The 72,089-nt window shown below is 39.1% G+C and overlaps 3 protein-coding genes and 1 long non-coding RNA gene across 5 annotated transcripts in view; 2 read left to right on the top strand and 2 right to left on the bottom strand.

Moving 5' to 3' along the window:
• LOC130051098 (uncharacterized) overlaps positions 1-5,073 on the bottom strand; it is a 7,220-nt gene extending 2,147 nt beyond the window's left edge. The window contains exons 1-3 of the mRNA XM_056152442.1: positions 4,816-5,073; positions 3,308-3,436; positions 2,935-2,940 (exon numbers count right to left, since the gene is read on the bottom strand). Of these exons, the coding sequence (XP_056008417.1) occupies positions 2,935-2,940; positions 3,308-3,436; positions 4,816-5,073 (393 nt within the window). The remainder of the gene's footprint in view (positions 1-2,934; positions 2,941-3,307; positions 3,437-4,815) is intronic.
• LOC130050841 (uncharacterized) lies at positions 1,553-9,202 on the top strand. Of its 2 annotated transcripts, XM_056151628.1 has the most exons (3): positions 1,553-1,599; positions 6,644-8,013; positions 8,825-9,202. In XM_056151628.1, exons 2-3 carry the CDS (start codon positions 7,484-7,486, stop codon positions 8,826-8,828), a joined length of 534 nt encoding a protein of 177 aa, XP_056007603.1. In that variant the 5' UTR covers positions 1,553-1,599; positions 6,644-7,483; the 3' UTR covers positions 8,829-9,202. The 2 variants fall into 2 exon arrangements, with proteins under 2 accessions (XP_056007603.1, XP_056007602.1); XM_056151627.1 differs by lacking the exon at positions 8,825-9,202 and having other exon boundaries at positions 1,556-1,599; positions 6,644-7,416.
• An 18,678-nt stretch (positions 9,203-27,880) lies between these two features.
• Positions 27,881-30,878, top strand: LOC130050835 (uncharacterized). Its single transcript, XM_056151618.1, has 2 exons — positions 27,881-28,003; positions 28,226-30,878. Exon 2 carries the CDS (start codon positions 28,257-28,259, stop codon positions 29,904-29,906), a length of 1,650 nt encoding a protein of 549 aa, XP_056007593.1. The 5' UTR covers positions 27,881-28,003; positions 28,226-28,256; the 3' UTR covers positions 29,907-30,878.
• On the bottom strand, positions 29,435-49,342 carry LOC125666983 (uncharacterized). The gene is made up of 8 exons (XR_008799163.1): positions 49,056-49,342; positions 42,704-42,843; positions 40,786-40,921; positions 39,861-40,015; positions 38,783-38,960; positions 32,570-36,709; positions 30,909-31,027; positions 29,435-29,877 (listed from the first exon to the last, which is right to left on the bottom strand). It is a non-coding gene; the product is annotated as an uncharacterized LOC125666983 (long non-coding RNA).
• Positions 49,343-72,089: the final 22,747 nt, after the last annotated feature.

Here is a 72,089-nt window from a genome sequence, read left to right as displayed (position 1 = left end):
ATGTTTGTTTTAAGTAAGAAATATCACACAAATCCAAATATGTAAATGAATGTGATTAAACCGCATGGACCGTCTAAGGTATTATGCAGGAGGGATCCCTGGTATAGTACATGTATTCCTAGTATAATAAATAAGATTTCCTTGGTTTTGCATTTTCACGTGTTTCACTTTTTAGATTAGGTTTTTCGGTCTGACAAAATCTGGTTTGGTCCGGTGTGATCATTGATTACACATGACCGAATGTCCTGTGTGGTCCAAAAAACTTTCGCATAGACTGTTCATTCATAAGTTAATTTGATATATCCTTGTGAATTCGAAGAAAAAAAATCCTATTTCTTCTTCAATATAAAACAATTTTATTGACAAGTCCTTTCCTTTATATGTTCATAGGTATTAATGTAGTGAATAAATGCAGAGGATTTTGGCAATAGTAATGAATAGAGTTCCTTAAATGTATTGCATTTCCAACCCCCAATTTCTCATAATAATAATCCAAACAGTTTTTCTGCTTGATGTCCAACAGGAGATACAATTTTGTATTCCATGTCCAATACATCATATATATATGACCAATCTATCCCCAATCTTTATATATTCGAATTTGACGGTCATGAATTTCCAATTTATGGTAGAGGCCAAAATGCCCAGTAAAATAACAGAAATTCTGCAATGTTATTTTCATGAATTATAAGCAAATTTTTTCTGTCAATGATTTTATAAACCATGCATCATATCAAGTGTGGCAAAACCATTTCTAAAATTTGTGTTTTCAAATCTAATTCTGTAAAACCAATTCTGGAATGTGTAATAAGAGGCCCAAGAGCCACATCGCTCACCTGAATCACCTTGGCCCTCTCATTGTTCAGCTGTCGTTATTTTAAAAAGGATATTTTCCTTACTCTATATCCCCAAGACAAATTTTGATCCCCAATTTTGGTCCGACGCTATGCCTGGAGAACATGATTTAGAAAACTTGAATCTACTCTATGTCAGGGAACTGCTAGGTAAATTTGAACTTTCCAGGCCCAGTGGTTCTTGAGAAGATTTTAAAATGACACCCATGGCAATCCTATTCCTGCACTTTCATGATAATCTCTCCTTTGAAGGTGGCATAGCCCTTCATTTAAACTAACTACATTCCCCTTCACTTAAGGAGGATTTGTACCAAGTATGGTTGAGATTGGCTCAGTAGTTCTGGGGAAGAAGATAAATGTGAAAAGTTTATGGATAGACAACAGACAAAAGATGATAAGAATAGCTCACTATATCTTTCAGTTCAAGTGAGATAAAAATCATCATAACAAATTTAATGCATTAAAACATTTCATAGTTTGAAATTAACAAATACAATTTTTATCAATAAATTCTGGAATTAGCTACTTCAAATTCAAAATCTATTGTTGATAGGTCATAAATGGGCCACTGTTCCATTTTACTGTCTATGAGGCCAACTCAACTTAATTGATAGATTATCATCTCTGCCCGCCCCCAATTTCTTTATTTTGTGGAACTTTCGATTTCCGGAATATTTTTTCCATGTCCAACTCCGGTATTTACATTTCTTGTTTACATTTCTGGTATAGCAGCGTGAAAAGCCAGGTGAAGAAAATATATCATATGGTTTTCTTGATTTCTTACAGGCGTAAATGAAAGGAAGGGGTTAATGTTCTTCATATCTTGAAACAGTTTGTGATCTTTCCGTGTTTGAAATTGAAGCTTAACCTGAAATTTTTCTGTGAAATAAGCATAGATTGATATGAATGCGGGAGGTTTCGTCCCTATTACCTATTCGTACCGAGTGGTTTCGCCCCCATTTAGTACGGCAACAGTGGTCGGGACGAATGATCTGTGCATACTCTCCTTTAACGATGAGCAATTAATTGAAATTAATAAATACTAAATATTAACTTACTTATGTCCAAGGTACGTCCATTTTTATTATTATACCAACAATTTTTAACATGGCAAGTTGCATTCATTGTAGAAAATCAGTAAGTAAAATTTATCTTATGAAAGAGAATTAGCATTATGTAAATAAAATTAGTGTGTCTATTGTGTGATGAAGAATTCAACAATTCTTAGCTATCATCTAAGCTCAATTATATGACTATTTATGAGGAAAATTTCACATAGAAAAAAAAATCAAATAAAAATTTATAGATATATAATTGAAACTGTAGGAGTTATCATTATGATATTATGAAAGACATGTATTCACAAGATATTTAGAATTAATTTAAGATATGTGTCATAAAAGTCTTCACTTTCTAATATTTTAATGTGAATTTTAGTTGAATTTGTTCATTTAAATTCATATGAATTTTATAGCTTCATATCAAACAATAGTGAACGATTTGTGAATTTATAAAATAGTGATTGCTACAGTGAAAACTACCACCTAGTGTCGTTGTAAAGAACGCATACAAAAACTTGGATTACTTACATTAGAAAGAAAACTAAAATTTCAGTTTCCAAGGATATTCTATTCCAAACGTATACTTATTATTTTTACAAATTCCATGATTTTACGTGCACCTATTAGTACTTAGTGGTTTTATCTAGATTCTGCACAGGTAAATCAGGGTGAAACCAATCAACTAGTACATCGGGGTAAAACCACTCGACTATAATCTAATGTACCTTATGTAACCTGCACTGAAATAGGGCCGAAACCACTCAGAGCGAATCCACTCATTGCGAATAGGTAATCGGAACTAAACCACCCTTCTGATGACAAGAACTCGTTTGTCATTAATATTTTTCTCATATAATTAAAAATAAAAAAATCCTCCCATCCGCCCCATACTTTTTGGTGACCCTGGATGATAATCTACTAATTAAGTTGAATTGGCCTTAGAATTATCTAACATTTGTGCATCTGGATCCGGACCATAGAAATAAATCAAAATCTAAAGCTGCAGCCTGGGTTAATACCTTTATCTTTGGCCTTGAATGAAAACATTTCCCCAGGCATCTGTTCCAGCATATCCTGGTTGACAACACAGGTATCAAAATTTGTTCCATACAATCGGGTGATATCTTCAGGTGGTGCATCTAATGGCCTGTTCAAACTTTTCAGAAACTGGATGGTGTCATCTGATGGCCTCCCTTCACATAATTCATTCACTGCTTTGATAAGAGGGAATTCACTCTGACGTAGAACCTATATAGGATAAGAAAAATCTGCTTAGAAATTATAAAACTCAAAATTCTACAATATTGAGTTATTGCTTTAGGTAGCAATACAATTCTTGTTAAAGTACACACAAGTAAGGTGAACTCAATGGCCTCAAATTTTCCTTCTTACCTCCAAGAGATTAATATGATGAGGAAATGTCATATTGAATTTCTCACTTTGGAAGCAATAACTTCCGTCATCCTCATATCGAAGGTTGGGAACCGGAGGTAACTGTTTAAAATCTCCACATCCTATGACCTGTTAATTTACAGCAGAATATTTTACACAACATACTTCCCTTTTTGAACATGAGGGCCAACAGGCCATAACAGGCACCTAAGTTCCACAGCCCATATAAGCCTCATTCTGTGGTCTTTAGTGCACAAGTTCAACATGCAGTATCCTTTCACATTAAATTACAATAAAAGAATAGAAGCCTTCAAGAAAATATGAAGACTGAAGCTTTCAAATAAATTCCTTTTCATTAACACCCCCCCCAACCCGAATTATATATGTATCCTCTCCTCTAAATGTGTACTTAATCAAGCCGATTTCAACAGCATTATACCAGTACACTATGACCATTTTAGCTTCCACTCCTTCAGAAATTAGTATCCCTACCCCAGGAGTCATGAAATTTTTAATAATAAGTAGACAGATTTATCATCTTTTATCAGTTTCTATTCAGTTTCAGCAGAAGTACAAGATTTGTAAACATTGTAATAATACATTTACTGATACTCTATAATATATTTTGGCCCTAATGTAAAATCAGAACCCCAACTCTGGAGGCCATGCATGAAGTTGGTAATTATGGTAGAGAGTTCCTTGTCAACATTAAAATATGGCCAAGTTAGCATCTACCTCCAATGTATGAGTAAACTGACCTGACCATTAAGACCCATGTTTTTTTGGTCATAATCATTATACACAATTTTTTTTATTGTTGTCACAATACGTAAAATTAAAGAGTAGAGAAAAAGATTTTTCACGATTTCATACATCTTCACTGTATATAGCCATATGAATTTTACAGTTTAGATGCAAGGGTTCATGGACATCATAGATAATCATGCATTTAGTTTTTTTCTCGCACATGTCTGAAAATAGAGAGGAGGATTTTTAAGTTTTGAAATATTTTCCCCATAGAGTTATGTTGGTCCTACCCTAAGACCTAAATTCCTAACCCGTAAATCGTGATTTTCATATTTTAGGTAGTGAACTTCACAGACATCATAATCATGCATTTGTATTTCTCCCATGTGTCGGAATATTTTGAAAATTTTGCATTTTAATATTTAAAGCAATTTACCATTAAAGATGGAAACTTGGTCAAATTTTCAACAAACAGTTATGAAGTGAAACTGTATGCTTGCAATGCATATACATTATTTCACTTTTTAAGGTCACTTGAGTTACTGTGGTGACCTAATGTCTTTTGTTTATCATTGTACATTGTGTAATGTCTTTTAACAATTTAACATTTTCAATTTATCCTGGAATATGATATTGTTACCATTTTTGATATGAAATTGTTTTAGGATAAGAGGAATGTAAATTGTGAAATTTATGATCTTCAATTCCCCACGGCTCATGGGGCCCAAAGTGCCAAAAGATGTCAATAGTTATACACACACCTGCAATCCACCAAACACTTGGTCGTTTCCCTTCACATGACGACACACAAATTCAATAATGGCAAATGTACGGGAAGACAACATGCTTATTTCATCGATAATTAAACACTGTGCTGCTTGAATTCTTTTCCTTGCCCCTGCAAAACGATCATCACTATCAAATAGTTCTCCTAAGGTTTGGTGGGAATAGCGACCATCCAGGATTCCAGCCCAATGATACAGAGTTGTGGCTCTCATCCCCAGCTGCAAACTTGCCATCCCGGTACTAGCAGTCACAGCAGTGTTCTTCTTTTCATTGACTTCTTTAATAATTCTTTTACAAAAGCAATTTCTCAATTAAAAAAGGAAACAAATATACATAAACATGCATAGTAACGTATGTTGATATTGCATTGTCTTTATCATGTCAAAACCAACTGTTGTTTTGAACCTGTTACCTCAATTTCTCCAACCACAGACCTATACTTCAACTACAGTCAATACCTATCTTATCATCATCCCTTTCCAATTCATTGTAAGAGTAGATTTAGAATGAGATCACTTCTTTGTGCGATTATATCAGAAATGTTGAGCTTATAGATGTTCTACAGTCTGTGTTTTTGGCTCAATTGCTAATACCTCGTACATATATATGTGTGTGTATGTGTCTATGAACACCATTATTAAGTCAACAAGAAGCCCTTAGGCCTTATTGGTCACCTGAATACTAGAGAAAAAGTATCACTACTGACATGGGCTATGACATCTTAAAAAAGAATTCCTGTTCTGAATATATAGTTAGCTAAATTCTAAGTTTGAAGATGTGTTTTTAAAACCTCACCACCCTCAAAAGTGCATACACTGATGAAAGGCTATACATAATATCATAGGTGTATTAACATTAAAACATTAAAAGATATTAATATAATTACTAATTTGGATCCATCCTAAAGTCAAAACCCTGGGTTGTGAAATTCAGCATCTTTTGTATATAATTCTTAAGTGTGCATTTAGATTTTATACAGTATCAGTCGGGGCCGTCAATCTCTTTTAATTGGGTCCATTAATTGAACCCTTCCCAATTGGACCCCCCCTTCCTATTTTACTTATCTAGAAATTCCCAATATAAAAAACTTTTACATTGTGTGTATAAAATTTTTTTAAATCGTGTTAGTTGCTTCTTTACATGACTTCTTGTGCATTTTCGACAAGGCCCGAAATGTAAAATTTTCCAATTTGACCCAAAACATCGATTATTATCCCAATCTAATGGGACACGCACCCCGTACCGACAGCCCTGTCAGCAAACTTACACATAAATACTATATACTAAGTTTGGCTCCACTCTGGGGTCACAACCCTTAATCTGGAGATCATCAAATTTACAATTTTGGTACAGGCCTTCCTGCTCTACACCACTATGCATTTAGTTTTTCTTACATGTGTGGATTTCTAGAGAAGAAGATTTTTGAAAATTGGTCAATTTGGACAGTTTTTGCCCTGCCCATAGCGCCCCAGGGGTGCACGAGTTCTGAAATTTACAATTTATTATGTCCCTCTTGTCCCAGTGATGCTTCATACCAAAATTTGAAAAGAATTGGAATGGTAGTTATTAAGAAGTTAAAAATGTTCAATTGTTAATGCACGGCGCACAACAGCAAACTCAAGTGACATAAAAAGTCTTAAGGTTAAGGTTATTGGGGGAATCAAAAGAAGCCTATATAGCTAGGGAATGTCCATCTAGCAGACCGACCCTTGTTATTTATACCATAATCTACATTTAAAAACAAATTGTTTTACTAAATATAAGAATAAAATGATTCTCACGTTCTATTAATTTATCTTACAGGTTGTCAATGAATTTAGAACATAAAGATGATGGGAATTTATCCGTTACATTGAACGATGTACACAATGCCTGTGCAGAGTTCATGAGGAAAACAACAGGAGGGAATGCACCAAATGTGGATGTACTCAGTAAAAGTATCACACGTCTATTTGATGTACAGGGAAATTTGATCTCTACTGGAGGAAAGAGAATAACATTATTCAAAAATCTTGGTCCTCGCGCATCAAACTCCTCGGTTGTTGGGACAATAAATTTACCATCTGTATGCCAGATCCAATGCACAACACCCAACCTCACATTCAAGTGTCCTATTCCTGTTTTAATCAATGACACCCAGCAGCATTGCCTCATGGCATTTGAACCCAATGATTTCTCAATTGAAATAAACAATATAAAGCTATCATCAGGATTTCCCATTCCCTTAGTGCAGTCAAATGTTGATGGAGTTATATTCTTGGTTGCAAACATGAAAATGTGTGGTGGAGTTCCCTCAGATGATGGGTATTTTCCTAAGACTTTCCACCAGGAGAAGATGTCCAGCACGTACGCAAATGATTACAGGGTGGTTATGAGGTCAAAGTACTGAAAGCAATTCTGGACTGGCTGGGGAAAAACCCATCATGTACATCATGTCATGAATCTCATCACATAAGGAAGAGGAGGGAGAGAAAGAGAAAATGCCCAGACAGCAGTGAAGTAGAGAATAAGGAAAATAAACAGACCTTTTCTCCTCCAGCACAGCAACAAGCCGAAAACCCACCAATTTCTAAGGATGTACTGACAGAAAGAAAGTCCGTGGTGGATAATTATATCACCCTTGATAAAGAAGATCATGCCGACATGGAAAACATTTTGAACTTTGTAAAGAAAACTGATCTCCCTGATGAATTTGTAACCCTACTAAAAGCTCAACTGGAAAACTGTAACAAAGACTTAGAAGTACACCAACGCAGATGGGACCCAAAAATCATTAGTCTGTGTTTAACTCTCTACATCCGTTCTCCTCAAGCTTATGACGACTTGAAAAAATCAAACTTTCTGCTCCTTCCTTCCAAAAGACTTCTCCAATATTATAAAAATTCTGTCAAGCAGATTCCAAGGTTTAATGAGGCCAACTTGACCTGGATGAAGAAGGAAATGGACCGGCAAAACATTCCTGAATTTGGTCGGCACGGAGGTATAGTCATTGATGAGATGACTATACAAGATGACCTCATCATAACAAAGTCCGGCGACACTTGGAAGTTGGTTGGATATGTGGACATGGACGACACCAATAACAACATTGACATTATCTCCAATGGAAAGAAGCGAATGCAATTGGCAACCCATGCACTACAGTTTATCTTCCATGGATTTACTGGATTCAGGTAATTTGACCTTTAAAGATATTGTGATTTACTTGCATTGAACTCATATTTTTATGCTATGAAAAGGTTCATGAGCTAGAGATTATTTTTATGAACAAAAATGTCTCATGAGCTCTCCAAATTGGAAGTGGGATTTAAGTATTGAACAAAATGTCAAGTTTATCGGAGAAGCCATATATGTAGGAGGAGAAGTGTTCACAAGCTATTTTACACCCTCCATCCCTCTTAGATCCACTATAACTTTAAGGAAATAATTGGATCCTCCTTTCCTGACAATATGCACATCTACAAATGGCAATGAAGCATTGTACAAAGTCCCAAGCTATCCAATGTTGGATTAGAAGCGTTCATAAAATTTTGTGAAAGACAGACGGACAGACAGACGAACATCGAGTACAAAAACAATATGTCTCTCCATGAAAAAGGGGAGACATAAATATCATAATAACAGATTGAGCCTTGTCATTTTATAAAGAACATGAGGTCAATGGGCCTTCATTTAACAACCACCCGAGTATTACTAATGCACAATGAGCTATGAATTGCAGTTCAAAGACAATTTCTTGTTAGAAAACTGCATATCTTAAGCTATATTTTACTATTTAATGACAGTATAAAACAGAAATATCCCTCAAAACAGCCTAGGTACTGATGAAAGACTATACTTAAAATAATATATGAATGAAGGATATTGAGGAATTGCAGCAAATTTTGATTCTATTAGGGAGTTTCATTGCATTCCATCATTACTAGCGCTAAATGTGTTGAATGAATATGACTTGTAATATACAATTTTTACTCTTGACTTTAGATAGCCAGTTGTGTATTTTGGAGCCAATCCTGCGACAGCACATCAACTCTACACAGCATTTTGGAAATGTGTAGATTTGCTGGATGACATGAATGTGACTGTAGACTATGTCATGACAGATGGTGCCTCGACAAATCGTTCGTTTGCAACGATGCTTTTTCCTGACCATCCAAAGAACTCTAATTGGGTTTTTCAAGATATCTTTTTTCGGGAGCATGGCATGTGTTTTGTTCAGGACATCATGCATGTGTTGAAAAAAATTCGCAATAATGTGGAATCCAGTAAATCACAACACAAGACCAGTGCTGGAAGATACTTAGTGCATGGCAGCAAATGCATCACTTGGGACCACTGGAAATCTTGTTACCAGTTTAATTTCCAAAGCGGTTTCTCAATTCATCGCAAACTTACAGAAGAGCATGTCAAACTAACTCCAGCTACAAAAATGAGGAATAGCTTGGCCATTGAAGTGCTAGACAGGGAAATGCTATACTTAATGAAGGCGTACCAAGCTACCCTGAAGAACCCGGAGAGCCTGGCGTCAAGCATCGAACTGTTGGAGCAGACCTCAGTGCTTGTGGACATTTTCTGTACCAGAAATAGGCCAATTTCATCCCAGGATGACAAGAGGTTTGAAATGCTTCACAATGTTGTGAAGTATTTCAAATCATGGGAAGATGCCATTGAGGACTCTGTTATGTTCATTTCCTCAAAAAACCTGATGATTCAAGAGACCAGAACAGACTCCGCTCTAATGGGATTTATATCCTTATGTAAAAACGTGCTCAATGGGAAAAATAGCCTAAATCCCGGATATCTAAACTCAGATATTGTGGAGAATTTATTTGGACAGCAGCGTGGAGTAAGGAATGGATTAAACACCAATCCTACTTTGGCACAGTATGGACCATCAAATACTGCCATTATTCTTGGACAGTGTACTGTGTCAAATAAATCGAATTCCACCAACAAGGCATCCTTCTTCACAGCAACTACCCCATGTCCAATAAATACCCCCAGAAATAAATCTCAAAGAGCTCTGAGGAGAGGGATTCGATTGTGAATCTATGTATGTGGTATGTGAGATTTGATTATATTTCCATGACCATTAACTGATGAACGACTCAGTAACATAATATTTTGAAATTTATAATATTCTCCATATATATATATATGTGTGTAAAATATAAAATAAAATATGACATGTTTTACCTATTGATTAAAGGACACTGAGACAATTTTTCACATTTATATATATATATATATATATATATATATATATATATATATATATATATATAATAATTCCAGTAAGTCAATGAAATTCATTCCGATACTATTTTTCATTTTATGATCTTAATACAAGATTTAGGGAAAAAAAATTAATAAATACAAGAAATAGAAGACTAATCTTCAAAGGTTAATAGTCATGGAGCATGGTATTAAGATATATGTTGTTTTATTTCAAAACAAACCATCTCATCATTTTAATAAACAAGCAGTGTAGCATTGAATATTGAAGATTTATTTGGACAGCAGCATGGGGATTAATTGATCTATCTATTAAATTTAAGTATATATTTGGTATGAGGCCACTAAGTCCAACAGCAACGATGTTGAGAATAATGATGCCATCCATACCCAAGTATCCCACAGACCCCACTTCTTTTGGCAATATTGACAAGGCTCAACATTTATCATTCATGATTGTGAAGAAATGTGTGTAACATATTTGATATATAACTACTAAGCAAATGGTTCACAAAATATTAAGATGGCAATATTTTCTTTGACTATAATTATTGTACCCCCCCCCCTTTCATTATCATTTTTAAGTCATCTCACCAGTCTACAAAGTTTATCATTATTTGACTCTCATTAAACTAAATATAAAACAACTAACACAAATAATCAATGCAAAGATTATATGAAATACTAGAAAGTACAGACTTGTGTACAGCTGTAAATCAGAAATATTCTTTTCCAAATTCATTGACAACACGCAGTAATCATGGTCAATATATACTCAGTTCATAATCATTTCATTATTCATTTACTTTATCTACATATTAATTTCCTTATTTCATAGAAATACTAGTGGTATAACTGGTATTTCTATTTACTGAAGAAATAGTTATAGGCCTATCTGTCAGACTTCACCAAAAGTTTGCGCGGGAAATGTCAACTCCCGTGTTTTTTTTTAGCAAACTCCATAATATCTCTCGAAGTTAACTTAACATCGCTGACAAATTATCTGTACAGTATTACCTCAGTAAATGGGTTTTACCCGTGCCACATTGTCCTGTCAGTAGAAAACAGTGCCCTTGTACTGCTCTAAAATAAGCCTCTTCTCTGGTGTCTTCCATCTCTCCCTCAATGGCCTCAGCGTATTCCGGAAATTTTCAATCCGCAATATCGTTTTAAAATGTCAGGCCCGGAGTGAATGTGACGTATTACAATGGCTCCTCGGTAAAGTCAATGTTTACACGGAATCAAATAAAGTGGATACTGACAGCATTAGAGAGGGGTTAGGAGGCAAATTTAAGTAGGCAAATGTTAGTGATAAATACTGACGAGTTATATTCATTGAGCGGCGGTTCAAAGCGAAATTCTCGATTTCTCCAAAACGGCGTTTCATTCCTGTTCGCTATGCTTACGCATAGCTCATGGTTTGGTCAATCAAGTACATTTTATTAACTTTATTGATAAAATTTCAAACTCCTGTGATTGTAGTAAATGTGTTAGGTCGTAGAAGAGGGTGCATATGTACCTCTACCCAAGGGATACTAGACTTAGAAGAAAAAAATATATGGGTATATACATACAAAATGTCGGCACGGTGGATTTGTTGCCTTAAACACTGCACTTAATTACAGAATCTATCCCGGACTTGTTTTTTTCCGGGGGAAAGTCTATATGCGGGGGAAGTCAATGCAGGGGGGGGGGGAGTCTATGCAGGGGAAAGTCTATGCGGGGGAAAGTCTATGTGGGGGGAAGTCTATGCGGGGGGGAGTCTATGTGGGGGGAGTCTATGCGGGGGGGGGGGGAGTCTATGTGGGGGGAGTCTATGCGGGCGGAAGTCTATGCAGGGGGAAGTCTATGCGGGGGGGGGGGTCTATACGGGGGAAAGTCTATGTGGGGGGAAGTCTATGCGGGGGAAAGTCTATGCGGGGGAAAAGTCTATGCGGGGGGAAGTCTATGGGGGAGTATATGCGGGGGAGTCTATGCGGGGGGGGGGAATCTATGCGGGTGGGGAGTCTATGTGGGGGCTGAATTCTATGCGGGGGGGGAGTCTATGCGGGGGAAAGTCTATGCGGGGGCGGGGGTTTATGCGGGGGGGGGAGTCTATGGGGGGAAAAGTCTATGTGGGGGAAAGTCTATGCAGGGGAAAGTCTATGCGGGGGAAAGTCTATGCGGGGGCGGGGGTCTATGCGGGGGGGATGAGTCTATGCAGGGGGGAAAGTCTTTGCGGGGGGGGGGTCTATGGGGGAGTCTATGTGGGGGGAAAGTTTATGCGGGGGGAAGTCTTTGCGGGGGAAAGTCTATGCGGGGGGAAGTCTATGCGGGGGAAACTCTATGCGGGGGGGGGGGGGGAGTCTAGGGGGTACAAGTCTATGAGGGGGAAAGTCTATGCGGGGGGGAAAGTCTATGCGGGGGGGGGGGGTTGAGTCTATGGGGGGAATCTATACGGGTGGAAAGTCTATGCGGGGGGAAAATCTATGCGGGGGAAAGTCTATGCGGGGGGAAAGTTTATGCGGGGGGGTCTATGCGGGGGAGTCTATGCGGGGGGAGTCTATGTGGGGGGGAAGTCTATGTGGGGGGGGGAGTCAATGGGGGGAAAGTCTATGCAGGGGAAAGTCTATGCGTGGGGGGGGGTCTATGTGGGGGGAAAGTCTATGCGGGGGGGGGAGTCAATGGGGGGGAAAAGTCTATGCAGGGGAAAGTCTATGTGGGGGAAAGTTTATGCAGCGGAAAGTCTATGCGGGGGAAAGTCTATGTGGGGGAAAGTCTATGCGGGGGCGGGGGGGGGGGGGGAGGGGGTCTATGCAGGGGGAAAAGTCTTTGCGGGGGGGTCTATGGGAAAGTGTTTGCGGGGGGAAGTCTATGCGGGGGAAAGTCTATGCGGGGGGGGGGGGGGGAGGGGGGTAAGTCTATGCGGGGGGGGGGAGTCTAGGGGGGAAAAGTCTATGTGGGGGAAGTCTATGCGGGGGAAAGTCTATGCAGGGGGGGGAGTCTATGCAGGGGGGAAAGTCTATGTGGGGGGGGGAGTCTATACGGGTGGAAAGTCTATGCGGGGGGGGGGTCTATGCGAGGGAAAAGTCTATGCGGGAGGGGGGTGTCTTTGCAGGGGTGGGGGGGGGAGGGAGTCAATGGGGGAAAAGTCTATGTGGGGGAAAGTCTATGCAGGGGAATGTCTATGCGGGGAAAAGTCTATGCGTGGGGGGGGGGTCTATGCAGGGGGAAGTCTATGCGGGGGGGGGTCTATACGGGGGAAAGTCTATGTGGGGGGAAGTCTATGTGGGGGAAAGTCTATGCGGGGGAAAAGTCTATGCGGGGGGGAAGTCTATGGGGGGAGTATATGCGGGGGAGTCTATGCGGGGGGGGAATCTATGCGGGTGGGGAGTCTATGTGGGGGGCGGAATTCTATGCGGGGGGAGTCTATGCGGGGGAGTCTATGCGGGGGGGGAATCTATGCGGGTGGGGAGTCTATGTGGGGGGCGGAATTCTATGCGGGGGGGAGTCTATGCGGGGGAAAGTATATGCGGGGGCGGGGGTTTATGCGGGGGGGGGAGTCTATGGGGGGAAAAGTCTATGTGGGGGAAAGTCTATGCAGGGGAAAGTCTATGCGGGGGAAAGTCTATGCGGGGGCGGGGGTCTATGCGGGGGGGATGAGTCTATGCAGGGGGGAAAGTCTTTGCAGGGGGGGGGAGTCTATGGGGGAGTCTATGTGGGGGAAAAGTTTATGCGGGGGGAAGTCTTTGCGGGGGAAAGTCTATGCGGGGGGAAGTCTATGCGGGGGAAACTCTATGCGGGGGGGGGGGAGTCTAGGGAGGTACAAGTCTATGAGGGGGAAAGTCTATGCGGGGGGGGAAAAGTCTATGCGGGGGGGGGTTGAGTCTATGGGGGGAATCTATACGGGTGGAAAGTCTATGCGGGGGGAAAATCTATGCGGGGGAAAGTCTATGCGGGGGGAAAGTTTATGCGGGGGGGGGTCTATGCGGGGGAGTCTATGCGGGGGGAAAGTCTATGCGGGGGGAGTCTATGTGGGGGGGGGGGAGTCTATGCGGGGGGGGAGTCAATGGGGGGGAAAGTCTATGCAGGGGAAAGTCTATGCGTGGGGGGGTCTATGCGGGGGGAGTCTATGTGGGGGGAAAGTCTATGCAGGGGGGGGAGTCAATGGGGGGGGGAAAGTCTATGCAGGGGAAAGTCTATGTGGGGGAAAGTTTATGCAGCGGAAAGTCTATGCGGGGGAAAGTCTATGTGGGGGAAAGTCTATGCGGGGGCGGGGGGGGGAGGGGGTCTATGCAGGGGGGAAAGTCTTTGCGGGGGGGTCTATGGGGAAGTGTTTGCGGGGGGAAGTCTATGCGGGGGAAAGTCTATGCGGGGGGGGGAGGAGGGGGGGAAGTCTATGCGGGGGGGGGAGTCTAGGGGGGAAAAGTCTATGTGGGGGAAGTCTATGCGGGGGAAAGTCTATGCAGGGGGGGAGTCTATGTGGGAGTGGGAGTCTATACGGGTGGAAAGTCTATGCGGGGGGGGTCTATGCGGGAGGGGGGGTGTCTATGCGGGGGTGGGGGGGAGGGAGTCAGTGGGGGAAAAGTCTATGTGGGGGAAAGACTATGCAGGGGAATGTCTATGCGGGGGGGGGGTCTATGCAGGGGGAAAAGTTTTTGCGGGGGGAGTCTATGCGGGGGGAAAGTTTATGCGGGGGGAAGTCTATGCGGGGGCGGGGGTCTATGCGGTGGGGGGGAGTCTATGGGGGGAAAAGTCTATGTGGGGGAAAGTCTATGCAGGGGAAAGTCTATGCGGGGGAAAGTCTATGCGGGGGAAAGTCTATGCGGGGGCAGGGGTCTATGCGGGGGAGGGGGGGAGTCTATGGGGGAAAAAGTCTATGTGGGGGAAAGTCTATGCAGGGGAAAGTCTATGCGGGGGAAAGTCTATGCGGGGGCGGGGGTCTATGAGGGGGGGGAGTCTATGCAGGGGGAAAAGTCTATGTGGGGGAAAGTTTTTGCGGGGGAAAGTCTATGCGGGGGGAAGTCTATGTGGGAGAAAGTCTATGCAGGGGAAAGTCTATGTAGGGTAAAGTCTATGCAGCGGAAAGTCTATGCGGGGGAAAGTTTATGCGGGGGAAAGTCTTTGCGGGGGAAAGTCTATGCGGGGAGAAGTCTATGCGGGGGAAAGTCTATGCGTGGGGGGGGGGTCTATGCGGGGGGAGTCTATGTGGGGGAAAGTCTATGCAGCGGAAAGTCTATGCGGGGGAAAGTCTATGCGTGGGGGGGTCTATGCGGGGGGAGTCAATGGGGGCAAAAGTCTATGCAGGGGAAAGTCTATGCGGGGGAAAGTCTATGCGGGGGGAGGGGGGGGAGTCTATGCGGGGGGAAAGTCTATGCGGTGGGGGGAGTCTAGGGGGGAAAGTCTATGCGGGGGAAAGTCTATGTAGGGGGGGGGTCTATGCAGGGGGAAAAGTCTATGCGGGGGGGGAGAGTCTATACGGGTGGAAAGTCTATGCGGGGGGAAAGTCTATGCGGAGGAAAGTCTATGCAGGGGGGGAGTCTATGTGGGAGTGGGAGTCTATACGGGTGGAAAGTCTATGCGGGGGGGGGTCTATGCGGGAGGGGGGTGTCTATGCGGGGGTGGGGGGGAGGGAGTCAGTGGGGGAAAAGTCTATGTGGGGGAAAGTCTATGCAGGGGAAAGTCTATGCGTGGGGGGGTCTATGCGGGGGGAGTCTATGTGGGGGGGAAGTCTATGCGGGGGGGGAGTCAATGGGGGGGGGGGGGGAAAGTCTATGCAGGGGAAAGTCAATGTGGGGGAAAGTTTATGCAGCGGAAAGTCTATGCGGGGGAAAGTCTATGTGGGGGAAAGTATATGCGGGGGCGTGGGGGGGAGGGGGTCTATGCAGGGGGGAAAGTCTTTGCGGGGGGGTCTATGGGGAAGTGTTTGCGGGGGGAAGTCTATGCGGGGGAAAGTCTATGCGGGGGGGGGAGGGGGGGAAGTCTATGCGGGGGGGGAGTCTAGGGGGGAAAAGTCTATGTGGGGGAAGTCTATGCGGGGGAAAGTCTATGCAGGGGGTGGAGTCTATGTGGGAGTGGGAGTCTATACGGGTGGAAAGTCTATGCGGGGGGGGTCTATGCGGGAGGGGGGGTGTCTATGCGGGGGTGGGGGGGAGGGAGTCAGTGGGGGAAAAGTCTATGTGGGGGAAAGTCTATGCAGGGGAATGTCTATGCGGGGGGGGGTCTATGCAGGGGGAAAAGTTTTTGCGGGGGGAGTCTATGCGGGGGGAAAGTTTATGCGGGGGGAAGTCTATGCGGGGGCGGGGGTCTATGCGGTGGGGGGGAGTCTATGGGGGGAAAAGTCTATGTGGGGGAAAGTCTATGCAGGGGAAAGTCTATGCGGGGGAAAGTCTATGCGGGGGAAAGTCTATGCGGGGGCAGGGGTCTATGCGGGGGAGGGGGGGAGTCTATGGGGGAAAAGTCTATGTGGGGGAAAGTCTATGCAGGGGAAAGTCTATGCGGGGGAAAGTCTATGCGGGGGCGGGGGTCTATGAGGGGGGGAGTCTATGCAGGGGGAAAAGTCTATGTGGGGGAAAGTTTTTGCGGGGGAAAGTCTATGCGGGGGGAAGTCTATGTGGGAGAAAGTCTATGCAGGGGAAAGTCTATGTAGGGTAAAGTCTATGCAGCGGAAAGTCTATGTGGGGGAAAGTTTATGCGGGGGAAAGTCTTTGCGGGGGAAAGTCTATGCGGGGAGAAGTCTATGCGGGGGAAAGTCTATGCGTGGGGGGGGTCTATGCGGGGGGAGTCTATGTGGGGGAAAGTCTATGCAGCGGAAAGTCTATGCGGGGGAAAGTCTATGCGTGGGGGGGTCTATGCGGGGGGGAGTCAATGGGGGCAAAAGTCTATGCAGGGGAAAGTCTATGCGGGGGAAAGTCTATGCGGGGGGAGGGGGGGGAGTCTATGCAGGGGGAAAGTCTATGCGGTGGGTTGGAGTCTATGTGGGGGAAAGTCTATGTAGGGGGGGGGGTCTATGCAGGGGGAAAAGTCTATGCGGGGGGGGGGGAGTCTATACGGGTGGAAAGTCTATGCGGGGGGAAAGTCTATGCGGGGGAAAAGTCTATGCGGGAGGGGGGGAGTCTATGTGGGGGGAAAGTCTATGCGGGGGGGGGGGGGAGGGAGTCAATGGGGGAAAAGTCTATGTGGGGGAAAGTCTATGCGGGGAAAAGTCTATGCGTGGGGGGGTCTATGCGGGAGAAAGTCTACGCGCGGGGGGGGGGTCTATGCAGGGGGAAAAGTTTTTGCGGGGGGAGTCTATGCGGGGAGAAAGTTTATGCGGGGGGAAGTCTATGCGGGGGAAAGTCTATGCGGGGGAAAGTCTATGCTGCAACACCGGCGGTTCTAACGGGTTATCAGATTATCAATGTGTAACGTATATAACCTTCATAAAGCTTCATCACCTGGTGATCCAAGTCTTGATCTTCGCGAGAAGTGAGCTGCCATTCTAACGGGACTGTCGCGTTCATATATATATTTTTTTTTTACAAATTCTTAAATTTAAACTTCTAATCCATGTTAGATATTGTTGCAACCGACCAGAGCAAATCAGTGACCCAAATCTTTAAATCTAACAACCACTCAATACAAATTGTCTGTTGAAGTTTATAATAGTGTTTAACATAAACAATACCAAGTCGATGATTTTAAGCGAGAGATACAAGAGAACTCTTTTGATACCTTATGGTGATACTGAAGTCATTAGCTTCACGCATTGATATACGTACGGGCTTTTTATTCATAGTACGAACGTTAGATTTAAAGTTTAAACCACTGCATGCAAGTCCCTGTCTTCTTTTAAAGGTCTTCTTTATCTAGGTGGGGTTACGTCTGTTTGCTGGTTCAAAATACACCCACGGTCGCTCTGTTTGGTCTTTTATCACACATTGACAATCCAGGTGAGGTACGATATATCCACTGTTCTGTTTAGTCTTCACACATTGAAAATCCAGGTGAGGTACGATATATCCACTGTTCTGTTTGGTCTTTTATCACACATTGAAAATCCAGGTCAGGTACGATATATCCACTGTTCTGTTTAGTCTTCACACATTGACAATCCAGGTGAGGTACGATATATCCACTGTTCTGTTTAGTCTTCACACATTGCAAATTCAGGTGAGGATATGATAAATCCACTGTTCTGTTTAGTCTTCACACATTGACAATCCAGGTGAGGTACGATATATCCACTGTTCTGTTTAGTCTTCACACATTGAAAATCCAGGTGAGGTACGATATATCCACTGTTCTGTTTGGTCTTTTATCACACATTGACAATCCAGGTGAGGTACGATATATCCACTGTTCTGTTTGGTCTTTTATCACACATTGACAATCCAGGTGAGGTACGATATATCCTCTGTTCTGTTTAGTCTTCACACATTGACAATCCAGGTGAGGTACGATATATCCACTGTTCTGTTTAGTCTTCACACATTGACAATCCAGGTGAGGTACGATATATCCACTGTTCTGTTTGGTCTTTTATCACACATTGACAATCCAGGTGAGGTACGATATATCCACTGTTCTGTTTGGTCTTTTGTCACACATTGAAAATCCAGGTGAGGTACGATATATCCACTGTTCTGTTTAGTCTTCACACATTGACAATCCAGGTGAGGTACGATATATCCACTGTTCTGTTTAGTCTTCACACATTGACAATCCAGGTGAGGTACGATATATCCACTGTTCTGTTTAGTCTTCACACATTGAAAATCCAGGTGGGGATATGATAAATCCACTGTTCTGTTTAGTCTTCACACATTGAAAATCCAGGTGAGGGTACGATATATCCACTGTTCTGTTTAGTCTTCACACATTGAAAATCCAGGTGAGGTACGATATATCCACTGTTCTGTTTAGTTTTCACACATTGAAAATCCAGGTCAGGTACGATATATCCACTGTTCTGTTTAGTCTTCACACATTGAAAATCCAGGTGAGGATATGATAAATCCACTGTTCTTTTTAGTCTTCACACATTGAAAATCCAGGTCGGGTACGATATATCCACTGTTCTGTTTAGTTTTCGCGTTCTGTACAGCTATTTCCTCTGATCTGATGTTTCCTTTTGTTTACAGTTTTCACAGATTCAAATTTTGCGGAGATTATTTAATTGTTTCCGCACCACCGAAACTATACATGAAAGATTGACGTCAGGTTTCCTGGCTTTTAGTTTTCCGGAAATTAGCATTTTCATTCAGTGCCATCACAAAAAAACTTCTATCCCCTATTTTCAGTGGCGGATTTAAGGAGCCTCTCCCATACATTTTCAAATCTAATGTAGACCATAGTTTCTTAGATAGAAATAAAAAGTAAACAATAAAGATTTCCACTTATAGAAATACATGAGAAAATTTTTTGATATATTGTTATTTTTATTGCGAGAAATTATATTCTATTCAAAAAAAAAAAAAAAAAAAAAAAAACCAACAACTTAATTTGATGTCATTTTCATTAATTTCATCTCAATGACAGAATTTAAAAAATATATATATACACAGGATACACTCCCTGTTACCTCCCCTATAATTTCAATTCTGCATCCGCCCCTATTAAATTGTAAACTATATCCCACAGGGCCATGGCTTGACCAAACTTAAATCCGCGCTTTATGTCCATGTTTTAATATCAAGTGCAATTCGGTAGTACTGTTCCTATTGAGAAATTCTTTATAATGACTCCTTTTCTGTCCCGTAAAATACTTGTTTCGCCTATTGTGGTCCATCCTTACTCCTTGGGGGCCATGATTTGAACAAACTTCGATCTGCAGTACATGTAGATGCTTTATATTGAGATTGTTGGAACCCCTGCAGCATCAAATTGTTTGTCAGTAGTCTGCTTCGATTTAAAAACCGACCGTAAGCAGAACAAACTCTTGTGTATCAAATCAGATGAGATATATAAAACCATATGTCACCTGACCATATGCAAGTGACAATGATTTATTTCTACATAAAACAAGAGGTACTGTGAGCAATTGTCACTAAGAATATCCCCCGCTTACCCCAATCTCCCAAAGGGTGTTGTTAATAGGTATAAATTACCTCTTTTCTGAGAGTAAAAATATGGTATGCCTTTGTAGAGGAAAATGGAAGATATAGTCCGAACACAAATCCATGGCATAAACCTTGAGATCATAGGTCAAGGTCATAAAGAGGTCATGAATGTACATGACATATAGTCTCATGGTGATACACCCATGTCTTATGGTATGACAAAACCCTATAATCAATTTCGACCTTGAGGTCAAAGTTCAAGGTCATATAGAGGTCATGAAGGTACCCGACACATTGTCTCATGCTCATATACTCATGTGTCAAATATGGTATGCCCATGTCAAAGAACAAAGAAGTCATGGCCCTGACACGAATCCATTGTAAAAACCTTTAATTTTGACCTTGAGGTCAAGGTCATACGGAGTTCATGAAGGTACATGATACATCGTCTCATGGTGATACACGTATGTGTCAAATATGGTATGCCTATGTCAGAGAACAAAGAAGTCATGGCCTGGACACGAATCCATTGTAAAAAAAACCTTTAATTTTGACCTTGAGGTCAATGTTCAAGGTCATATAGAGGTCACGAAGGTACTCGACACCTTGTCTTATGGTGATCCACCTGTGTGCCTAATATGGTATGGCTAAGTCAAAGAACAAAGAAGTTATGGCCCGGACACGAATCTGCAGACAGACAGACGGAGAGACAGAGTGATTCCTATATACCCCCTGAACTTCGTTCGGGGGTATAATTAAATATGGGATGTTGACGATGGAAAAGCTGAAATCATCCCGTTTGTAATAAAGTTGAGTAACGTTAGTGTGCCGTTAATATCTTTCAATAAAATATCAAAGTATGAAGCAGAAGTGGGCGACCCTGTGGTGTCTTTTATTTCGAGCTCACAGGGGTATATCGAAGTGATGCATTCGTGTAACCCAGCTCTTGCCCACTCCCTCCGAGGGTGTGGTTTGAAGAACTCTAAATCTCTTCTTATTGCTGAAGCTTTGCATCAGATTTATGTTTTCTGGATAATTGGCTCTTGTAATATTGAAACACCATGTTTAAGAATTCCTGCATCGGGTTCAGATTACGTGTTTGTTCAATTGAAGGTTAAAAATCCCTACATCGAGTTCAGATTACGCGTTTGTTTAATTTAAGGTGCTAACGTTGTCCTGATACTTTTAGATTTTTATGTTTAAATAAAACAGAAGTGAATTGTCCATTCTTCAAACGTGATCAGATTACAACTCTTGTAAAATGTTATTTTAAAGAATATGCCCGTGTATTTTCACCATTACCCCTATTACATGTAGTGTGCAGGGGCGGATCCAGGACTTGCGCTTACGGGGGCTCCACTTTATAAGGCAGGGAGTTTGGGCCGTTCTGAGACCCCCAGTGGGTCCAGGCAAAGCCCTGGTGGGGGCCAGGGGGCGAAGCCCTCAGAGACTCCTGGATTTTACAGATTTTATAGGACTTGAAATATGTTTCCTATCTAAGTCATTTGTAATATTTTCTATCATTTTTAATAAAGTGAAATTAGTAAAATAATGCAAAGTTTAGGGTTTTTGGAAAACTAAGTTCTCCCAATAAAGTAATTCAAGTAATCAAAAGATTTTGTCATTTATTTCTCCGGGAGTGGAGGAAATTATTGCTTATTTTATCGTTTAGTACATTTTTCTAAACAAGACACAACGATTTACTGTAAATTTGAAAATTTTAGGGGGGGGGGGGTCTGAATATACTAATTCACATTCAAATCAGGAATTGCCTGCAGTACACATTATTATGAAACAGTACATTTAGGGATATTTTAATGACGAAAGGATGGTTAGAAAATTAAAAGAAAAATTTTCAAAACCAGGTATTCTCAAAAACACAATATATATATAGTTTTTGTAATCGTTGGAATTTTTGTCTCAAAAAGCCAAAAAATTATATTAGGGAGGGGGGGGGGTATTGATATTTTGGCTTTTTCCAAAACTCCACATTTATCATGATTATTTAGCCTGTAGCACATTTTCACATCCCCTGCAAGGCGACCATATCCACAGCAAAACTCCTAGATTGATTGATTGTATATTGTTTAACGTCGCTCTCCAGAATATTACACTCATATGGAGACGTCACCACTGCCGGTGAAGGGCTGCAAAATGTAGGCCTATGTTCGGCGCTTATGGCCTTTGAGCAGGAAGGGGGTCTTTATCGTGCCACACCTGCTGTGACACGGGACCTTGGTTTTTGCGGTCTCATCCGAAGGATCGTCCCACTTAGTCGTCCCTTACGACAGGCAAAGGGGTACTAGACCTATTCTAAACTCGGACCCCCTCGAGATCAAAGCTCCTAAAAGCTGTGTGTAAAGACTACCGGACCGTCGGAATACTGGGCGGTCACCATGGGAGAGCATGTTTGCAATGAGAGAAGTCTCTCTCCCATTTACATTTTCTGATGCGAGGAAGCCTAATGCGCTTTTTATACACCCTTAGCTGTACTGCCTACCAGTAAAGTGTTCTGCCCGCACGCACTAATTTAAAATAGCTACTTGAGTCTATCGATCACAGAGAGAGAGAGAGAGAGAGAGAGAGAGAGAGAGAGAGAGAGAGAGAGAGAGAGAGAGAGAGAGAGCGGGGTTTGATAAATTTACAGAAAGACACACATACATAAAAAGGTGCAATACCCGCTCGGTATGTAACAATTTGCTACAAAGTGCTGCACAAATAGCGACGTTATGCAACAAAAATAAGAAGGAAATAGAGTTACATAGCGTCGCCGTTCGTTGTTACACATCGTGTCGTATGAAACAGATCTGCCTAGGAGCATATAGAATCAGGGGACGGGGTTATGCCCCACATTTATGACGATGATCGTTTCCTGGGTTTTTTTTTTCTTGAATGAAGATATATCATTAGGTAACCCCCCTTCCATTTCTGAAGGACATCCCACCATTTATTTCAATTCAAAGTAAAATATATATAAAAATTTAAAATAAAAATTAAAAAAATGTTTGGAATAGAAACGTTTTGGAAATATTTTACCCCATATTACCAAATATTCACCGTAATGTTTTTCTTGCTTCTACTTCCGATACGATGTTCAAAATTGGTCGGCTTTTATCAGAACTCCCCACGGTAACGTAATATATCACAATAAACGTGGTAAAATTCCAAATTTTCAACAAAAAGCGCTGTAGCTTCACCATTCAACGGCGAAAGTAATGCTACAATAACGTCATAGGCGATTTGTTAGAAGCATCTTCCTAAATAAACTCTCATCTCCTATATGGGCCTCAACTTACACCTGGATCCTGACTTGTAACTACCCCATCCTGACTTTTAACTACCCCGGATCCTGACTTGTAACTACCCCGGGTCGTGACTTTTATCTACCCCGGATCCTGACTTTTAACTACCCCGGGTCCTGACTTTTAACTACCGCGGGTACTGACTTTTATCTACCCTGGATCCTAACTTTTAACTACTACGGGTCCTGACTTTTAACTACCCCGTCCTGACTTTTAACTACCCCTGATCCTGATTTGTAACTACCCCAGATCCTGACTTGTAACTACCCCGGATCCTGACTAGTAACTATCCCGGATCCTAACTTGTAAATACCCCGGGTCCAGACTTGTAACTACCCCAGATCCTGACTTGTAACTACCCCGGGTCCTGACTTGTAACTACCCCGGGTCCAGACTTGTAACTACCCCTGATCCTGACTTTTAACTACCCCAGATCCCGACTTGTAACTACCCCGGATCCTGACTTTTAACTACCGCGGGTCCTGATTTTTAACTACCCCGAGTCCTGACATTTAACTACCGTGGGTCCTGATTTTTGACTACCGCGGGTCCTGACTTTAAACTACCGCGGGTCCTGATTTGTAACTACCCCGGGTCCTGACTTTTAACTACCCGGGATCCTGACTTGTAACTACCCCGGGTCCAAACTTGTAACTACCCCGGATCCTGACTTTTAACTACCCCGGGTCCTGATTTGTAACTACCCCAGATCCTGACTTGTAACTACCCCGGGTCCTGACTTGTAACTACCCCGGGTCAAAACTTGTAACTACCCCGGATCCTGACTTTTAACTACCCCAGATCCTGACTTGTAACTACCCCGGATCCTGACTTGTAGCTACTCCGGATGCTGACTTGTAACTACCCCGGGTCCTGACATTTAACTACCGTGGGTCCTGATTTTTAACTACCGCGGGTCCTGACTTTTAACTACCCCGGATCCTGACTTGTAACTACCCCGGGTCGTGACTTTTATCTACCCCGGATCCTGACTTTTAACTACCCCGGGTCCTGACTTTTAACTACCGCGGGTACTGACTTTTATCTACCCTGGATCCTAACTTTTAACTACTACGGGTCCTGACTTTTAACTACCCCGTCCTGACTTTTAACTACCCCTGATCCTGATTTGTAACTACCCCAGATCCTGACTTGTAACTACCCCGGATCCTGACTAGTAACTATCCCGGATCCTAACTTGTAAATACCCCGGGTCCAGACTTGTAACTACCCCAGATCCTGACTTGTAACTACCCCGGGTCCTGACTTGTAACTACCCCGGGTCCAGACTTGTAACTACCCCTGATCCTGACTTTTAACTACCCCAGATCCCGACTTGTAACTACCCCGGATCCTGACTTTTAACTACCGCGGGTCCTGATTTTTAACTACCCCGAGTCCTGACATTTAACTACCGTGGGTCCTGATTTTTGACTACCGCGGGTCCTGACTTTAAACTACCGCGGGTCCTGATTTGTAACTACCCCGGGTCCTGACTTTTAACTACCCGGGATCCTGACTTGTAACTACCCCGGGTCCAAACTTGTAACTACCCCGGATCCTGACTTTTAACTACCCCGGGTCCTGATTTGTAACTACCCCAGATCCTGACTTGTAACTACCCCGGGTCCTGACTTGTAACTACCCCGGGTCAAAACTTGTAACTACCCCGGATCCTGACTTTTAACTACCCCAGATCCTGACTTGTAACTACCCCGGATCCTGACTTGTAGCTACTCCGGATGCTGACTTGTAACTACCCCGGGTCCTGACATTTAACTACCGTGGGTCCTGATTTTTAACTACCGCGGGTCCTGACTTTTAACTACCCCGGATCCTGACTTGTAACTACCCCGGATCCTGACTTGTAACTACCCTGGGCCCTGACTTTTAACTACCTCGTCCTGATTTTTAACTACCCCGGGTCCTGACTTTTAAGTACCGCAGATCCTGACATTTAACTACCTATAGATACTTACACAACACTTTGATTAACCATGGCCTTTCGGTTGTTTTAACGGTGCATCTTTATAATTCTCACGCAAAAGATTTATTCCTTATGGTGGCCCACCCTATTTCATGGTGGGGGGGGGGGGCAATCTGGAGAAACAAATCTGCACTACCCAAGGATTAACCATGGTTTTCGTATACACTTGAAAAGAAAATTCTAAACGAGATGTTATATTCAATTGATAGTAGTATCTTGAATTCAAAATACTGAGTAGACAATATCTTCCTAAATGTATGTCAAGAGTGGATTGACCATGTGACCTAAAACTCAATAGGGGTCATCTACTCCTTATGTTGTACCGCTGTACCAAGTTTGGTGTCAATCAAGCAAATCATTCTTAAAATATAGGAGATAATATTGCAATGTCCAGTTCAATCCCTGGCCTTTGACCTTGTGACCTCAAAATCAATAGGGGTAATCTTCTCCTGAAGATGTACCAGTATACTAAGTTTGATGTCTGTCAAGCAAAGGGTTCTCAAGAGATTAAGTGGTCAGTATATTACTGTGTCCAGTTTCACCATTGACCTTGGTCCATGTGACCTCAAAATCAATACAAGTCACCTTCTCCTGAAGATATACCAATGTATTAAATCTGATGTCTGTCAGTCAAAGGATTCTCAAGAAATTGAGCTGACAGTATATTCTATGCCCAGTTTGACCCTTAACCTTTGACCGCATGGCCTCAAAATCAAATAGGGTCGTCTTCTCCTCAAGATGTACCAGGTTTAATGTCTGTCAAGCAAAGGGTTCTCAAGATATTGAGCAGACAGTATATTCCTAAACTATTTATGAAATAAAACGCAAACACGCAATATAGGATAAGCTCGCATGCGCGAGTGCAACAGAAGTTTAATCATACACGTGTAAATGTACATAGATATCTGGAGGTTCATTGTTCCACTCAACTCAATCTACAACAGAAAAAAGAGTAATAATTCAAAAACATGTAACGTATTTCATGTAATTTCCCCACTAGAGGGCGCTTGATACAAAAACATGCAACATATTTCGTGTAATTTCCTCACTAGAGGGCGCGTGATGCAAGCTTCACTCACATTTCAAACATACACAGGTTATTTATCTATTGTTTATCTGTACACAGGTAAGCTTTCTATTTACAGGGAATGGTTGATATGTAAGTGAAAGCTTGAGTGATGAGCCCTCTGGTACATGTAAGACAATTATTTCAATAAGCAATATAATCTGATTCACTAATAAAAAAAATAGCTGGCGTGTGGATTCAAATTGTTGAATTTTAAAGCAAATTTTGTGTGCCATTAAAATGACAGGAACACTTCAATCCCGGATATATGGTTTCCGATCATTTTTTATAAGCTTTATTTCCGAAATCAAAGTCGCATATCATTTCACCCCCCACCCCCACCCCCCAGTTCGTGAGGATCCCATATAGAATAGATCCCTAGTACCCCTTGCTTGTCGTAAGAGGTGATTAAATGAAGCGGTCATTCGGATAAGAACGCAAATACTGAGGCTCCGTGTCACAGTAAAGATCCCTCTCTTTTCAAAGGCCATAAGCTCCGAGCTTAGACCCAAATTCTGCAGCCCTTTGCCGGCAATGGTAATATTTCTATACTATACGCCTGAAAAATTCTCGAGAGGGACGCCTACAAAATATACCCCCCCCCCCTTACACAACCAAAACTAGGTGAAAGGTGAAGACAACGAACATTGATCAATCTCATAACCACTATACAAGCAATACAAAATTGAAAATAGAGAGATAAGCATACACGGATCCCTGGATATACCAGAGATGGAATCAGGTACCAAGAGGAGTAAGCATCCCCTGTTGACCGGTCACACCCGCCGTCAGCCTCATATCCCGGAGTTATCCGTAGTCAAAATTAGTGTGCCAAGGACGGCCTAACAATCGGTATAAACAAGTCAGACAGCATTTAATTAAATGTATTATAGCTCTACACATGCGAAAATCTCCTAAAGTCTGTAAAATTTTGATTAGCGTGTTCAGTTTATTGTCAGTATAGATAAAAGTCTGTAAACTTCTTCTTGCCGCGCTAAGTTCATTGTTAGTATACAGAAAAGTCTGTAAAATTCTGCTTAATATATAGGTAGTGATTGTTCCTTAACGTCGCGCCAGCATAGTCTTTGGCACGATAAACAACCCTCAATGTAAACTAGTCTTTGTCACGATAAACAACCCTCAATGCAAACTAGTCTTTGGCACGATAAACAACCCTCAATGCAAACTAGTCTTTGGCACGATAAAAAACCCTCAAAGTTACGTCCGTAAGTGCTTCACCTAAATCAGGTGTTGTCTCTATATAAAACTTTGTCCAAACTGAGACAGTAGTAATGATTACTATAACCCCCCCCCCCCCCCAACGGCACAATTGACATTGCGAAGTTTTTTTCTACACGGACCATAATGAAGGTATTTAGAATTCTATCTTCTGACGTAAATGTTGGCATCGCTACCCAGAATAATCTAGGACAAAACAAACTTTAAAACTCTATTTAAATAGATAATGTATACAGGTTGACGCACCGCACAAATATTTAATCACAGGACTAGACGGAAGGTCGATATAACAGGGAGACCATGTTGGATTTTCAGGTGAGACAAACTTAATATTCATATTTGTGTGATCAATAAGATAGATCTGCTCATTTTTAAAATAATTTCACATAACTCTGAAGGGGGGGGGGGGGGTATTCAAAATGCATAGACGTCTCTGATATAAATGATGGCAGCTTATACAACATATTGTAATTCTAGCTGGTCATGTGTTTCAATAAGTCAAACTCTTTCATTAAAATTTCCTAATTTGATTAACAGTGAACTCCTCATGTGACCCCGGACACCAGAAATGGACCCGTTCCGCAGAGCCCAGATTATCCTATTGTGTGACCTCTGTAAAACTGCCCACCTACAGAGTCACTGTGAACGTTGTGATATAAATCTATGCCAGACCTGTGTTGGGAAGCACATCTCGGATTCGTCTATAAGACACAAAGTCGTGCCCTATAAATACAGAAAGTCTCTTAACTACTCAAAATGTCCAGACCACGCCGACGAACTCTGCAAGCATTACTGTGAGAAATGCGATATTCCAGTCTGTTCTACCTGCGTCTCCTCAAGTAAACACAAAGGTCACGATACATCAGATATTCTGGAAAAACTCAGCGCTAAAACAGAAAGTTTACAGAAAGATCTGGACGAACTCGAGACCAGAATTTACCCGCGATATGAAGAAATGGCTTGCGGTTTGCAAACTGAAAAAGCCGTCTTAGAAACGAATTACGGGAAACTGACAACAATTGCCGATCAACATGGAGAACTCCTACACCGGGAGGTCACCGCCATTGTCAACCAGCGGAAATCCGACATTCAGGAGATGAAAATCAAACACCTATCTACCCTGAATAAAAATACAGAAGAAATCACACAGAAAATGGCGGAACTCAAACAGATCATGTCCGACTTGAAATCAATCCTAAAATCAAATGACGTCTCCTTAACCTCTACTCACAAATCTAGGAATTCCGAATTTAGAACATTACCGCCTAAAGTCCGAGTTAGAGTACCCAGTTTTTCTCCTCAGAAAATAAATAAAGATCAGCTCAATGAAATGTTCGGTTCTCTGCCGTCATTATCCATTAACACAGAACATGGCGACACAATGAAGTCAGCAGAAGCTGTATCATCTCCTCCAGTCAAACCACTGCTTGATGAGCCGCGCGTCACCGCCGCCATAGACACTGGGTATAACAAACTATACAGTGTTAGCTGTCTGAGTGAAGATCAAGTCTGGACACGCGGGGAGAACGACACCATGAAGCTGCTCAACCTCCAGAGTAAACTACTGACATCAATACAAACCAAGTCAGGGTACTTACCACAGGACATAGCAGTGACACGGGACGGAGATCTTGTTTATACTGACTATAGAGATAAAACTATAAACTTAATTAAGAATAAACAGATACAGATCGTGATCACACTACAGGGGTGGAGACCTCTCCGTGTCTGCTGTACCTCGGCTAACGACCTCCTGGTTACCATGAACAGTGATGATGTCAAACAATCCAAAGTCGTGCGTTACTCCGGCTCCACAGAGAAACAAAGTATTCAGTTTGATGATCAGGGTCGTCCTCTCTATAAATCTGGTGGTGACATCAGTGAGAACAAGAACCTGGATATCTGTGTGGCTGACTGGTACGCTAGAGCAGTAGTGGTGGTCAATCAGTCAGGAAAACTCCGATTTAGATACACTGGTCATCCCTCTAATACCGAGCAATCATTTTATCCACGCGGCCTCACTACAGACAGCCAGAGTCACATCCTGACAGCAGACTTTAACAATAACCGTATCCACATCCTAGATCAGGACGGACAGTTCCTCCGTTACATTCACTGTGATTTAGAACGCCCATACGGTTTATGTGTGGACATCAGAGACAACCTCTTTGTGGCTGAGTGTGACACTGCTAAAGTGATGAAAATCCAATATCTATAAATACAGCGTTAATTACACATCTCTACACAGTGTTAATTACACAGCTCTACATAATGTTAATTACACAGCTCTAAACAGTGTTAATTACATGTCTGAAACATGTTCATTAAATATCTTTACAGTGTGTGTTAATTACAACATCATGTTAATTGAATCACTTGTTAATTACAACCCTGTGTTAATTACAGTCCTGCGTTAATTACAGCCCTGTGTTTGTGATGTGTAATTAACATGTACTTCTGCTAGCAAATTTACTGAAAATAAGTCATTCACTGGTGTTTAGTAAAACCTGTATTATGTTTAGTAAAACATCATTAATCTTAGTATACTAATTACTGATCCAAATGTGTTACTAGTTAATTATCTATTTATTTACAATCTTTGGTGGACTAATTTGATTGTGTTACTAGTTATCTCTATACAATCTTTTGGTGGACTAATTTGACTGTTACTAGTTATCTATATACAATCTTTGGTGGACTAATTTGACTGTGTTACTAGTTATCTATATACAATCTTTTGTGGACTAATTTGACTGTGTTACTAGTTATCTATATACAATCTTTGGTGGACTAATTTGACTGTGTTACTAGTTATCTATATACAATCTTTGGTGGACTAATTTGACTGTGTTACTAGTTATCTATATACAATCTTTTGTGGACTAATTTGACTGTGTTACTAGTTATATATATACAATCTTTGGTGGACTAATTTGACTGTGTTACTAGTTGTCTATCTTATCAAATCTTTTAAAGAAACGTGAATAATTGTGAAGTACTTAGAGTTTTATTTTGTTAGTATTTTGTGTGTAGCCATGAATTATAGTACATCCACAACACTTACATATTATTTGGATGTCCTTGTTTTAGTGTGATAAACTACTAATTGAACATTTTTCTTTTTGTTAATTATGTATTTCAATATGTGTTATAATTGTCAATGTATATATTAGATAAACATGATACAGAGTTCAGTCTTACCTTATTACTGAGTACTTACTTAGATTTGTAGTACTGTAACAGAGAGTGACCCCAAACGTCCAGTCTTCATCACAGATCTTCAGATTCAAGGTCACAGTCTTCTGTTGACCATCAATAACATCACGACACTCCATAGTCCTACAAAATCAACACAGACAAAGTGTATTCATATCAAACCGAACTGTTTGTAATTCAGAACTAGAGTCCAGTCTATTACATGGTGTATTTAGTTTGATTTAGAATTGAATCCAAGACCCCTATACAACTAATCAGGTGTTGTAATCACTGAGCTACCAAGACCAGTCTATCGAGATCCGTGTATTACTAGACAGGTGCTCTAACTGAGGTATCCATGAAGCGGATTTCCATATGATCGATGAATATCGGTCTGGATAGCTCAGTGGTTAGAACACCTGACTAGTAACACAGGGGTCTCATATAAACTGGTCATGGTGGCTCAGTGGTTAGAACACCTGACTAGTAACACAGGGGTTTCAGATAAACTGGTCATGGTGCCTCAGTGGTTAGAACACCTGACTAGTAACACAGGGGTCTCAGATAAACTGGTCATGGTGGCTCAGTGGTTAGAACACCTGACTAGTAACACAGGTGTTTCAGGTAAACTGGTCATGGTGGCTCAGTGGTAGATTGTTCACTATATAACTGAGAGGATGGAAGTTTGAGATGCCTTCATGCCACGTCAAACCAAAGATGCAAAACCTAAGATGTAAACATTGGTATTTAGATTTATTCTAAAGTGTTCTTTAATTTTTCCAAATTTTGTAGGCCAAAAATGGCATATTGTGGGTCATGTTCTTTTATTTTTCTATTTTCTAATGATGAATTATCTTCAACAACAAGAGGTATTGTGAGTAATGCTCACTAAGAATACCCCCCGCTTACCCCAATCTCCCAAAGGGTGTTCCATGTGATGAATAAAGCCGTTAAAGAATGTAAATGGAAACCATATTGCTACTTCGATGTCCAGTGCACGTGACCTTTGACCTTTTCACCCCAAAATCCATAGGGAACATCTTCATCCCATGAGAAGTCCATATGTATGATATGGTGACTGTAGGTGGAAAGGATAACGCTTTAGAGCCCGGACACCATATTGCTACTTCAATGTCCAATGCACTTGACCTTTGACCTTTTGACCCCAAAATCGATAGGGAACATCTTCATCCCGTGGGTAGTTCATATATATGATATGGTGACTGTAGGTGGAAAGGATAATGCTTTCGAGCCCGGAAACCATTGCGTCTACAGACGGACGGACGGACAGACGGACAGTCAGACGGACAAACCGATTCCAGTATACCCCCCCACACAACTTGTTGCGGGGGGTATAATTAGCAATTTTACTTGGTTGTGAGATGGCTTCCAGATCACTCTGTTGTTAGAACACCTGACTAGAGATTCTGGGACCCTGGGGTCAAATTTCAATCTGTTCCATTGCTTTTTCTGAACGTAGGATATAAGCGTGTCTACAAATATGCATGGAACATTGAGCTGTCCTACAGTCTATATGAGACAAATGCCCCCGCTTGTGGGGCACAGTAAGACACATCTGTCACTTATCAAATTAACAGAATTGACTCATACTGCCTCCACTATGCTGGGGTTTGGTCAGATAGTCAGAATATACTTTAACTGTATGCTAATGTCCCACTGACTAACCTCATGTTTCCCTGGATCTGGGAGAACTTGAAATTTCTGTACAACCAATCACTTCACGCCAAATTCTACAAACAGACCAAGGATGTGTCAAAAAGTTTATACATAATGCAGAAAGTTAATCAAGTGATTATGCTGAATCATTGGTAGCTTGGTGATAAAGTTAACTAGATACATTGCCTTGACAAACAGGATTCATTGATTAAGATATCATATTCAAAATTATTCAGAATAGTCAATCAATCACTGACACGACATTGACCACAGTTTCATCTTCAGTATTCATGATTTTGTATTAAATCTAGTCATTTTGCTGTTCACACTTAAACTTCTATCTTGGACAGGGTTCGAAATTAACTTTTTCAAGCACTAGTCCGTACGGACTAGTCACTGTTGATGTTCACTAGTCCGCAAAACATTTCACTAGTCCGTCCAGTACATCATATCAAATTATCTTCATTTTATTCAACAGTATTTAATGAAACCAAACACATCACAGATGCAATCAATTTAATTTCTGATCTGACACGTACAGAAGAAAGAGACCACCATATTTTATTTCGCATTCAAGATCTTCGGAAGCATACATTATTAACCTCCGAATTAATCCTTTTATAAACATCCATAAGTGCATTCGAGATCGACATTCCTGTTGTTTTGGTGCTCAGATCTAAGAGCCACAGGAGTTCGAAATTTTATCAATAAAGTCAATAAAATTCACTCGATTGACCAAGTCATGAGCTATAGTGTTATGAACTACTGTGTTAGAGTCACGAATGACGAGAACATGTGCGTACAAACGTGCATGTTGTCAGACCACACTACTTGCAATTCTTGCACCTAGAATACGTTCTCGTGATGTGTACTCGGCGTTCGGAATCGGCAGGAATTTGACAATTTGTGCATGTTCGAAGAACGGCGGTCTCGAATGCACTCCATGTGTTTGGAAGCCCAGGATGTCATAGTCACGCAAACACTTAACCATGCAGGTAATTAATCGACCATAAGTTCAAACATCTAAGAGACTCGGACAAATCTTGCTAAAAATCTTTACCATATTCAAGATTGATTTCCGGATTTTCACTAGTCCGTATGGACTAGTGCTATAGAGAGTTCACTAGTCCGACACGTTTTTACTAGTCTCGGACTTATGGACATGAGTTAATTTCGAACCCTGTTGGATAATATCAGACAGCTTTCAGGGCCGTAAATTAACCTTCAATTTGGAGGAGGCAGGGAATTAGGCGGGGGTCTGGGGGTCCCCAGACGCTGAGCACATTTTGTGCACACTGAACACGTTTCGTGCAAAATCCTTGATTCTAGGGCCTTCTAAGATGTTACTTGACTAACTCATTCTAAAAGAAAGATTTGGAATGCTTTTTAAGGGAGGTATCATGTTCTTAGTTATTGGAAACAACATAAATTCTAAAGAAATTTTAATTTTAATTTTTTTTGGCTCAAAAGTTGGAGAAGGAAGCTGCCTCCTCCGCCTCCATGTAATTTACGGCCCTGGCTTTAAAACAAGAGGGCCATGGGACACATTACCCACCTGAGTCACCTTGGACCATATTCAAAGATTTTCTCTATATATTTCACATGTAAAACTTTGATCCCTTATTCTGGCTCCAACTCACCCCAGGGGAACATGATTTTGAGAATTTAAATCTGCACCATGTCAAGAAGTTACGATGTAAATTTGAACTTTTTTTTGTGAATTCTACAAGATTTTCCCTGTATATTCACATGAAAAAATTTGATCCCTTATTATGGCCCAACTTACACGGGGGGGGGGGGGGGCATGATTTTAATAAACTTGAATCTGCACTATGTCAGGAAACTGCCATATGAATTTCCGCTTTTCTGGCTATTGAGAACAAGAGGCCCACAGGCCTTATCGGTCACCTGGATACTAGTGGAAAAAGTATCACTACTTCCATGGGCTATGAAATCTAGAAAAAAATTCCTGTTCTGAATATCTAAACTAAATTCTAATGTTCAGCAATAGTATACAATAAGATGTGTTCTTAAAACGTCACTGCCCTCAAAAGTGCATACACTGAAGAAAGGTTTTAAATAATAGGTGTGTTAATATTAAAACATAAAAATATATGACTACTTTGGACTCATCCTAACGTCATAACCCTGGGTTGTGAATTTCACCATTTTTTGTACATCCTTTTCTGCTATTTCTAAGTATGCATTTAGATTTTATACAGTATCAGCAAACTTACACATAAATACTATATACCAAGTTTGGCCTCAAAACCCTTACTCTGGGGAAAATCAAATTTACAATTTTCGTAAAAGACTTCCTACTCCACCCATTTAGTTTCAATTTAGTACCAAAAGCACTAAATTAAATGTTTTTTTTAAAGTGTTTTACACTTAAAAACTATATAACAACTATATAACAAGTTTGACCTTGTTCTTACATGTGTGTGGTTCTTTAGAAGAAGATTTTTTTAAATTAGTCATTTTGGGGCAGTTTTTGCCCTGTCCCTAAAGCACCAGGGGTGCAGGAATCCTGAAATTTACAAATTATGTTCCCTTTGTTCCAAATGTGTTGCATACCAAATCTGAAAAGAACTGGAATGATATTAATCAAGAAGAAGTTAAGAATGTCTATTGTTCACACACTTAATAACTTACCATTTTGGCCCCACCCTGATACTTAAACTCCTAAACCTGGGGTTATCAAATTTACAATTTTGGTAAAGGACTACCTGTTCTTTCTAAATATCTTTTTACTTTCAGTTTAGTATCAATAGCATAAATGAAGATGTAATTTAAGTCTTTTACACATAAACACTATATAACAAGTTCTGCCCCGCCCCTAGGGCCCCAGGGGAGCCGGAGCCCTGAAATTACAATTTATGTCCCCCTTGTCCCTATGATGCTTCATACTATATTTGAAAAGAATTGGACTGGTAGTTATTAAGAAGTTAAAAATGTTCAATTGTTCACGCACGACGGACGGACACCAATTGCAATACTCTGGTCACCTGAGTTTACTCAGGTAACCTATAAAGGTTTTTGAAAAATTTTCTATAAATTTGCATATAAAAATTTGCTTCCCTATTGTGACCCCACCCATCCCCTGGAGCCATTATTTGAATAAACTTCAATCTGCTCTATGTCAGGAAGCTTCGGATCCATATAAATTTGAACTTTTCTGGCCCAGTAGCTATTGAGAAGATTTTTAAATGACCAAACCCTATTTTTGCATTTTTGTAACCATCTCCTGTTAATGGGGACATGGTCCTTTATTTGAACAAACTAGAATCCCATTTGCCCAAGGATGACTTGTGTTATATTATGCTTAAAGGGGCATAAACACGATTTGGACTAAACATTTCTAATCTTATTTTCTCATTTGTAATATTTATAATTGTATGTTTAACTGGGGTATTTCTAATGGTCAGTAAAACATTGGATGGTCAGTTCTTCAGTTTTAAATGAGATACAGCACTCTCAATTCTTAGTTATGTAAACAGGGCCTGTGTGATGTTTTTGCAAGTTTGTTACAGTTTAAATTTTAATTTACTTCACAAGAGAATTGCATTGGATGAACATTTAATGTAAGATTCATGTAAACATCCATATTTGCTCAATCAGTATGTCTGAAGTATGTATAAAGCTGTAATCACCGAACAACAAAGTGTATGTTTCAGAGAACTTTTATGTTTAAAGTTTCTTTTCCAACAAGTTTCAGATTTCAAAAAAGCTTCCATCACCTATTTCATGCCTAATAGAAATGAAAACAAAATGCCTCCCTCCCTCATCTGGTTTTGAGAAAATTGGCCTGAGAACCAGATAATTAATTTCAAGTGCTCTAAATGTTTTCCCATATTGTGACCCCACCCTACCAACTTTAGAATGATTGCATATCATATATCGTCCTACTGTTTCGTTTTTTCGTTTTTGAGAAAAGATTTTCAAAAATTTCCCCATATATCCCTATGTAAAACAGTGCTTCTTGTAGAGATTCGAAAACGACTCAATCCTATTTTTGCCATTTCTTTGTTATCTCCTTTGGAATGGGTTGAAGCCCTATAATTGAACAATCATGGATCCCTTCATCCAAGTATGGTCTGTTCTAAGTTGAAATTGGGTCCTGTGGTTCTAGAGAAGGGTTCAGGAATCCTGAAATTTAAAAAAAAAATGATGTCCCCCTTGTCCAAAAGATGCTTGGAATGAAATTTGAGAAGAATTGGAATAGTAGTTATCAAGAAGTTAAAAATATTCGATTATTAACACACGACAAAGGACGAAGACCAATTATTATAGGTCACCTGAGTAAACAAGAAATACGTAAAGTTTACAGAAACAAGAGATGTTTGTAAAACACATATGCCCCCCATGGTGCAAAATTAAAAAGGATTATACACACACACATCATTTAATTGAGAGTAGTATCATCAATTCAAAATATTGAGCAAACAATATCTTCCTATGTTAAGAGTGCATTGACCATGTGACCTCAAAATCAATAGGGGTCATCAACTCCTGAAGATGTACCAGTGTACCAAGTTTGATGTCAGTCAAGCAAAGGGTTCTCAAGATATTGAACGGACATTATATTCCTATGTCCAATTTGACCCTTGACTTTTGACCATGTGACCTTAAAATAATTAGTAGACATCTTCTCCTGAAGATGTACCAGTGTACCAACTTTGATGTCTGTCAAGCAAAGGGTTCTCAAGATATTGAGCGAACAGTATATTCCTATGTACATTTTAACCCTTGACCTTTGACCACGCAACCTCAAAACCAATAGGTGTCATTTTCTCCTGAAGATGTACCAGTGTACCAAGTTTAATGTCTGTCAAGCAAAGGGTTCTCAAGATATGGAGCAGACAGTATATTCCATTGTCCAGTTTGACCCTTGACCTTTGACCATGTCATCTGAAAATCAATAGGGATCGTCTTCTCCTGAAGACGAACCAGTGTACCACGTTTGATGTCTGTCAAGAAAAGGGTTCTCAAGATATTCAACGGACAGTATATTCCTATGTCCAGTTTGACCCTTGACCTTTAAACATGTGACCTCAAAATAAATAGGGGTAATTTTCTCCTGAAGATGTACCAGTGTACCAAGTTTGATGTCTGTCAAGCGAAGGGTTCTCAAAATATTGAACGGACAGTATATTCCTATTTAGTGTGACCCTTGACCTTTGACCATGTGACCTCAAAATCAATAGTGGTCGTCTTCTCCTGAAGTCGTATCAGTGTACCAAGTTTGATGTCTGTCAAGAAAAGGGTTCTCAAGATATGGAGCAGACAGTATATTCCCATGTCAAGTTTGACCCTTGACCTTTGACCATGTGACCTCAAAATCAATAGGGGTCATCTTCTCTTGAAGATGTACCAGTGTATCAAGTTTGATGTCTGTCAAGCAAAGGGTTCTCGAGATATTTGACGGACAATATATTCCTATGTCCATTTTGACCCTTGACCTTTGACCATGTGACCTCAAAATCAATGGGGGTCATCTTCTTATAAAGATGTACTGGCGTACAAAGTTTGATGTCTGTGAAGCAAAAGGTTCTCTAGACATTGAATGGTCAGTATATTCCTATGCCCAGTTTGACCCTTGACATTTGACCATATTACCTCAAAATCAATAAGGGTCATCTACTCCTTAGGATGTACTAGTGTGCCAAGTTTGATGTCTTTCAAGCAAAGGGTTCTCAAGATATTCAGCGTATATTATATTCCTATGTCCAGAGTAGATCGACCCTTGACCTTTGACCTTTTGACCTGAAAAAAAATAAGGATCCTCTTCTACTCATACCTAACCCACATATGAAATATCATTATCATCAAGTGAATGGTTCTCAAAATATTGAGCGGACAACACATGGTCTACAGACCGACCGACCGACCAACAGGTGCAAAACAATATGTCCCCTCTTTTTCAAAGGGGGCATAAAAAACAAATGGCTTGACAAACCGAACCATATTGCTACTTCAATGTCCAGTGCGCGTGACCTTTCACCTTTTAACCCTAAAATCGATAGGGAACATCTTCATCCCATCGGTAGTCCATATATATGATATGGTGACGGTAGGTGGAAAGGATAATGCTTTAGAGCCCGGAAACCATTGCGTCTACAGACGGACGGACAGACAGACGGACAACCCGATTCCAGTATACCCCCCACAACTTGTTGCGGGGGGTATAATTAGTGACAAAGAATACACAAGGACACTTACTAAATAATAGCACTTTTGTAGTCCTGGGGCATGTGGTTTAAGCATTTCAATGCATCACCTGGAATACGGATGCTGTGGGGACTCCTCTGAGAGTGACCTTGAAGTACAGGTGGTAACCACTGACCGGATGACCCAGACAATGATGCTGGTCAAGCAGCAAATACTTCCTACCAGGCTTCTGAAGAAAAAAAACCCACTGTCACTTGTCTGAGAGAATAAAAATGTTAATCAAGAAACACAAACAACTTTCACAGGTCATGCCGGGAAGAACCAAAGCTAACAAGAGACTCGTGGGCCACATCGCTCACCTGAGTTACCTTCGCCCATATCTAAAGATTTTCCTTATATACATGGATGTAAAACTTTGATCCCTATTGTAGCCCCAAACTAACCCTTGGGGCCATGATGTTTACAAACTTGAATCTGCACTATGTCAGGAAGCTTTCATGTAAATGTAAAATTGTTTGGCCAGATGATTCTTGGAAAGAAGATTTTAAAATATTTCCCTATATATTTGTATGTAAAACTTTGATCCCTTATTGTGGCCCCATCCTTCACCTGGGGGTGGGGGGTGTGGACATAATTTTAACCAGTGCTCCAAGTCACATCTGCTATCAGGTCGCAAAATGGTGACCTAGAAATATTTCTGGTCGCCATTTCCAAATTTCTAGTCGCCATGTTAAACATTTCTACTCGCCATGGTAAACGATTTTGTAAATAAGACATACAAGTTTCTTTTTAATTTGAATATCTTTCAAGAAAAAAATCTACACCCATGTATGCGTTTTGTTTGTTTTATTTTTAAACTGAATAGAAATGTGCTGTGAAACATGCTGGATGCTAACAAGTCAAGTATTTACTCTGGCAAAAGTTGTATTGCATTGGGCCATCCTGTATATTTTACAGTACGCTTCTGGGGAATAATGGGCCTTCACTACTTATGCGAATAAGAGCTTCTACTTTTGTTGGATCTTTTGCTGAACAATCAGTACCAACATCAATAATAACACCACCTGTACATCCCCAGTTTGTAATTGTCTTTGAAAATTAGCAGCAACAGTTGCCCCGCTCGACTTACTGTTAAAAATGCAGTCACGGACAAAGATACGTCTCTTACTGTTACCATGAATAGTCACACTTCCATGTTTAAAAGATGTACACCTGGTCGTAGCGAAATCGGACAATGGGTGTCCAGAAATGGTTGACGTTCCTGGCTGATTGGCCTCACAAATTCTGCAAAACATTTTGCCATATCTGTATATCAACCACGAAAATTCCTTTAGCCATTTCAGGACTGGGGTTCTTCCTTTACTTTTGCATTTTGCTTTAGATACAGGTATGTCATTTTTAGATGCACTTTTGCTGTGTGACTCGAGAATTTCTTCGTTACATGTACTATGCTGAGGTTTCTAATTCTTACTACCAATAACTCCAAAGTGCTCTAACCCCTGTTTTCCCATCATCTTTATTGCTTTCAAACGCTGCTTTGACCGATACGGAAAAATATTTATTCAGACTTCCGATCCCGATTATAAAATTTTACTAGATGCCCATTTGTTCTCCACTCGCGAAAATGCGACTTAGTTATAATCTCTAGTCGCAAAATCGATTTGCTGGTCGCAAATGCGACCATTTTACTCGCAACTTGGAGCACTGACATGGCCCTTCATTTCAACAAACTTGAATCCCTTTACCCAAGGATGCTTTGTGCCAAGTTTGGTTGAAATACTGACGAAAATGTATTAGTCCAAGGCCAAATCTTACGTCAACTTTTAAATGACCAATCTCATTTGCATAAATCAGGTCAAACAGTTTATGTACTGAAAACAGTCCCCCGGCCCTCCCCCCACTTTTTTCATAACTTTTATCCCAGGTATTATTCAAAATTAATTTTTCAGACTTAAAATTTTCATCGTTAATCATTATTAGTTCCCTCCTATACAAAAATATCCGAAAAGTTGATTAATGCGAGTTTTGACCTTTGACCTGATAAAGACACAAACCTTCTTTGATTTTCATGAAACTTGGCACAAAAACTTCTACAGCCATACGACACATCCCTCTGAAGTCACACTGTATTTGTCATCTGAACAGCAGAGTGAAAGGCCTTTGAAGTGATGAGCTGAATCTCCTGAAACACTGAAACAGAGGATGAAATCAGCATCAGACCTACAGTACACAATTTTGAAATGCTCACATATGACATATGCTGCAATCAATTTCTTACCAATTATTTTTATATATTGTATACACATCCCCTTTACCTAAATAAGATAACAAATTTGCTCGATAATGTAACTAGATATTCTTAAGAGTTTTTGTAAAAGTTACCCCCAAATATGGTGAAGTTTCTTAAAGAATGTCTAAAATGAAATATCTTACAGTAGAATTTTACATAAGAAAAAATATTTCCAAATTCTGCATTATATTGGCTGTAAGAAACAACAGCGCAAGTCAATGAAAATAGATTAATCTCTCTGTTGTCAGCAGATAAGCAGACAGGACCACAGCAGCCACTATCAGGATGTGGCACTTACTGGTCATGCTGGATTATCCCTGGTCACATTAAAACTGTCATTAGAGATGTGAAAGATGCCATTCTTAAGTTAACCAAACATTAAGAAAACTATGGCGCCATGGAACAAAGGGAAGGAACTCCGCAAGAAGAAGCTCCCAAGGCAGGGCAAATTTCATCGAGGTAATTCCCATGGCCGCAAGACTAAGACTGACGTACAGAGAAATTCTAGACGACGCTCATTTGTCAGGCTGAATTCAACAGATCATGCCCTGGTCACCAAACCAAGTCTGGACAGCCAGTCCTACCAAACTCCTAACTGTGATGGTGAAAGTGGACCATCCTGCATTCTGCGCCCACTTCCTTCCGACTTCCCAAATCAAACACCAAAGAGAAGAGAATACTTAGGACGTATAGTGGATGAACAGAAGATGATGGAGATGATTCATCAAACGATACAACTTCATCAGTCTACCACCTGTACCGCTCCGAACATCACTGTGTTGCACTCGAGAAAAGCAGGAATTTCATGGAAATACATTCTGACTTTTGTAAATTGCCAGTTCAACTCACCTGAATTTGCCATATTCCATTAGATCCGCCAAGAGGGTCCTGGTCGCAATGCATCGGCATCAAACATGGCTCTGGCATATGCCCTTCAGGACACTTCACTGGGGGCAGAGAAGGCTATAGAATTCCTGAGCTGCCATATGACAAACTTAAACAAAGAAGATATGCATCAAAAGATACAGAAAGTGGAAGAGATCAACAAGACCCGTGGCCACCCAGAAAATGTCATCAACATTTCAACAGATGCCCGTTATAACAGTAACATCATGTTCAGCCGCAGGACCCCCAGACAGAATGCCAGTCAAGCCTTTAACTTGGCCGTTGAAATAACACAGACAGAAAATATATACTTGTCTGTGCTCAGCAAAACAAACTCTGCTGGACAGGTGCATGGCTAAGGGGCAAGGGAATGGAAGTAGATTGTCCAGGCGGCCATCCTGAGTGTACTTCCAATCGACCACGGGCAGCACCATTTTCAGAGTATGAGATGGGGAAGGACATTGGCACACAGCTGGCCTTGCAAGATGTATTAGTCCGGTATGTTATATCAGACGGCGACGCCCAAGGTGCCACAGAAGTGGACGAAGCCATTCGAGCTCTACATCCACTATGGACGACAGAGCGTCTAGCCGAACCCGTCCATCTTGGGTAGTCACAGTTCCGCGACAGCAACCCAGCAGTCTATAGCGAAGGAATGTTCCATACCCAGACCAAAGAACAGAGGAAAGAGCTATAGAGAGTATTTAGCAATGATCTAGAGTCAAGATGTGCTTTGATAGTCAAGAAACTGTTTACCAAGTTTGACAGAGACCTGCAGAAAATGAGTAATTTCTTACCTAAAGTCCTGGAGGCCACTGTTCTGTGCTATACTGGAGACTGCTCAATGTGTGCAACATATTCCCTCGTTTTTGATGGAGGACTTGTTTCCAACTGGTGGAACTGCAGTCGTAATCTTGCTGTATATAAAATCACGGGCCTGCAAATGAGTGAAAATGACATTAGGATTGTAACAGAAATCCTTAAAATGAAACTAAGTGTAGAAGCCATCAATGCCATGAAGCTGCTGACTGATACAAATGCCAACAAGTCTTACCACCGTAGTGCCAGTTGCAACATGCCCAAGTACATTAAGTTTTCCCGAACAAGGAAGGGTCGTCTCCACCCCATGATACATCGACGGAACAACTTACCCGGTACATCAACCAGACTGAAATGCAAATATGCTGGAATACAGTACTCTGAGCATGGGAAGCAACAATTAGATAGACTGGACCAGAAGTTCCTGTACAATCAAGCCTATCGCAGAAATGAGAGAGTGAAGAGTAGAAGGAACAAACTATTGGCCAGGAAAATGGCAGAGCATCACCAGTACCGGGAAGAACATAAAGGAACTTCAGACTACTGCAATTGCCAGCTTGACTTTAACTCACCTGTCGCCCGTGATCATTCATACCACAAGAGGGGAGAATTGAGATATCATCTCAGGCCTCGCCAGTGAAGAAAGTGACTGATTAAGTTGCTATGAACTCTAATTAGCAATTAATAACTGCTCATTTATAACTACTTCCATGTACTAATAACTTTGTGAGAAGTGACACATGCCTCTCCCATCTACAGCGGTGTAACATGTTAATAAATGTGATAAACTTATTAAGATTGTTGTTATCCATATGTAGCTCCAGACGACAGGGAAGATTGGGAGGTGGGTGCCCGAGACAGGTGCCCGCGGATTTGCAGGTCTGTCGCTGGTTATTGATACCGTGCTGCTCCAGAGCAATATGCCCTGGTACAACACACAGTGTGTTGTGGCACAAGTGGGATGCAACAATTGATTCATCTAACTCATGGTGACGATGATGTAACATGACACTGAGTCTATGCACATGCATCATCTGCCAGCTGTTCTTTATCGGATGCTTGTAGCACACAACATTATACTTGTTGTTGCTGCTTCTAGCCCCCATCCAAATGCGACAATGACCATTTAAACCTGGGGCAGAGCTCGAGTGCACCTTCTCCAAATACTTGGCAAAAAAAGCTTCCATGCTTAGAAAATGAAAGTAAGCCACTGACGAAAATGCATTATTCCAAGGCCAAATCTTACGTCAACCTTTTAACGACCAGTCTCATTTGCATAAATCAGGTCAAACAGTTTGTGTATTGAAAACGAATGCTGGACAACTCGCCCCCAAGACAACTTGCCCTCAAGACAACTCGCCCCCTCTCAGGACAAGTCGCCCCTTCTCTCGAGACAACTCGCCCCCAATATTAAATATAAATATATTATCACATTTTATTTTTATTTTGTGTGTGTGTGTTATTTTTCACTTTTAACCCTATAAAGATACACTGTACGTCTTTTTATTTCATACTTTAACACGAATGGTATATTCTAATAGAATTATACACAAATTTGATTATTGCATTTCAGAAAAAGTTATATTTTTCATAAATCAATTGGCAAGGAAAATTATATTTGCTGATCTTCAGGTAATTTATTAAATCTCTCCAATACTGAGAAAATTTTGGGAGTGTTTTGGGGGATGGGGGTGGGGGGTGATGTGTGAGTGGGTTTTTTGTGTGTGTGTTTTTTTTATCGATATAGTATATAGAAGTGTAAAGGTGAAGCATGAATATTCTGATACATGTAATTATCTTTTCATGCATTTCTCAACCAATTCCCGTTGAAAAATAATAAAATTTCCATTTCAGAAATTTTATATCGGCTTTGCTTTATTGATTCTTTTTACGCGGGGTGATTCTTTTTACGCGGCGATTTCAAAGTGTAAGGAACTCTGATGATGAGTACCTCATAGCGTTTGAAGTAAATTTATAACAGCTTGGGGGAAATAAAACAAGTAGATTTAACAACAGACGCATATTATTGATAATTATACTATGTCAGCTGTAGACCAAGCTAATACTCTCCCTATACCAAACGCTAACTTGTTTCCGCTGAAATTATATATTTTACATGTAAATAAAAGTGATGATGAATTTACTGAACCCAAACACTGGATTTTCACTAAAAGCTTTCGTCTTGCATAAAAAGACACGAAGTTCGGTGTTTATGTGAACACGTCTTATTGTCTGTGATGTATATACTATCTATAAGAAATTCATTAATTTTTGATAAAACACCTCTTGGATTGAGACCAAAAATGATAATTGTAAACATGTATGATATGCATGATATTAAAGGAGCGAGATATCTCAAGAGAGGGGACAAGTTGTTCCGAAGAGGGGGGTGAGTTGTCTTGAGGGCGATTTGTCCTGATGAGGGGGCGAGTTGTCTTGGTGGTGAGTTGTCCTGATGAGGGGGCGAGTTGTCCTGATGAGGGGGCGAGTTGTCTTGGGGGCGAGTTGTCCTGATACCCTGAAAACAGTAACACACCCCCCCCACTCCCCCCACTTTTTTCATAACTTTTCTCCCAGGTATTATTAAAAATTAATTTTTTAGACTTAAAATTCTCATTGTTAAATTGAAACAAACACCGTACGGTTTCTCCACGGATCACTGAATGTGGGCGGAGGTTATCCATGGTCAATGTTATTTACCTGGCCAAGAGATCAGCTGTTGTGTATATTTCTATGATATACACAGGAAATTTCTCAGGTTATTACAAATTATGCTTAGTGTCTTGATTTGTGCAAAAAAAAAATATTTAAATTTCTACCTACATGCATACCGCATTTCTATTTCCCGTAAACCTTCAAACTTGGTCATATTTATGTATTGCAGATAACAGGTTTAGCCCACTTCTAAACCTTTGCTTTTTAAAACTTCTAATTAAATTGTTATATATCGTATATAAATATTTTCCTAAATATAATATTACCCGGCGTTTCCGGGCACTTCCTGGTGTCCTGGGAGTTCGCGGTGTTGTGGGTGTAGTAGGTAAAATATCCATGTTTCGAGAGAATGAAGAAATCCAAGCAGATCTGTGTACATGTACAACCAAATGAAGAATGATCAAGATACCCCTCAATATGGGCCGTCTGTAGGGTTTCTGTGTCTGTAGTGTTTGCGTAATGGTAGTATCCCAAACAGCAGCTGACACAAAGTCTACCCCCCCCCCCCCCGCTCCTTTCTCTCTTTAGGGTTTCTGTGGACGTCGTGTTTGTGTAACGATGGTATCCCAAACAGAAGCTGACACATAGCTAGTCTACCCCCTCCCTTTCTCTCTCTCCCTTACTCTCAATCATTGACTAAATGAGTAATTATTGTCATACGTATGCAACACTATTGTCATGCCATATTATTTCATCTACATGTATATTATTGCTACAGTTTTACACATTTCTCTCTCTCTCACTCTCTTTATAAATTTATATAAAACAGTGATAAATTATAAATAGCTCATTAACTCTCTCTCTCTCTTTATCTTTATAAGGCCAAGTAAAATTAATTAGTAGATTATCATTCCCGCCCGCCCCTCGAAAATTGCCCCGCCCCGATTTTTTTATTTTTCAAAATTACGATTTCCGGATATTTTTATGTCCAGTCCGGTATCGTAAACGTACTTTGTTTCACTTTGCCTTTTAGAAACCTAAATACACATGTAATTATGATTTATAAAGCCTTTTCTCAATGAGAGAAGGCATTTTCAAGGTCAAGAATACCATGGCGAAAAATAAAAAATAAAATCCTCCCACCCACTCCATTTTTTTGTGAAGTTTGAATGATAATCTACTAATTAATTTTACTTGGCCTAAACATTAAACCGTGATAAATTATAAATAGAAATATCTCAATAACTTATTTATGCTTTTTTACTATTGTTTGATTTCTGATTGTGTAATTTATAATCCATGTGGTATCTCAAACAGAAGCATTTTTTTAACTGCTGTAACAGTTTAACGCATGGGTAATAATATAATCATTATACATGTTGATGTGCTGCGCCAATAAAGAATTAATTATTCATGTTTTTATATATGTAAGGGACTGTAGAACACTGTGTGCATTCAGGAAGTCACTGAAAACACATTTTTTCCATCAAGTTTTCCAGGACTAGTTTCTATCATTTCAGTCATTCGTGTAGGTTAGATTCTGTGAAAACTAAAGACTGTGTGTCTTAATTAGCTTTCGAGTACCATTTTGTGATGTTTTATTAAAAAAAAAATTAAAAAATAAATAAATAGGAATTGTATGTTTTAATGTATTATACCTGAGACATTATATGCTGTGTGTGCGTGTGTGTATTTCATTAGGGCTTTCCACCTTTCTGTGGAAAGTCCTATTGTTATTGTTCTGTTTATTATTATTATTTTCCTGCCGTCAAAAAAAATGTTCGTCTTAAGACTTATCGAAAAACTTAAGAGTCCATCCTATAGTACTTCTTGAGAAACGAATACAGTTCACCCAACGTAATTGAACTTTGACCCCTTACGGAGTTATTGGACCTTTCGCAGAAATCATTGTTATGGCTTCTCCTTTTTAACCGTAAAGGCAGGGATCAACATTTACGTTTGTCCGCTTGTCCGGTACCAGTGGAAAAACATTTCGGACAAGTGAATATTGATGGGCAATTGTCAAATTGGACAAGTGCTTTTTTTGTAAAGAAGTCTCCAAACAATTTTGTGAAACGTTTATCAGTAGTTGAGAGTCTGAAGTACATGTATAATGCATGAAAATGAACTTCAATCGCTATGTAAACTAGCTGAGTCAAACTCAATCGGGATTGGTGTTCACTTTATTGCGTACTACTTTCAATCACCCATTGCAATCTCTCACCAGAGAGCGTTACCCTACGCTCCACAACGTAGCACGCCCTCTGGTGAGAGAATGCATCCATGGATCTTAAAAAGTCATTGATTCAAGATGGGAAGTCTAGATAATTTTTTTTTTATGCGTTTGTTGTTTTTATCAAGAGAATAAGAGAAAAAAATCAATCAAGCAGGTATGAAAATAGACTAGATATATTAAGTAAATTAAATGCAGTTTTCAAGTTGACGATATTATATCCTTTTTAGAAAATTTTTCGGACAAGTGAAGTTGAAGTTCGGACAAGTAAATATCTTTGTCTCTTGTCCGAATGGACAAGTAGGAAAAAAAGTTAATGTTGAGCCCTTAAAAGGATAGGAGGATGAAACCTTTGCTGAAGCATAGAGGTCAATTAGTAGAAGCGAAGAATTTCAAATGAAGGGATTCGGTGTCCCCTAAAGGGATTTAATGCCCCTCATGTTTTGTGATTTGTCCTTAACAAATTGACGACTCCTAAAGTCTTCGTCGTAGAGAGACGGAACCCACTGGAACGGGTTGGGTGACCTTGACCTTGAAAAGTAGGTCAATGTCAAAGGTCAAGGTCGCCCAGAATGGCCAGAAAATGGCACTTTTAATACGCTCTTTCACGCTTCAGATAGCATCGAAAAATATCACATGGGTCAGCACGGAATTCTGGACCGGTCTCGGCATCACGAATGTCAACTCTGAACTTTGACCACTCTGCGAATGGCGGCGACTTAACGTCGAAAACCCCGTTATCGCTACTCCTACTAGACCGAAAGTCGTGGAGAGGCGAGACCTTCTCCGGCGAATTCACGATAAAACACTCTCGCACAGAGAAGTTGACCGAGGGAAACCGAGAACCCTAAAGCATGTTTCTCGCCCCCGAAAGTCTCCGACGTCGTCGTTCAATCCCACAACTTTTTCACAGATGGAGATAGAGAGGCGGGACCACTGGCACGAAGCCCCGTGACCTCTCTGACCTTCAAAATGAGGTCAAGGTCAAAGTCACACTTTCTCTCCCATGGGGTTTTTTAAGTTTGACCTTGAAAGTGGATCAAGGTGAAAGGTCAAGGTCACGCATCCAGGGGCCAGTCTCCACGAGTAAGGCAAACCCACCCATCACGCCTGTCGTCCCCAAGGAAGAAATACCCCACCCTTCAAGTGATCTGTCTGTGATCAGCTGTTCATAATACACTATTTTGACCGGTTTCATGCCCAACAACAGGATTCTATAGCTAATCTGACCTACACCTACACATCTGACCTACACCCATTTCTTCCATTTCTTGACTGTCTTGTAAATCAAACATTAACTGCATTTGCATTCAAGAAAAGATATCAATGTCTGCCTGCATCAATTGGTTTTTTTTTTATGATAATGATGATGCAACTTTACTCCACAGTTGAACTCATTGACATTCCATCCCGACTGTCATTGTAAACAAATAAACACTTACCTGTAGGATCAGATGGGACGCAGTACTCCTATTCTCCGTTCAGATATCCTACATGCACTCAGACACTTTCTAATTCACCGGCCGCCATTTTGGCTGTTTGTTTTCAAAGCCTAAATCCGTATGCATGCCTCCTTGGGTGAAATGACTGAAAGACATTGTCTCCGTGAATTAGAACACATAGGATGAGCAATTACAAACTGTATATTCAATTCCACAATCTACAACACACACGGTAAAATCCAGTGCATCTTCACAACATCAAGATGAGGCTTATAGACTCCCAGCATGCACGAGCAGTAAACAATTTAGGAACATGTCACATCCGGTTTCTTTGCACCTCCAAATATCCTATCTAACAGGTCCAAAGTCACCCCAAACACCTGCACAAGTCTTATTACACTTTTACCTGATATGTGCATATGTGCTGGCTACCCAACACCCACACCCCTTTTCTCCCTAAAATTTGACGGGTACTTTATTCGAAACCAAGCATTGAACACACTTCAACACTCAAATTTAGGTGGCAAATTTGAATTTCTTTTCTAGCCAAATCAAATAATTTTTTTTTTTTTGCAGGGGGTGGGGGGGGGGTGGTGGGGTGGGGGGCTTTTAGCATTTGAACACTACTGAAAAAGCGCTAGAAGGTGGAAAGCCCTCTAATTGTTCGTGAACAATTAGGATCACTAGTTATTATTATTTTAATACGCCCTCAAACTGATGTTTATTCTTATCTAGCATATTTATGGTATCTTGTGATTTCATGTTTTATATGTACAATGAGGATAGGTACAGCTTTTAATGTTTTATTTATTTTCTATGTATTTAATGTGTATAACATCCTCTTGTAAGGTATATATGCATTGTAAAGCACCTTTGAGCGTACATAGTGTATGCAAAGGGTGCTATATAAATATGGTATTATTATTATATATAAGGCCATGCCAATTTGTAATCTAGTTCGTCGGATTCGCCGCTTCCATTTGTAATAAATCCAAATTATATTATCATCAAAAAATAATATCCAACCGCGTGTTTACAAATATCCGTAATTTTTTACCCGACCTTTTACAACAAACGCACAAATGACCTTGATATATGTGCTGACAAATGACAGAAGCGCGGGCTCTCGAGAAATTTCCTAACAGTGTAATACGGTTAAGTTATTCATGATGTCTATCTTAATATGTACGATACTTCATAACACTGGATTGGAAGTTGTTCCTTATGCTGGAATCGAACTGGAAGCCGATGAAACTTTTGAAGCGCTATTCGATGCCACTATTTAGAGAACATCATCAGCGTACGATTGATTGTTTGATTATATAATGACTAAAGTCTCTCTTGAGAATATATCACTCACATTGTCGGTGAAGGGCTGCAAAATTTAGGCCTATACTCAGCGCTTATGGCACTGAGGGATCTTTATCGTGCTACACCTGCTGTGACAAGGATCTCAGTTTTTGCAGTCCTATCTGAAGGACCGCCCCATTTATTCGCCTCTTACAACAAGCAAGGGGTACTGATCGAGGACTATTTTAAACCGGACCGACAGTTAACGACTAATTCACCAAAGGTTTGGTGATGTCCTATCAAAATTCAAGAAAATGCTCAAAGCGATGCAATGGACATTGCAATGAATGTCAAAACTGGATGTGTCCCTAGCAATATGCATATCTCTGAATCGAAAGTTTGTAGATATGAAACTTAAATAAAATTCTTCAAAAAGACCTTATCATGCAGTTAATGTTGCAAAGTACATGTATTAGGTATAAAGAAAATAAGTCTTTGAAACCTGAAATACTTCTAATTTATTGTAAACTATATCAACAAAGTTGAAAAATATTAAGTTTATGTGGTAAACAAATGATATCTGATGATTTTAGATCTTTATTATTAGGCGCCCGCTTTTTAAAATCACTCTTAATTCAATTAAAAATATTTATATTTCTTGTATTCGCTCACCTCATAATTTTTATCTCCAAAATTAAAAATAATATTTAATGCATTCCAGAATAAAAAAGGAAATTCCAGCAGTACTTTTTCTAGGTTTTAGAACAAATCTGTCATAGGGTAAACGAATTAAGATAGAGGAATGCTCTCCTATCTCAAATGTTGATGTTGTAACATTACTCTATCCTCTGTGGATCTTATTGCTCAAAATCTCTGATGGAGGAACGTTCTCCTATCTCCAATGATGATGTAGTAGCCTATCTTCAATGATCCTATGATAGAGGAATATTCTCCTATCTCAAATGCTGATGGAGTAACATTACTATATCTTCTATGGATCTTATTGCTCAAAATCTCTGATAGAGGAATATTCTCCTATCTCCAATGATGATGTAGTAACATTACTCTATCTTCTGTGGAACCTATGATAGAGGAATGTTCTCCTATCTCAATGCTGATGTAGTAACATTAATATATCCTCTGTGGATCTTATTGCTCAAAATCTCTGATGGAGGAATGTTCTCCTATCTCCAATGATGATGTAGTAGCATTACTCTATCTTCAATGATCCTATGATAGAGGAATATTCTCCTATCTCAAATGCTGATGGAGTAACATTACTCTATCTTCTATGGATCTTATTGCTCAAAATCTCTGATAGAGGAATATTCTCCTATCTCCAATGATGATGTAGTAACATTACTCTATCTTCTGTGGAACCTATGATAGAGGAATGTTCTCCTATCTCAATGCTGATGTAGTAACATTACTCTATCCTCTGTGGATCTTATTGCTCAAAATCTCTGATAGAGGAATGTTCTCCTATCTCCAATGATGATGTAGTAACAATACTCTATCCTCTGTGGATCTTATTGCTCAAAATCTCTGATAGAGGAATGTTCTCCTATCTCCAATGATGATGTAGTAACAATACTCTATCCTCTGTGGATCTTATTGCTCAAAATCTCTGATAGAGGAATGTTCTCCTATCTCCTATGATGATGTAGTAACATTACTCTATCTTCAATGATCTTATTGCTCAAAATCTCTGATAGAGGAATATTCTTCTATCTCAAATGTGATGGGGTAACATTACTCTATCTTCTATGGATCTTATTGCTCAAAATCTCTGATAGAGGAATGTTCTCCTATCTTCAATGATGATGTAGTAACAATACTCTATCCTCTGTGGATCTTATTGCTCAAAATCTCTGATAGAGGAATGTTCTCCTATCTCCAATGATGATGTAGTAACATTACTCTATCTTCAATGATCTTATTGCTCAAAATCTCTGATAGAGGAATATTCTCCTATCTCAAATGTGATGGGGTAACATTACTCTATCTTCTATGGATCTTATTGCTCAAAATCTCTGATAGAGGAATATTCTCCTATCTCCAATGATGATGTAGTAACATTACTCTATCTTCTGTGGAACCTATGATAGAGGAATGTTCTCCTATCTCAATGCTGATGTAGTAACATTACTCTACTTTCTATTGATCTTATTGCTCAAACTCTCTGATAGAGGAATATTCTCCTATCTCCAATGATGATGTAGTGACATTACTCTATCCTCTGTGGAACCTATGATAGAGGAATGTTCTCCTATCTCAAATGTTGATGTAGTAACATTACTCTATCTTCTGTGGAACCTATGATAGAGGAATGTTCTCCTATCTCAAATGTTGATGTAGTAACTTTACTCTATCTTCTGTGGAACCTATGATAGAGGAATGTTCTCCTATCTCAATGCTGATGTAGTAACATTACTCTACCTTCTATGGATCTTATTGCTCAAACTCTCTGATAGAGGAATATTCTCCTATCTCCAATGATGATGTAGTGACATTACTCTATCCTCTGTGGAACCTATGATAGAGGAATGTTCTCCTATCTCAAATGTTGATGTAGTAACATTACTCTATCTTCTGTGGAACCTATGATAGAGGAATGTTCTCCTATCTCAAATGTTGATGTAGTAACTTTACTCTATCTTCTATGGATCCTATGATAGAGGAATGTTCTCTTATCTCAAATGCTGATGGAGTAACATTACTCTATCTTCTATGGATCTTATTGTTCAAAATCTCGCCGTGGTGGCCGAGAGGTTAAAGTGTTCACCCTGCATGCGGAATGCTGGGGTTTGAATCCCGGCCACGACAGACCACAGGCTTTAGTCATTAAAATAGGTAGTGACAGTTCCATCGCCAAACGCTCGGCATCAGCTGTGAATGTCACGGGTCCTCAGAGATTACCTTAAAAACGGATGTCCCGTGTCACAGTAGGTGTGGCACGCTAAAGAACCGGAATGGTCTCCCATCTCAAATGTTGATGTAGTAACATATAGAGGAATGTTCTCCTATCTCAAATGTTGATGTAGTAACATTACTCTATCTTCTGTGGATCCTATGATTGAGGAATATTCTTCTATCTCAAATGTTGATGGAGTAACATTACTCTATCTTCTGTGGAACCTATGGTAGAGGAATGTTCTTCTATCTCAAATGCTGATGGAGTAACATTACTCTATCTTCTATGGATCTCATTGCTCAAATCTCTGATAGAGGGATATTCTCCTATCGCCAATGTTGATGAAGTAACATTACTCTATCTTCTATGGATCTTGTTGTACAGAAAAGTCTTATCAACTGATTGTTGGGAAAATTTCAGAATTAGAAACTCTAAGATTGTCTTTGTAAAACACATGCCAACTGTGTATGTACTGCACTGTCTTAACAGTTGCTTGTTAAGGGGCATCCTAAACACTATTGTATTCACAACTGTTTGGTAAGAAAATCAGTTTGATAAGGGAACTGTATCTTCTCGATCATGATATAAAGAATTTCCATGAACATATATACACACACACACACATATACATGCATTAGGGCATTGGCAAAAGGGCGGCGTGCCGATAATTTAAAAAAAAAATATTAAGAACAAAAATGCAAAACTTGGAGAGGCGATATCTGCTAATTGGAGCGATATCTGCTAATTGGAGCGGTGAGTATAACGGCAATCTGTGGTCAACAGAGCGGCAAAATGCGAAAGCCATTGTTTACACTAGCTGATGAAAATGGGATCTACAATTAAGTGATAAGACAATGCCTTCTTGCAGTAAAAGAACCAATTTAGCAATACTGCTAACACAAACTTTCTGTCAATTCAATGAACAGGATATATAATAAAATACACAATGGTAGAAGGCCAATCTCTAAAGCTTACAAAAGTATGAAACAATTAATTACATAGAATATTGAAAGAAGGATGAGGTAGACAGGGAATCCACACATTTCAGAGAAATTATCGCCACAAAAAATTTATTAAAAAAGTGGGGGAGGATGTAAGTAGTATCCATGCTTCAGGTGCCTGCATGTGGATGAATGCTCTGGATTTCTTTCATAATATAATTTCAATTCCTTAGACTAATAATTTTGTCACATGCATCATCCAATTCGGATTTCATGAAAATATAGTTACAATTTATATTACCAATTGATTTAAGATTTTCAAATATGAAAGGAAAATTACAATAATAATATAAATGTGATGTGTTTATAAGTTATAAAGGAACGTGATATCTTCTGTCCCCTCAAGAATTTTACTTTTTCTCTTTTTATCAATGGTGGAGAGAGAGAGAGAGAAGAATCACATTATCAAAGTTATCAGTTTGACAACAGGCTGAGAATTGAATGCATATCAATGTATCAAATCCATCATGAATATTCTTACAGGTTGCATATTATATATACATGTATATATACATGTATGTATGTATCCATCTTGAAGAATCTTAGAACATATAGAGGTCTTTATAAGGTTACTAATTCTTGCAATAATGCAATTATAAAACAGTTTTGAAACACAGTTGTATTTGGTTTCATGGTATAAATAGTACATAATTTACATATACCTCAGAACTGATCATTCCACACACATACATATTGTAGGTGTGACACAGTTATGTACAGCTTTTACAGATTCCGACACTGGTTTAATTCTAATAGATCAAAAACAAGAACTATTACTTTTGTCAGTGTATTTTTACTATATCTGATGCTTTTTTTTTTATCAAATAAAGATTTAATATAATTATGTATTTTTACAATTAATATGAATGATCTGTGATTACAGTACAAAACAATCATGATACATGCATGTACTTACATAGTTACAACTTTTTAGGAAAAAAGAAATCACATATTATTAGCCTGTTTACACAGCAACAGCTAAGATGTTCAGATTTCAACATTTGACCTGAAATCTCAGGCACACTGACACAGCCACCAGCTAGCCCACTGTGATTAATTTATGTTATCAATTTGTGTAGAGCTGATAGGCACAACAACTGCAGGATGAGGGGACAGGGCTTAGCAGTGTTATCAGAATAAGCAGCAGTCTGATGCTTGACTCTACACGTGCTCTGTAGCAGACAATATTTTGAACAGGGAGACTGGCATGATTTATCAAAATAAACTAAAGTTTTCCTGCATTTTTCTACCACTCTGCTCAATCTGTGAGGCACTGAAAGGATATGTTTTTACTTTAACAAAACTTTACCCTAGGAACTACAAAATGAATTCATCATTGTTTTATCCATGTCTTTTAAAACATGTAGTGTTTTGATAATATACACAAATATTGGTATATATGATAATACTAATACTTATGATTTTCCTCTTGGTACCTTTCAATTATGAGAAGAATTGGGGGGGGGGGGGGGAATTGTAGCTGTGCAATGGAGGACATGTGCATTGAAGGATTATTAAGAAACACTTTGTTCATTATGATATTTGGAGACCTACTATCTGTGATTGTCTCTTTTGACATTGTAATGTTCACACGCAAGAGTCCAGATTGAGAGTAATTTTAAAGTGATGGTTGATCAATTGGACATTTGTCATCATTAGTGAGAGACAATGGGAGTTACACAACTAGCCTAGGAGATTGTTGCTTGATCAGACAAACATCATGCTTGACATTTTTCTAGAAAAGGTACCAGCAGTCCTGCAAAACTCTGAAACAGCGATCAGACTGAACAGTTATGAGTTATCAGTTATGAGTTATTTTTATAAAGTTAACAAATTTTTTAAAGGAATGTGATTATATTTAATTAAAAAATAAAATCTGGATTAACCAATGATATATGAGCAAGTACTTTTTTTCCACGTTATACAGTGATTTGATTACATCTTTCCTTTGGTGCAATCCCCCTTATCTAGAACTAGACAAGCATGCTCATGCAATATGTGAGTCTACATCCGGTGTAAACAATAACAAAAGGTAATCACACCCACAAGTTTGAAATACAAATTTAGCCCTGCTTCAGATTTTTGAGGCCAAAATTAAAACTTCATGAGAATTTATATCTAAAATAGATATGGCCAATATGTGCACAGTTATGAGGGGAACAAGCATACCCATTTTAAAATTCAAGTACAACAGCTTAATCTTTATTTTTGCAAAATAAGTGCTGCAATCTGAATGTGACCAGAAAATTCATATACTCCACCATTTTCACCGATTGGCTGCTTTTATACCCAATTGCCGGCCTTTAAGTGTGTGTGATTAAGGGCCCCCGGGAGAGGAATGTACATTCTTAAACAATATACATATATACCCATAATCATTACAGTATTACATTATATCAGATGGACTACTACTGTCACACTTCAAAATGTTGCACTGCACACATTTAACACAGTGTTACAAATATAATAGTGAAGACAAAATCTATAAATCAGCACCATGAAATATATAATAGATATAACTAAAACACTTTACACATCTAAGGACGGTGCTTGAGCTAGGGGCTCTAAGGGTGCAAATCGGCCCCAAATTTACATATCTTTAAAATTCAGTCAATAAACTTGACATTACTCGATTGTTACTCTTGGTCATTTAGTTGTTCTAAATAGAGGCATATATCTGGGAAGTCTTGTATCAATGATGTCACATTCACCTGGTATTATGATGTTGTTTACACAAAAATCATAAAAATCTCATTATTTTCTTAAAGATCATCATTACTACATCAGCATTTGAGATAGGAGAATATTCCTCTATCAGAGATTTTGAGCAATAAGATCATTGAAGATAGAGTAATGTTACTACATCATCATTGGAGATAGGAGAACATTCCTCTATCAGAGATTTTGAGCAATAAGATCCACAGAAGATAGAGTAATGTTACTACATCATCATTGGAGATAGGAGAATATTCCTCTATCAGAGATTTTGAGCAATAAGATCCATCTCCAATGATGATGTATTAACATTACTCTATCCTCTGTGGATCTTATTACTCAAAATCAGAGGATAGAGTAATGTTACTACATCAGCATTGAGATAGGAGAACATTCCTCTATCATAGGTTCCACAGAAGATAGAGTAATGTTACTACATCATCATTGGAGATGGGAGAATATTCCTCTATCAGAGATTCTCAGCAATAAGATCCATAGAAGATAGAGTAATGTTACTACATCAGCATTGAGATAGGAGAACATTCCTCTATCATAGGTTCCACAGAAGATAGAGTAATGTTACTACATCATCATTGGAGATAGGAGAACATTCCTCTATCAGAGATTTTGAGCAATAAGATCCACAGAGGATAGAGTAATGTTACTACATCATCATTGGAGATAGGAGAACATTCCTCTATCAGAGATTTTGAGCAATAAGATCCACAGAGGATAGAGTAATGTTAATACATCATCATTGGAGATTCTATCAGAGATTTTGAGTAATAAGATCCACAGAGGATAGAGTAATGTTACTACATCAGTATTGAGATAGGAGAACATTACCCTATCATAGGTTCCACAGAAGATAGAGTAATGTTACTACATCATCATTGGAGATAGGAGAACATTCCTCTATCAGAGATTTTGAGTAATAAGATCCACAGAGGATAGAGTAATGTTAATACATCATCATTGGAGATAGGAGAACATTCTTCTATCAGAGATTTTGAGTAATAAGATCCACAGAGGATAGAGTAATGTTACTACATCAGCATTGAGATAGGAGAACATTACTCTATCATAGGTTCCACAGAAGATAGAGTAATGTTACTACATCATCATTGGAGATAGGAGAACATTCCTCTATCAGAGATTTTGAGCAATAAGATCCACAGAGGATAGAGTAATGTTACTACATCAACATTTGAGATAGGAGAACATTCCTCTATCTTAATTCGTTTACCCTATGACAGATTTGCTCTAAAACCTAGAAAAAGTACTCCTGGAATTTCCTTTTTTATTCTGGAATGCATTATTTGTAAAATAATTTTGCCCTCTCGCCTCACTTTTTTTGTTTGAAAATCCGAAGAACTATTTTACAAATTGGTGTGGCCGAAAGCCACAATAAATCATTAATAGAAAATATTCCAATAACTTATGTTCTTTTTAATTTTTTTTTTATTATTATTATTGTTTGATTTCTGATTGTTTAATCTATAATACATGTAAATACAATGATAAACTGCATTGTATAGGGGACGTTAGAAATTAAAATATTCTAGGTGCGAGTCAATGGTATCAAAACTCAGGTATACTGGAGCTTTCCTCCAGATCTAAAGACTGTTGGTCATCATATAGCCATGATTGTTATCAAATAATCTTTCTCAGGTAGCTGTAGACCATGGTCTCTGCAAACATCAATCAACCTAAGCTCTATTGTTAAAAGTTTGATTGACAGGTGGCTTATCATTGATCACCATACAGGTAAAATTTGGGGGCGTTAACTTAAAGTGGGGTCTTTAATCATTATTAGTCCCCTCCTATACAAAAATGTCCGAAAAGTTGATTAATGCGAGTTTTGACCTTTAACCTGATAGGACACAGACTACCAATACACGTATCAACACTTCCCTTGTCCGCCATCTCCCGGATAAAAATCGTATTTCCCAACATTGGCCTTTGTAATTTTCCTATCTGTAGCTTTGACATCTGTTGTTTTTCCATCGATTGCAGTCAACTACAATAATGCCCCAGATTGGGGCAACCCATTAACTTGTATGAAAACTTGGTAATTGGCTAAAATTCAAAGTAATAACATCTTACATTTGGTAAGGTAAAGAAGGAAAACTTGGTTTTTCACCGATTGACCTTTGGCTGACCCCACAAAGGGATGTAACTCGCGGCGAAGTGTTGATACGTGTATTATTTTTCTATACATTCCTTTTTAACATAAAAATTCATATAAACAATTCCATCACCTCAACTAACCTGAAAATTGGCACAGACTTAGAGCAATTCAAGTCCCAAAATATTTGTGAATCTCCGGAAAATCCACCGCACACAAGTCCTGTTATAACACCGTAAGTAACCCCTACTCTGCATATCTCCCTTCATTTTTTTTCCAGACCCTCTCCTTTCCATCTATGCCCTAGAATAACACAATTCCACCACACACATCCCCAAGAATTTTTAAGAAAAAACCTCTATTTATAAATTGGCACTAGACTACTTGATATTCAACTGTCCGAATTTACTCTTACTCTGAATACTCGAGTCATTTTGGCTTTAGATTTTTTAAGCTTTCATTCTGATCATATCAATTTTTTTTATCCAAGAACGTAAAATACAGACCGTGAAATATTCGTTCAGCTCAGTAAATTTCTTCAAATCACCGTTCCACGTACTTGACCAGTGACCCCCCCCCCATTTCAAAAAGTAGATAAGTTAAAACCGGTGTATTCTGAGAATATCTTCCCGTTCTCTCAGTAATTTATGTTTCCCTTGTTAATAATAAGCTTAAAATGCCGACATTCTTAAAACATCATTGCTTACAATATCTTCCGTTCCACTTTCTGTTCCGCGTATTAGCAACACCCATAAAAAAACTCATCTGTCCTAAATATTTCTTTCATGCAACTCAGCCAAAAGCAATTAACCAGAGAAATTTAAATAAATGGTACCTACGTGTAATAGCGCTGTACCCGACAGTCATTTTCGCTAAGCATCTGCAAATATAAGCTTTCTGTCTGACCATGCTGATTCGACGTCCATCTTCGTTTTCGCTGCAAGTGTCTTCTGCTTCTTCAAGAAAGACAACTCTTGTTTTAGCAATCGCACATTCTCGGGTCTTTCCGGTTTACAAGCGGAAAATTCATATAGATATAAGATAAAGATTTTTAGAGAACTTTTTGTACCAAACAAAGTGAGAGAAAATAGAAGACCCCGAAATGACAAAAGAAAAAAAGATAAACATTAGTATAAAATGTTCTACCATAGGGGGTTGAGATGCAATTCACGTGCCATGCCTTCTACATCCCCCATCATAAATTCTCTTGCAGCTAAACAAAATTATAAAAATTTCAAAGTGTCATTGACTAGCATGCAATTTTTCCTGTGAAACCCCCCCCCTTTCCAATGTGGATCAGAATATTTTCCGTTAAAGGATTAACACCCCCCCCCCCTCCCCCTCCTATATACAGGCCATTACAGGGGCGGATCCGGAACATTTACCAAGGGAGGGACGCAACACTATATTGCACTTTTTCAGCCAATGAAGTTTCCTTTTAAAAACAATATCTGCTTTTTAAATAACCAAAAAGAGGGGGTTGGGTGGGGTGGGGTGTAAACCCCTAGTCCGTTATTTCCCGCCCCTCTAGATCCGCGACTGATGAGCAGCAATACGCGATCAAGAGAGTGATCTATTCAGTGTTTGTAAGTGACATAATGATCTTTACTCAACAACACAAACGGAGAAATTTCATTTTTTTTTTCTTTCTTGTTTTCAGTGGCGTAGCTTCCATTGAGGCAACCGAGGCAACTGCCTCGGTAAAAAACAAAAACAAAAACTTTTACGTTGTTAAAATGTCGATAGCTTCTGCGGGGCTTCGCCCCCAGACCCCCTGCCTCGGTAATATTCGAACCCAAGCTACGCCTATGGTTTTTAGAATTTTATTGTCAGACTTCAAAAGGTCGTGCTAATTAAATCAATATCAATATATATTTTTCAAATCAAACCGAAACCCCGATCGAGGAAGTTTCTCAAATCGGAATTTTCTTACTTCAAAGTGAGTCGGAGTGTTTGTATTTGTATCGAGGTAATTGAAAAAATCAATCTAATCAATAATTATAAAATGAAGTATGCTACTACAAGGGAAATGAGAATATTTTTTTTTTTTCAAAATTTGCTTAGATGTAATTCATTTTTGTTTTCGTGCATTTCTTTTCACTTTCCCCTCTAGATCCGCCACTGACTTGGCATTACTATGTAGTTTTAATTGATAAAATGGTCGGTTATGGAGTCAAGCCTGCAGAAGCCCCTGTCTGGCAAGAGTAGAACCGACACCTGTAATTACACTCGTGGATTTATTGTCTACGTGTTAACGTGATTTAGGACGAACACTCTGATTTCGGATTGAGAAAAGAAGCCAATTAAATAGCACACATGTGTTACACTCTAAATCGTCGCCCCATCCCAAATCGTTGCCGACGACGATTTGGGATGACATTTCACCGACGATTTGGGACAATATTACACTATCATTAGGGGCGACGATTTTGGGATATCCTAAATCGTCGGCCGCCAATTTCTAGGATGAATTACACAGAAGTTATTTCATTATACTCTCTCTTATAGGGGGGAGGGGAGGGGTACATAAGTTTCGCTCGGTCTGTTTGTCTGTCCTTACTCATATCTTTGGTGTTTGTTCACTTATTGGGCTAAAATTTTGTATGTAGATTACAAGTGACCCTCTGACATGCCTCCCCAAAAATTATGGAAAGAGAGCTAATAGGCGTAATCTAATACAATCTGACGTCACTAACAAATCTGTGGTGAACAGGGCCTAACAACTACGTGATCAGCAGAATGACCCTACAACAAAAGGCAAAATGATTTATTGTCGGACATCTCTCTCTCTCTCTCTCTCTCTATCTCTCTCTCTCTCTCTCTCTCTCTCTCTCTCTCTCTCTCTCTCTCTCTCTCTCTCTCTCTCTCCGACTGGACGAAAAACGATCATATAGACAACAATGGCACCGTCACCAACAACAACAAATATAACTCTTTCAATATTAACAACACCAATACTAACCAAAACAACAATGATAAATACTGTGATCATAATAAATGTTTTAAAAAAAAAATACACAACAGAACAAGTAAAAGTAAGAAGATTAGAATGTCTTACATATTAAGTCTAGATAACCTTTTGTGGTTATAGCTGGACCATAAAAGAAAAAGAACGAGGAGGAGTGGAGAAGAAGTACTCAACAGACAGGGCGAGTTTGTATGTAAACGATGATTTTAAATACATGTAGTTGCTCTAGCGTGTTATTCCTCCTTAAATTTCTCTGGTGTGTTATTCCTCCTTAAATTTCTCTGTGTGTTATTCCTCCTTAAATTTCTCTGGTTTGTTGTTCCTCCTTAAATTTCTCTGGTGCGTTATTCCTCCTTAAATTTCTCTGTGTGTTATTCCTCCTTAAATTTCTCTGGTTTGTTGTTCCTCCTTAAATTTCTCTGGTGCGTTATTCCTCCTTAAATTTCTCTGTGTGTTATTCCTCCTTAAATTTCTCTGGTTTGTTGTTCCTCCTTAAATTTCTTTGGTTTGTTGTTCCTCCTTAAATTTCTCTGGTGTGTTATTCCTCCTTAAATTTCTTTGGTGTGTTATTCCTCCTTAAATTTCTCTGTGTGTTATTCCTCCTTAAATTTCTTTGGTGTGTTATTCCATCTTAAACTTCTTTGGTCTGTTATTCTACATTAAAGGGTTTTTACCACGATTTTTAATGTAATTAAAATCAGAAGGAGTAACCTTAATAAAGCACGTTTCTGCTGTTATATTGTTTCGTTACTCCCAATATTTGCATTTTATCTGCATATATTCAAAGCTTCCGCTTCTCAAATCGTCACTAAGCTAATGAGCTATCTAGTCACGTGATACGTCATGACGCCATACATGTCAATGTGCTGCAGCAGCTATGCATATGTGTGTGAAGATATTCTATTGAAAGTCATAAATTATACAGAATGGATAATTAATGTTCCGACATCGATAACATCCCATTAGTATTTAAGATTCCTCCATACATATTTGAACCTGCCGCTGAACCAAATCTTAAAGAAATTCCCTCAGCAAACATTTATATTAGCCTAATACTACATCGACATTGACCACTCGGACGGAGATCCCGCCAGGGGTGTAGCTTCGTTAGGCTCCAGTAGGCACGTGCCTACACATTTTTTCCCTTTATTTTCAAAACACATTTTTGGCCATAAATGTCTGCAAAATAAACATATATATTTCTAGTATTTAAAATCGGATATAAAATTATTCTGTCGGACCTTTTCTTTTATAACGTATTCTACATAATGTTTATAATGGTTTTTTTTTTTAAACTTTAGTGATCACAATGACTCGCTCTCGAACTTAACAGTTTAAAATTTCCAAAAGTTGTGCAATATTTAATGTCTATTGCAATCATTTTGATGCTCAGAGTAGTGCAAACGAGTCCTAATATTTCAAAAATTTTCTCGTGTTATCCCATGGGGATCCGGGTTAGAAAAGGTCATCAATATCCCTTACTTGTCGTAAGAGGTGACTAAATGGGGCGGTCCTTTGGATGAGACCGCAAAAACCAGGTCCCGTGTCACAGTAGGTATGGCAAGATAAAGATCTCTCCCTGCTCAATGGCCATAAGCGCCGAGCATAGGCCTAAATTTTGCAGCTCTTCACCGGCAGTGGTGACGTCTCCATATTAGTGAAATATTCTGGAGAGGGACGTTAAACAATATTTAATCAATCGAGGATTACCCCGCGACCCACCCCCAGCGAGAAGGGACCATCCCCTACTGTACCTAACCCTTCAGCGCATCGCGTGTCGGTTTAGTTTCTTTAGTTTCATCACACGTGCCTACACGTTGAAACAGTCCTAGCTACGCCCCTGCCCGCTCACAAAAGGGAAACTTTTGGTAAATATCTGAATGACACATTTCTTTTGCAAACATTTTGACTGTGTTCCCCTGTAGATCATGTTATTTTTAAAGCATTAGACGTCTGTATATGTAGAGTGTTAGCAGGCGCGGATCCAGATTTTTTTTCCATGGGGGGGGGGGGGTGAACCTTTTCACAAAATCGAACCCGTGATATAACTCATTTTTCTTATAAATCGTTATATTGTAAAAAAAAAAATTATCTTTGCAACCCCCCTTTAGATCCGCGCATGATTAGCCAATGCTGATCTAATTAAAATCAATTCTTCTCTAACCGTTACACTAGAGAAGGTAGAAAAGATTTGCTTTTAATTAAATTGATGCATTGACCTACAATGTGTCGAAGAAAAAAGTCGATTTACCGATATCAATTTAATTTATAATTTTATTTTTCAAAGGGGAAGGGGGAGGCAACCGGCTTTTATAATTACCAATCTGATGAAAATCCATCGACTTCTCAAATCGTATAGTGTGTGTTTAAGAGGGTGGGAGAAAAAGAGAAAGGGGGGGGACCTTGTTCTGTTCTGGAGATGGGGCCAATAGTCGTAACCTCTACCTTATAATCATCCCTCTCATTACTTAAAAAAAAATAATGGGGGGGGGGGGGGATGGGGGTCTGTCATTCATTATATTGTTGGAATTTTTTCTCTCACTACGTTGGCACGCACGGTCATTTTTTAAAATAAAGCCGCCGTATTTCAGCATTTTTGACGATTATTAACTGGCATTTTTTTTCGACTTTTTCATTTTCTTACTATTTTAATCGGGGGAGGGGGGTAGGGATAGTCTGATAGACCGTGTAGTCATTTCGTAAATGGGGGCGGGGGGGGGTAAATCGTTGAATATGAAATCAAAGAACTGTGCATATATATAAAATGTGTATGCTACACAGAAATTTCCGTGGGTGCCAGACCCGCGGCGACTTCAATGATTGCCTCAATACCTGGTAGGCTATAATAGTTCTCAAACTGAAGGCAGTCTCTGATTATGTCCAGTCTGAAGGACAACGAGCCTATTAATTTGTAAACAGAAATGTCGATATCAGGAATTAAATGGGTTAGAATGATATATGTAAGTTCGTCATTGAAGATGGTTTTTTTGTTGGTTTGAAGTATTTCTAAATTTAGTTCTAAGCTCACAAAATTTCTCCGACTTGCCTCATTGGTAAAAGTAAAGAAACTTTTCTTTTTGTGCTGATTATCACAGCTGTATACTGTACAACACAATATTTTGGGACTTGTAACTGTTGAATCTCTCCATTTTGCATCAATAGCCTGATGTATGTGCTGTTCACAACTTGTTTAAATGTTTTCATGCTTTCTCGCTTCACTGCGATTGACACGTATGACGTCACAGACTAATGGCGCGAAAATCTCTAACGGGAATATGCATATCTGGCTTTTTGCACTTTCGATACAAAATAATCACCAAAGCACGCTTTATATCGAAAAAATAATAATAGCACGATTCAAAACACCACATTTTCATATAAATTTACAAACAATAAAAATCGTGGTAAAAACCCTTAAACTTCTCTAGTTTGTTATTCCTCCTTAAGGTTGATCGATCTTCGTGTGATGTCATAGGTTTTTGCAAAAATCTTAATAAATTAAACTTTGCGCATGATAGAAATATATCTTTCTGAGGAATATTATTCGCTGGATATAATAAAAAATCTGGTAAACTATAAATACTGAAAAAGTTTATATTTCCCATAGATAATCAATTAATTATGATTTTAAAAAATTGTCAAGGGCAATAACTCCTCTGCTGGAATTTCCTCTACTGGATGTCTATTATACATTGGTTTCCCTAATATCCACAATCAATCTACACATATTTATGAATTAGCAGTTTTTTAAAACTGTTGATATCTAGATTTTGTCATTTCAACAAGTTTTTATCTATTTATATTATTCTGTTTAACGAAAATGTGTGATTTTCTGATGTTAATGTGTACTTCTGTTTTTATATGTCTGACATCTTTAAAAAGGTGGCAACATATACATTTTCTTTGGTTATTAATTAAATTAAACTATATTGAGTGGAAATTAATAAAGTTTTTCCACTTTTAACCTTTAATGTTGAAAAATCACATGAGGATGGAGCTACCTTAAAGGTCAAGTACGGTGATTTTCCTAAAACTTGACTTTTACACAGAAAAATGTCTGTCGTACACTTATGGATTAATTTCCATGGCAATTTTGATAAAAATCACTTGGCATGAAGTGCACGGCGCTTTCAAACTTTTACCTGAGCGATCGATAAATGTGTCGTGACGTGAGTTATCGCTCGTAGCTTATGACGTCATCTGAGACAACTTTCGATTGCATTGATAGGGTTTTATAGTGTTTACATAGAAACGTCCTGTATTTATGGTACAATGCGCTGCTTTGAACTGCAATGTCAAATCGGGACAGGGATTAAGTATGTTTCTTTTCCCAAAAGACCCTAAATTTCGAAGAATTTGGACACTGAAACTGAAAAAGAGACACTGAGATTTGTGACAAGCCACGAGGATCAGTGAGTGACACTTTAATTAACGAGGATAAGGTTTCCATCAACCCTGACGCATCATCCTGTTTGACTCCAAACAAAGTGCAAAGTGATGATTAACTGGACATCCTACAAAACAAGTGGAGGGATGTATTTTAATTATATAAAAAAGGTTAACCCTTAAGGGGGGATGCAATCCACCACTGAATGCTTTAATGCGACATTGCATTCAATGGGTTTGCGATTTCACATAAAAAATTAATGTCACCCATTACCTAGTTCAAATTGATTTTATTTCTTTTATTAAATGAAATATCTTTCAAATATTGTCTTACTCATATTATATTTATAAGGGACTCATCATTTCATTTCTTCACCATATATATTTTGAAAAAATAAAATGTAGTAAAAATGGAAGTGAATTCAATTTAAAAACCCCATTTTGATAAAACCTTATTTATTAGGTCAGTCCAATTTCCAAAGCTTTTTCTTCAAGTTCATTATGAAAACAAGTACAAGTTTTTCCTTTTCCTAATATGGTTTAAAGTGCTACATTAATTAATATATCATGAATCATTAAGGCAAAATTTCACACCTCAAAATGCTACAATTCGTTAACTTTGTGCCGTAATATTTCAATTTCGCATTTGACGTGTGTTGTGAAGAAATTACATGTACTAATAAGCCTAATTTACATTTTATGATATTGTATCTACATGTAGATGTTTTTCTTTTTTTAAAAAAAAGGGGGGGGGTTACAAATAACGTTGTGCATAATAAGTTGTTTTTTTTCTTTTGTCTTTTGTTGTTCATTTTTCAAAAAGGCATATTTCAATTAAATATATATCTAGCTAAACACATTATAATCTGAATCTGATCAATCTCATACAAGTAAATCTCATAATAAAAAAAATACAAACGTGAGAGTCAATCTAGACGCTCACAATCGCTACAATAGAGTATACGGCGAGTATCTATGAAGTCTGATTTTGATTAGCCTAGATTGTGTAAAATACAAAGGTTATCTTTTAATAGAACATTTTTTCCAATATCATTCCCACTTTTCTATGGACTGGCTCGGTAAATAATTTCTAACTGAGATTCCTATGAGATATTTGTCGAACATAGACTATTGGATGGTTTCGAAACGGGTGCAGGTGCAAATATAAAAGGTTGAATCCCTAAACTCAAGTGTATATACGTTATTTCACCGTCACTATCCACGGTGTTGCTAAAACTGGCAATTTCTCACAGAAATTAAAACGATGATATACAGGCGTAAACAACTACAATTGTCTCAGATGACGTCATAAGAAAAGGCGATAATTCCTTCATTCGTTTCTATAAACAACGATTTTGGAATAGGTATTTTGCGCATTTACCTGGATTTAAAAAAATAATAAACACATCAAAACACTTTTCAAAACGGGTTTTAATGAATTATAAACTTTATTTTCAAATCTATTTTTATTACACTTGACCTTTAACTATCTCTGGTGTGTTATTCCTCCTTAAATTTCTCTGTGTGTTATTCCTCCTTAAATTTCTTTGGTGTGTTATTCCTCCTTAAATTTCTATGGTGTGTTATTCCTCCTTAAATTTCTCTGGTGTGTTATTCCTCCTTAAATCTCTGTGTGTGTTATTCCTCCTTAATTTTTTGGTGTGTTATATCTCCTTAAATTTCTCTGGTGTTATTCCTCCTTAAATCTCTGTGTGTGTTATTCCTCCTTAATTTTTTGGTGTGTTATATCTCCTTAAATTTCTCTGGTGTGTTATTCCTCCGTATACTTAGGGGGTCAAAATTTTACATACTGATGTATAGATACAATCTTTTAAAATCTTCTTCTAAAGAACCATCGGGCAAAAGACGTTTACAATTACATGAAGACTTCCTTATATAGTGCAGGTTCAAGTTTGTAAAAAGCATGGTCTCCGTGGTAGGTTGGGGCCACAATAGGGATAAAAGTTTTACATGCAGATTTATATGGAAAATCTTTAGCTATGGCCAGGGTGACTCGGGTGAGCGATGTGGCCCATTAGTCTCTTGTTCTTGATTACTACCATTCCAATTCTTTTTAAAGGATGAGGTGAAACAGCACTTAGAGTTGGACCCCTATTTTGTGGTCAATAAAAGCAATTCTACTGCACAAAATTTAAGATTTTATACATAGGGGCCATAGTTTTGATAGTTCCCTTTGTTTTTTGTCACGAGGAATGTCGAAATATCAATTGATTTTAAAGCCCTATAACGGTTTTCGTCATAGTCATCCTTCATGAATAATGATAAACAAAGTGGGCGTGTCTTAACACAAGGACAACATTCACTAACTCTCGTGCTTTTCCCGTTTGCAACTCACATGACATTACATGCACATGTATTTACTTGTTTTAGAATCCTAATAATTTTTAAGTGAAAACAATGCATAAATTTATCTGAATACATATATGCTGCATGTGTGATCGGTATTTTAATTCCCGCTATCCATCCGTTGTGATGATACTACTGAGACCTAAACACGTTATCAAAAGCTCATACTAAAACCTAAACACGTTATCAAAAGCTCATACTAAAACCTAAACACGTTATCAAAAGCTCATACTGAGACCTAAACACGTTATCAAAAGCTCATACTGAGACCTAAACACGTTATCAAAAACTCATTCTAAGACCTAAACACGTTATCAAAAGCTCATACTAAGACCTAAACACGTTATCAAAAGCTCATACTAAGACCTAAACACGTTATCAAAAGCTCATACTAAGACCTAAACACGTTATCAAAAGCTCATACTAAGACCTAAACACGTTATCAAAAGCTCATTCGCTCATATATATCGCCGCTGAAAAAAAAATGAATTAAGAAATCATATATTATTGTCATTCAAATCGTAATTTTCTACGGAAGGTTATTGAGGCCAGTTCAACCGAAAGATAAATTTCTTTTGCGTTTAAACGCAATAATTATTGCGATTTAATGCAATCTTTTGCGTTTAATCGCAATGGGTTTTGCGTTTAAACGCAAAAGATTGCGTTTAAACGCAATAACTATTTCGTTTAAACGCAATAACTATAGCGTTTGATCGCAAAAGCATTGTGTTAAATCGCAAAAATATGCGTTTAATCGCAAAAAATGTTGCGTTTAAATGCAAAACCATTATTGCGATTAAACGCAAATATTTTTGCGATTTAACGCATTACTATTGCGATTAAACGCTATAGTTATTGCGTTTAAACGCAATATTTGTTCTTTAATTTGAACGTTAAAATTTTTAACATTAAGCCAAAAGAAGAGTCGAGACTACGGAACGAAATAAGGTAAGGCCATTGATAACTAACAGTTTAAAAGACTTAAAACGGAATGTTATTAATGTTGTTTAGTTTATATTACATTATCTATCTTTATCTTTCTTTGTTTTAGCGTGTTCAACTCTCTCTCTCTCTCTCTCTCTCTCTCTCTCTCTCTCTCTCTCTCTCTCTCTCTCTCTCTCTCTCGTTTAGAATGTAAACTATATTTTAGGCTTTTTCAATCAAGGCCATTTATCTGTTTTCTATAATTAAGAAAAAATGTATTTCTAATATTTTTGAAACCCAAATGTTACCCTATTTTACATTTAAACAGTGTACGTACATTGTTCATGCTCGGACATTACTTATCGCGTTTGTCATGTATGTTACACCACTGCCTGTCATAACTAGTACTGTATCATCAAGCGGAAATTTTTTAAAACTAAGTTAAACATTGAACATTCGGTAAAATTATTTTTAACCTCTTTAACTCAAACTGAATGAAAGGCTTATGTATACAAAATTGAAAAAAAAAATTGATGTGGTAGAGAGAGAAATAGAGAGAGAGAGAGAGAGAGAGAGAGAGAGAGAGAGAGAGAGAGAGAGAGAGAGAGAGAGAGAGAGAGCTGTGTGTGTGTTTATGTGTGTGTGTGTGGTATTCAAGCTAATACGTTAATATATTGTCGAACCAAAAGATAAAACATGCTGTAATCAAACATTAAACGTAACTATCTATGAATTTTTGGGACAGTTGAAAATAATGAATAAGGCATTTAATGTATCAATTCTTTTTTAATCAAACGTCAATGACATTGTTTTGTAAATAACGCTGGCCATCTTTGGAAGGATGAACGATAAGGATCTTGCAGATTTCTTACCTAGAATTGGAGATCGGGTCAGTTTGAAAATATATCTAGAAGAAACAAAGGACAGAAAAAGAAAACCAAAATCGTCTCTTCTTAGAGCACTGCGTCAAAAAATGGGTATACAAGGGAAAGAAATTCAGAGTAACAGTTCCAGTGACGAGGGGGCCTCTACCCAAAAGGCAAAGAAACAAAAAACTCATATGTCTAGATTTGGAAATAAGAGTGCAAACAAAAATATGCGTAAGGTGGAAGTTGGCTGGATTCATGCGGGTAAGCAAATTAGAACGCCTAGAGGTGGTGGTACAAGAAAACTGAATCTACCAAAATTGTACAAGAAGAACGAAATTCTGGAAGAAGTTAAACCCCTTTTTTTCCCAGAAGGAAAATCGCCAATGGGACAATTCGAAGATTTTGACTTCTCAGTGGCTGACTTCTTACAAAGAGACATTGCTGATAAGTCTATAAACGACTTGTACGTAGAATCAAAGATGACTACCCTTCGATTATACCTTGTGACCTCAAAGAAACAGAGAGATGGGGGCGAATCTGCAATAGATGACCCACATTCTTCAGGAGGAGAGGAACTTCCCGATCCACAACTTACAAATGTCCATGTTGAAGTGGCATCTGATATCGCAAGAGTCAGCCCTGAAGATCCATTAGATATCTCCATTGACTGCATGCCGGATCATACTACTGAAGATATTCAGCAGCTGCAACACTGGCGTCAACTCTCTCACTTGAAAACGTAACCTTTGAGGAGGTTGTCACTATTTCTGATGTACCTGCCAATAGTATTTTACTCGATATCCAAAACTATATGTATGACCCAGAAATAGAATTTGGACCCTCTCAGGTTTTTGGCAACCAAGACGAAACAGTACCTGCAAGTGCCTGTGTGAAAAAGCTTGTTATCAGAAGGGGTAGTGTATTCAATGATGTCATGAAATTTTTCCTAAAGGAGGAATTTAACATGAGAACTGACACATTGGAACTACGTATCTTAACAGAGAGAGGAGAGGCTTTTGGGGGCGTTTTCCGAGATGCCATATCTGAATTTTGGGAAACTTTTTATTTAAAGGAGCAGATGTAAAGATTCCCACAACAGTTCATATTATGAAACAAGAGGAATGGGAAGCAGTGGCAAAACCCCTAGTTTTGTGCTTTAAGCAAGATAAATACCTTCCAGTGCAGCTTTCAAGGATGTTTCTCGAAAAGTGTATTTTTGATACAGCACCGTCGAATGAAGAGCTTCTCGAGTCATTTTTGGGATTTTTACCCGATATGGATAGGAGTCTGATTAAAGATTCTCTTGACAATTTTGATGGTGTAGATGAAAATGAACTTTTCGACGCTTTTTCGAATTTTAACCTGAGAGTGTATCCCTCCAAAGACAACTTTAGAAAGTTTGTGATTGAGTTGGCATACCATGAACTTATCCAAAAGCCGTCTTTTGTCACTCTCTGCTGGTTTCCTATATT

This window comes from Ostrea edulis, chromosome 10 (genome assembly GCF_947568905.1).
Source record: "Ostrea edulis chromosome 10, xbOstEdul1.1, whole genome shotgun sequence".
Classification (NCBI taxonomy): Eukaryota; Metazoa; Mollusca; class Bivalvia; order Ostreida; family Ostreidae; genus Ostrea; species Ostrea edulis.
The sequence above is the reverse complement of the archived record's forward strand: the minus strand, read 5'-3'. Positions and strand labels throughout refer to the sequence as shown.

Bases quoted from the DNA above. Each gene is read 5' to 3' on its own strand.
- LOC130050841 (XM_056151627.1), top strand. From the start codon at position 6,651: ATGAATTTAGAACATAAAGATGATGGGAATTTATCCGTTACATTGAAC.
- LOC130050835 (XM_056151618.1), top strand. From the start codon at position 28,257: ATGGACCCGTTCCGCAGAGCCCAGATTATCCTATTGTGTGACCTCTGT.